At 33.1% G+C, this 72,089-nt stretch overlaps 2 protein-coding genes across 5 annotated transcripts in view; both read right to left on the bottom strand.

The window, feature by feature from the left end:
• The window catches only part of LOC145323879 (putative protein MSS51 homolog, mitochondrial), a 23,480-nt gene extending 17,553 nt beyond the window's left edge, over nucleotides 1-5,927 (bottom strand). Inside the window, exons 1-3 of the mRNA XM_080166468.1 lie at nucleotides 5,647-5,927; nucleotides 3,078-3,158; nucleotides 639-785 (exon numbers count right to left, since the gene is read on the bottom strand). Coding sequence (XP_080022594.1) covers nucleotides 639-785; nucleotides 3,078-3,158; nucleotides 5,647-5,814 — 396 coding nt within the window. The 5' untranslated portion in view covers nucleotides 5,815-5,927. The remainder of the gene's footprint in view (nucleotides 1-638; nucleotides 786-3,077; nucleotides 3,159-5,646) is intronic.
• A 12,464-nt stretch (nucleotides 5,928-18,391) lies between these two features.
• LOC145323878 (uncharacterized) lies at nucleotides 18,392-62,751 on the bottom strand. 4 transcript variants are annotated; one of them, XM_080166463.1, is made up of 25 exons: nucleotides 62,614-62,751; nucleotides 47,951-48,042; nucleotides 47,715-47,814; nucleotides 47,280-47,352; nucleotides 46,874-46,894; nucleotides 46,399-46,448; nucleotides 45,212-45,293; nucleotides 44,608-44,669; nucleotides 44,091-44,201; nucleotides 42,593-42,685; nucleotides 41,699-41,759; nucleotides 40,445-40,530; nucleotides 40,149-40,214; nucleotides 37,844-37,964; nucleotides 37,574-37,647; nucleotides 29,659-29,733; nucleotides 29,142-29,266; nucleotides 26,432-26,540; nucleotides 25,050-25,087; nucleotides 24,712-24,799; nucleotides 23,692-23,760; nucleotides 21,723-21,807; nucleotides 21,301-21,398; nucleotides 20,833-20,866; nucleotides 18,392-19,768 (listed from the first exon to the last, which is right to left on the bottom strand). In XM_080166463.1, the coding sequence occupies exons 1-25, from the start codon at nucleotides 62,700-62,702 to the stop codon at nucleotides 19,637-19,639; spliced, it is 2,034 nt and encodes a 677-aa protein (XP_080022589.1). In that variant the 5' UTR covers nucleotides 62,703-62,751; the 3' UTR covers nucleotides 18,392-19,636. The 4 variants fall into 4 exon arrangements, with proteins under 4 accessions (XP_080022589.1, XP_080022591.1, XP_080022590.1 ...); XM_080166465.1 differs by lacking the exon at nucleotides 23,692-23,760; XM_080166464.1 differs by lacking the exon at nucleotides 46,874-46,894.
• Between the last annotated feature and the right edge of the window lie 9,338 nt (nucleotides 62,752-72,089).

Below are 72,089 nucleotides of genomic sequence, written 5' to 3'. Positions count from 1 at the left end.
TATTTGTAGAATGCATTGCTTACATATGACTAATATGGAATTTCCCCCAATGTAAACTTTCTTTTTCTCAAGCAGATATGTTCAAACTATTTATATATTGAAGTACACATTCACTTATTTACTGGAATATTAACAAGTAAAGTTATGTCAATTGGAAAGATTGCCAATTAATGACTCTATTTAATTCTATCTATATTGCTTGCCTATCCATCTGTTTAACTGTGTATCTGTCTATATATCTACTTTTTATATTGTTTATAAATCTAATTATCTAACTCGCGTAATAATTATTGGCTCATTATCATGTCCAGTAGGACTTCTAGAAAGAGATCTTGAAATAAAAGGGCTGATTGTTTATAATGATTATTATTTAAGTGTATTGAGACGTATGGGGACAAAGTGTCTCAAAAATCAGCCATGTGACGTCATAAAAATGAGAGAGATGAGAGTAGAAGTTGGAAAGAAAAACCCTAAAAAAGATATAGATAATCCCTCATTTTTATGACGTCATATGGCTGATTTTTTTAAAGACACTTTGCCCCCTACATTGGGACCTACATTAAAGTAAGTCACCTTCCTTCCAGATGTATTGCTAAAAGGTACCTAATTATCTATCTTTTTTCTATCTTTGTACTTACATGGCCTTTCAAAGGAGTCAACAGTTTCTGATGTATAGCCCACCAATCCTCCCAGGTCTCAATATCTTTGGACTTCTTGGACCATTTGGATTTGGAGATTGTGTTGGGAAGAATTTTTAACAGCGTGTTTGGAAAACATTCAACCACCTAAAAAATATTTTCATGTAGTTGCAATATTATTTATTATTTATTGTAAGGTACTCTATATGTCAGTTTGTCTGTTAAGCTCTTATATTACATGTGATACAAATGACCAATGATAGACAAATACAAATACTAAAATACCAATGCCAGGCCAGTATAAATATAATTAACCAATGGTAGGCCAGTATGACGTCATTTTTATAGGCAGAATAAAAAATTTCCCTGTTATAGCTCTTGATATTGTCTGTCCGTCCACAAAGGAAAAATGGGATTAACATAGAGATATTGTTCTGGTATTATCAATTACTAACAACCTCTATAAGATTTACTTTATGAAATAAGGGTAAAATTTGTCAAATTTATAAGAAAAAAAGAATGTAGAATGTAGAGCCCTTTTTTTAACACATAAAAATTACAAAATGGGATTGAAATCGAGTTGAACGAACTTAACGAACTTAGATTGTTTGATTTCCTGGTGAAAAAAAAAGAAAGAAAAAAGTTGATATTCATTATAATTTTCTAAATGGAAAAACTGCTATGAGAGGAATGCAGAAAAAGTTGTAGTCAAGTCCTGAACAAAATAGTTTCCTAAGATTAGAAAATAGTTATTTATCGCATCATGTTATAGACAGCTTTCCGCGGGTATGAAAATAATAAAAAATATAAGATAACTAGTTTTGTTAATTTCGAGGGGCCGAAGTCCCGGGTTAATAAAACTTTTATTTATTTTATGATTTTTATTTCAATAGTCGTGTAAATTGTCTAATACGATACTATACATGACTTTTTAGTATGGGCGAGAACCAGATATTAATCGATTTTAAGGCCATGATGGAAATATTCTTATATACAGCTAAAAATTCCATTTTTAGATAGAATTATGAAGTTATATGATAATTTTAGTTTATATGCTTTTATGTTCTCTAAGACATCTCGATTAAATACATTATCAAATTTTATTGGGCAATCAAGAATCTGAAAAATAAACTGTAAATTTATGTATTATCCCCAATGATGATAACAAAATTATATAAAGTTTATAATATTAATTGAAAAGTTTTTACACTGCTGATTTGAAGCAACCAATCAAGTTTCTCGAATGAGAAAATGAGATGTAAAAGCTATATGAATATTTTAATAGTTAAAGACGTAATGTTTTTTTTTATATTTTAAGAATACTGAATACTTAATTAAGAAACAGCTAACTCATCATATGGCTTCTAAACTATGAAGTCAAACCTTGACACAAAAATTTTAAAGCGAGTGATTGATATTTTCTGCCATCATTCTTGTAATACAACAGAAAAAAATTGAAGAATTTTCTTTTTTAAGTAAGTCTTTTATTTTTAGATCACACTTTATTTGTCATTTTAATGAGACAAATGTTTTGTTAAAATCAAAAGTGCAATAATTATTAAATTGGGCCATTTTAAAATAAGTAGTTCCTCGCTGAAATAAAAACATTTTATTACATGACTTGTTTTGAAATATTTTTTAAATCAGTTTTTTTCTGCATTTATAACAAGAAATTCGCTAATTTTTTAAAGGTTTGTAATAAATCTCTAGAAAGAAATGTTATCAATGACATACCTACAAAATCAGCACAATTGAAAAACTATAAAAAGCCCAAAATATGCTTCATTGTAAAAGTTGTCATATTGTTTGAACAACATTTGTGAAAAGTTTTGGCTTGATGTAACATATGATGTTGACCTTACATATTAGATATAAAAAAAACATTGGATATAGTATTGCTCTTCGCCTATGTTTTAAATAAATATACAAATCTAATGCATTACGGCAGCTTGATTTAGATTATTTTGTAGGTTGGAGGCGGGCAGATAAATTCTTCAAAAAGGAAGGTAACAAAAGTAATGTTTTTGAGAATTCCAATTATTTTTTTTCTTTATCCATACTTTAATACATCCATTATATGCATACAAAAATCAATAATTCTGTTTAGCCTTATGATTTTCCTTAATGTCAGCATGGCCTTTATTTAATTGTAAATATTATTATTTTTTATTTATTTATTCATCAAAAAATGGTTTTGAAATAGCTATCTAAGAAGCAAGTTTACTAGTCTTAAAAGTACTGAAACTTTTTCTAGTGCCTATAAGAAATTACGTCATCTGGACTACCATTGCATTGGTCAATTCAAATGTATACTGGCCTGCCATTGGTAATGGTGTCTATTTATTGGCCTAACATGTAGCATTAGTATTGTATGACATAATTTTTATAGTCACTTTACAAACTTTTGATGAAATTATGATTTTAAGATATAAAGCATACCTGATCAACTTTAGCTGTTTTCAGATTTTCTTTGTTTTTATCACTGGCAACATTTAACTTTTCCAACTTCTTCATGGTAACCTAAAATGGAATTTTAATTTAATTTTTTTATGAAAAAATATGTATATAAAAATACCAATCCTATCATATTAAGTAGTAAGCTTTTTTCGTCTTAAGCTTATGATTTCAATAATTACTGAGTTGATCAAATTCTTCTTTTTAAGAAAACATTTCATAGGTACGTTGTAGACGGGTCTAAGGTCTTTTTTTAGATATAAGATTTTAGAGATGGTTTTAGTCTATTTGTCTACCCCTTCTTACACTTTTTAAAAATGAGCAACTAGATGGTAGCTGCACATATGCGCATGCGCTAAATAAAACAGATAGTGCCAAGCAAATAAATATATTCACAAATAGTAATCATTTCTTTATAATTTTTGTTATAATGGATATTGATAATGTTATTCTTGATTTTATCATCTTAAAATTGAATTAAAAACTTGATGTAAATAATTTAAGAAAGCAAGATAAATTAAATTAAATAAAATTAATAATACACAATTTTAGTTTGTATATGATATTAAAAATTGCAAAATTATTCAGAGAAATTATCTAGATTGGAACAAGCAAACTAAAAAAAACAGTTATATTAAAATTGAAAAAGTATGCATTTATAAACCTATTTTGGAAAAATATCACATTGAGCGTATCATATGATTCAACTAATTCCAACTATTTTTTACGCGGTTAAATTGTATATTAAAAATATTTTAGTTATTCCTTATAAGTGTATCAAGATTCCTCATTTTTTTTGCTTAATATTAAACAAAATATTGAAGTATTTTTAGAATTGTACCTTACGGTATTTTTACTGTGCCTAGATTAGTTGTCTCTTTATATGTTTGTATCAATGCTAAATTTGAATATATGCCCCAAAAAGTTGAATTCGTGCTGAGAAAAAGAGAATTATTCACATTTCTTGTCCTCCATGATTAATAGTCAAGATATTACACAGATAAGAAATATTGTAACAAAAATAATAATAGAACAAACCAGGACAATTATGTCCAAAATTAGCCTTTACAAACATTGGTTTTTAAAGCATTTACAACGGCCAACCCAGGTTATAAAAGTACCAAACCAAGTATGTGTAATGATATTATAATTTATATGTTGAAATACATATCTATCTGAAACCTTGTATAATTGTACTACAGTTTAATCAATAGTAAAAAGTTAACTTTAATTAAAAAATCCTTTCACAAAAGTAACAGGATAACTGTCTTTCTGTCTGTTTGTAAATAACAAAAAGTCTTGCTAACCGCTCAACAGGTATGATATTTCTTCTATTACTGGAAAGATTAATAACTAGTTTTGGGAAGGGTAACTCAACCCTACCAAGTACTTGCCTCACCCCCCCCCCCCCCTCCCCACTCCCCCAAAGAAATATTTATTTCAAATTTCTTATTTTAAAACTAATATTATGACATACATTCACTATTTAGTTATAGTTACAAAAAAGTCAAGATTTACTATCCTATTATATAAAGTAGTAAGTTTTTTTTCTGTAGCGAAGGATCTCGCTAACCGCTGAACTGATATGGTTCTCCTCTACAGTGTAGCCTCTCATAGGTCCTGAGAAGGTTTATAACTATTTTGGGGGAGGGTACCACCACCCTGCTAAGAGAAATCGCCCCTAGAAAAAAATCTCCACCCCAAATTTTTTTATGTTTTTATTTAATGTTTTTACTAAAATTGCAAACGAATTCAACTCCCCCCTCCTCAAGTGTCCCTAGAGGCATCTAGGGCGTAGTCTCTAGTCCCCAGCATAGAGCTTATGCTTGTAAGTGTGCATGTTAGCATTTAAAATTTTGTTAACAATTGTTGCTGCGCTACTAAATGTCCTTGTTTCCTACATGTATGCAATATTCTCAGAAGTTTTATTTCTCTATAAATTACAAACTGCTGGGCTCCTACCATCTAGGAGCTTTGTATTCAAAGGAGTAAGGAAAATAGCCTGAAACCAAACTTAGATATAAGAATTAGATAGCCTGAAACCCCTCAGGGACCTGTAAGAAGCTTCCTTAAAATGGAAAATCCAAACGGTTCTGTAGAAATCTTAAGCTACAGACAAAGGAAATTTTAGGATGGAACAATTATGAATTATTAATTTGTATAATGGCTCAACAACGCATTGGTTAATAGTCGTATAATTTTAAGGAGACTACGTATAAGATCTCTATACCGTCTATACCGTATGGAACTTTAAGACTAGAAGGAAGCTATGTATTAAAATCCAGATTTTGCCACTAGAATGAGTATTTGAAACACCAATTGCAAAAGAAATTCGAAAAACATTTATCCAATCCCAAATAATGCAAGATTAGTTCAATAAAAACTTATAAAAAGTATATTAAAACGCATAAATTGTCCTAAAACGCAATTTATCTTTCTTATAAATTATAAGAAAAACCGAACAAATCATCATTATGCGCGTTTATCAGGATAAGATCAAAATATTATGCTTAATTTTCTTTTACAGCAAAGCAACTCTATAAATATATATTACCTTGAAAGCAAGTCTAGTTTTCTCTTCGACATCTTTGTTATAAAGTCCCCCCTCCCCAAAACACTCTTCGGGGGAGACCAACTTTCCATTGGGGGCCAAAACTTTGGCATATTTAACACTAAACTCTGTTGGTGGGTACTTTGACACCTCTGGGGCCTGGCGGGCCATCTTTATATAGGATTTTTATTTTTTTGTCTACTTATAAAACTGTGAATAACACTTTACTGTACTGTGTGGCTTGCGGGCGGTCAAATGCAAGCTAGCTAGTAGCGCCCAGACTAAAACTGAATATAAAATGAGGGAATATTTGCTTTCTTCATAGCTAGGAAAGGGGGAAGGGGAAGGAAAGGGTGACTCTAAGTTTACCTACATAAAGCTCAGAGGCAGAGCTATGTATTCCCTAAACTATTTTAATGGGACTCAACAACATATACATTTAATATCAACATTTATAAATGATAATTACATTGCATTAAAAACTTATTAATAAATTATTTTTTTTTGTAAACAATGAATGCTATAAGATTAACACAATATAATACAAGATGATTTTTTTTATGATAACCAACCCTGTTTTTGAATGTATACACATTTTAAAGTCAATAAAGAAATAGAAAGCACCTAAAAATATCAAATTTTAAGAACGTAATTTTAAAAGAAAATACTGGTGCAAACGATTTTGATATTTAGCTATGTTTTGCCCCATTAAATTTTACGTAATTATTTGAAATTGTTCTAATTTTGTGTGCCACTCGTTTTTTTTTGCATTTAACCTGTTCATTTTTTACATGAAAAAAAAGAAAGCAAAAATTGTTGCAATGAAAAAGCCAATTTCATACCAAAAACTTAGATCATATAGATAAGTTTTAAATTTTAAGCCTGAACATTTAAGAACTAAACTTATATTATAAAATTACATTTTCTACCGTTATCGTCATTTTTAATGGTTAACGAAGTATTCATTATTTTTTAAAAAAATCTTTTATGGTTTCCTGAATAGTATTGGGTTTACATAGGCCACGCACACCCCAGAATAGGGTTTTAAAATAAAAATAAGTACTTTTTTTCTAGAATTCTTATCTATGTCCGTAAATGCTTCTTTTTCGGAGGTCCTACTTCGTGCAGCACCCATTTACTTTTACCTACTTGCTTTCTTGCGCGTGTGGGCTGTGTGCGCGCGACATATTTAGTGTGCATAATGTATGTTTGTATGTTTGTGTGAATGTGTGTTTGAGCATTTAGTAGAAAGCCGGCGCGGCGAAAAGGTGATAACCACGATTTCGATTTACATTTTTGTACATAAAAGTATAAAATCAATTTCACGCATTACTAAATTATTCCAACATATATATAATATACATACATTATATGTATACTTTAATAGGAATGCATTGAATTTAAGTACATGTATTATTTATAGTATTTATTTATCAACTCTGTAGATTACGTGTGTAGCACTCGCATATGAGGTCAACTGTGCATCATATCGAGGTTAAAAATAGGACAAACAGCTGATTATTTACCCTATACTTGATTTTATATTAGTATAGGATAGAGATATATATACTAAAAATAGGACATATAGCTGATTATTTACCCTATTAGTATAGGATAGATATATATATACTAAAAATAGCACATATAGCTGATTATTTTTCTCTTTACTTGATTTTATATTAGTATAGGATAGAGATATATATACTAAAAATAGTACATATAGCTGATTATTTACCCTATACTTGATTTTATATTAGTATAGGATAGAGATATATGTACTAAAAATAGGACATATAGCTGATTATTTTACTCTATACCTGATTTTACATAGTAAATGACATACACAAAAAAAATTAAAAGTACAAATAGCCAGGGAGTAAGGGAGGGGACAATGGGCAATTAATTCAATGTAAGAGTTATCAAAGAAAGGCCATGAAATCCAGATTAATCCAATAAATTATGAGGAAATTTTTAAGGGATTGTTAATTGAATAATATATTTCCATAGCGTCATGTAAAGTGAAATCACAACTTGTTTTTGCTGAAATATATTGAGGTTCTATGGTGTGATTTTTATATTACAAGATTATTGGACCCGGCCAGCTGCTAGCTGGCTGGGCAAAAATATGACTGCCCCTTTTTATTCTGTTTATTTCTCTTGCCCCCACCTCCCTTCTCCCCTTCTGCTACATTAAAAACTAACACAACAAGTAGTTATTTCCCTTGCCCCCCCCTCCCTTCTCCTCGTCTGCTACATTCTAAACTAACACGACGAGTAATTATTTCCTTCGCCCCCACCTCCCTTCTCCCAGTCTGCTACATTCAAAACTAACACAAAGAGTAGTTATTTCCCTTGCCCCCACCTCCCTTCTTCACCCTGTCTGCTATATTCAAAACAAACACAACGAGTAGCAGCATTTCATGCGCTAGTACCCAAACTCAGTCAGAAACTGCTAAATTCTTGCACATTCCCTTTAAGCCAGTACCCAAAGTCTGAGACTCCTTAAAATTAAATATTCGATCCATTGTCCCCTCCCTTACTCCCTGACAAATAGCTCTCTTTTTACAAAAAAATTTGCTTTTCTTTGTAAAATAAAATAATAATCTTAAAACAATGAGCTTTGAAAATTTCTCAAAAAATAATTTTAATTGATAAACTTACACCTTTTTTAGCATTTTGTAGCCAAGCATCAAATATACATTTCTAACCATTGATCATTAGAAGGCTTTCCAAAAAAAGAACTGGTATCTTAAGGAGTAAGGCAATTGGTGATAAAATTATGTTCTACCTTAATAATGGGGGGAAAAAATTGTTCTTTCCCCATATTTAAATCAAGTTATGAAAAGTTTAGACGATGCTCGTTTAAACCAATTAATCAAATTTCAATTAACCCTTACAGATCGGGGGGGGGGGGGGGGGTCATATTGACCCCCCCTCTAGTTTATTCAATGTCATTTTTTTTGTAGGTAAGATAGAGAGTTGTGACTTCATGACTTTTTAAGTTTAGTAATTATACGTCGGCAAGAGTTGATCTTATAAGGATATCAGGTCTGTTTCGTCAGGTCAAAGTCAGTCAGGTGGCACCAAATTTAGAAAAAATTCTAACTAAATCTTAATTTCTTCATTATGACTTTTGTGTATAAGATAGAGACCTAAAAATTTTTTTGGTGAATACTGGGATATCAATGAACATCTGAGAATAGAGGTGTTATGACCCTTTGACCGTTTGAATGCTTCCTGACCGATTTTATGTCCTGCTTTTAATATGGACTTATATCATGTATATCGTGGCTTCTATTACAGCTAGAGACCTAAAAAATTTTGTGGTACATCCTTGAGCAATAATAAACTTCCGTGAGTAGTAAGGTCATGACCGTTTGACCACTCTGACCGATTTTTGACCGATTTTCTATTTCCTACCTGTAATTTTGCCGTTTGTAAGCTGCCAGCCGCCCAATTTCAAAATAGCTATAGACCAACCAAATTTTTTATGTAGTCTTTTATTGTGATCAGAAACGGATAAAAATATTAATTGGCGCCGCCAACCGCCGTTTTACCACCGTAACCGCCGAAAATGGCGGTTTCTGTTATTTGCCGTTTACGGCGATGGTCAGAAAAAGTAATTTTTTTGTTATAAAAAATAATAGTTTCACCTATCCTAGCTTTAAAATTGGCCGCTCTACAGCTGTTTTAATATTTAGCGGCTGGCCGCTAAAAAGCAACTATGGAGCGGTCTGACTTATGTAAATTAAACTGTATATATTGTAAAAACACTAAAGTCAGACAAAAGGGGAAAGTTTTACATAAATCATATAATAAAGTTGGCTTATAAAAAGTATTCTTAAGGGTATCTTTAAAGAATAAGAATGATTTATATATTTAGACTCATTTTAATGTAGCAAAGCTACTCCACAAGTAATGTTTGTCAGTCTGTTGTCTGTAAATACTATTATAACCTAAATAATTCTTAACTCCCATTTTCATAAAAATCAGATCAATATTAAATAAATATATCAATAGAATTCAATTTAATTGTTCAAAACAAATTAGATCATATTTATTCTAGATAATTGAAAACCTTGAATTTAAAATTGAAATAACTTTCACCTTGGTTTGATGACCCAATCTATATAATTGCTACACTAATAGGCAGGTTGTTCAAATGAGTTAGCAGAAATTTCATTATTGGGGTAATAGTTATTTATCGCAACGTATTATAGACAGCTTTTAACGGATATTTAATTGAAAATTATGTACTTGAATTCATTTCATGATTTTTATTTTAATATTCGTGGACAATAGAGGGCAGGAGGTACTTCTTAAAGTACTGGGGGATATTGACGTCCCTCCCCTCACTAGTCACCCTTCCTTCCAGGCATAGACGTCCAAGCTTTTTTTTTTTTTGGGGGGGGGATAAACATTTTTTAAGGGGGGGTAATTCCTTTTTTTTTGGGGGGGGGGGTGAAATACCGCAAATTTCCCCCCCCCCAAAAAAATTTTTTTACCCCGGGTGTAAAATTAGCTTGGGGGGGTAATTACCCCCCCTGAAATCTGTTGGCAGGGGTAAATTTTGTTTACCCCCCCAAAATTTACCCCCGTTGTAAAATTTTTTGGGGGGGTAATATAAATTTTATTAAATATTTAGTATTAAAAATGCGCGCGAAGCACGCACAAATTTTTTTGTTAGAGATTTTTTATTTTGGGGGGGTTATTTACCCCCCCCCCCCCATAATTGTTTTGGGGGGTTAAATACCCCCTCCTAAATGGTTGGGGGTGCCTACGGCACCTCCAGGGTAGGGGTAAATTTTAAATGGGGGGGGTAAAAGGAAATAAAATTTGGAGGTGCCAACGGCAGGGTAGGGGTAAATTTTAAATGGGGGGGGGGTAAAAGGAAATAAAATTTGGGGGTGCCAACGGCACCCCCAAATTCGTTTTGGGGGGTAATCATCCCATTACCCCCCCCCCCCCTTGGACGTCTATGCTTCCAGGGATATGAAAGGTTTCCGTAGGACTAACTATCCTACCTGGAAAAAAAGCTTGTTCAAGAAAAGAACACAGTAATAGTGTCTGACTGATTATGACGTAACAAAAAAAATTAGCCAATGAGAGGCCGTTATTGACCAATGGTAAAATTTATAGTGGCCTCTCATTAGCTAATTTTTTTGTTACGTCATAATGAGTTAGACACTATTACTGTGTTCTCAAGAAAACACCCACAGAACCTCAATCATTTATGGCTTTCACACAGCCAGAGGTGTACATGAAACAAGAACTGTTGAAACTGATGCTCAGTTTACTGAGAATATGAAAGATGATGGTGAAATCCGAAAGAAAGCTATCAACTTGATGACAGGACCAATAAGTTCTTAGGAAAGCTGTGAGATAGGAACCTGGAATGTTAGAACAATGTATGTGTCAACTAAATCAGCTCAAGTAGGTTAAGAAATGACAAGTTACAATATTGGAATACTTGGAATTGCAGAATGTAGATGGACAGGACAAGGACAAACTACAACCAAAGATGGCCAACTAATTCTTTATTCTGGTCATGAAAGCCAACATATGTATGGTGTTGCTATAATTATTCAAAAACGACATGTCAATTCACTGGAAACCTATATCAGACATAATAATTAAGGCTAGATTCCACTCAAGGCACTGCAAGTTGACCATTATCCAATGCTATGCCCCAACAAATGACAAAGATGAAGATGTAAAATAAGAGTTTTATGATCAACTGCAATCAATCAGAAACTTAGTACCCAAACATGACATGTGCCTAGTTCTTGAAGATATGAATGCTAAAGTAGGAACTGACAGGACTGGAGTGGAGAATGCAATGGGACACTTTGGCATAGGTACAAGAAATGAAAATTGAGAACTTTTACTGTTTAAATAATAATATGGTTGTAGGCGGTACATTATTCCAACTCAAAAACATCCACAAATATACCTGGACAACACCTGATGGACAAACAAGAAACATGATTGACCACATTATGATCAATAGAAAATGGGTCAAGTCAATGCAAGACTGTAGGAGCTACAGAAGAGCCGACATATTTAGTGACCATGAACTAGTTGTCAGTAAGATTAAATTAAAGCTGAAACATACTGGCCATGATAAAAAGAGTGAGATTGGTAGACAATATGACTCTTCAAGATTAAAGGACACTGTGATAAAGAATGAATTTGTCTTAAAACTCCGAAATAGATTTCAAGTCTTAGAGGACCTAAATGACGAGACTGAGATCACATGGACTTCAATTAAAGAAAACTTTCAATCTACTGTGTGTGTGTGTGTGTGTGTGTGTAACCTAGGCACTTCATTCATCATTCTGTTAATAATTTCGTCATCAAGTTCCATCCAGTTTTAGAAATGCTGTAACAGCAGAAGGTTTTTTCCATAAATCAATAGGTTTAAGATTTGTTGGTTTTGCCGGGCAGTTGAAAAGATGTGTGACATCATGTGGGGAGATATTACAGTTGGGACAGTGATCATAAGCGGATTCTTGAATTCTATACAGATAGCTATTTAATTTTCTTGAAAATCCACTCCTTAGTTGGGCGAGACTTGTTCTTGCTTTCCTTTTCAGGTTCAGTTCACTTTTGTGAATTTCTGGCGGTCGGGTTCCAAGGACTCGATTATTTGAATATTTGGATATACATGTTTTGACTACTTTTGTGTGTAGATGTTTCAGACCTTTTTTATAAGATGGTTTGTTGGTAATAGGAAGGCATTGGCGAACATTTGACTTGAGATCAATAGCAGTAGACTTCATTTTACGTTGTGGTGGTGGTCTATCAAGGTGTTTCTGTCCAGGGTGGCCGGGTAGGTGCATGACAAGTACATACTGTTCAGTAAGTAGCATAGCATGATCTTTTATGGGAAGAACTTTAGTTTCTTGGTGTAAATGATCAATGCTAGACATGACCAGGCAACCTGTTGCTATCCGTAGGGCTTTGTTTTGTGCAATTTGTAGGTCCTTCCAGTTGCTGTCGCTAATGATTGGGCTCCAGACAGGGGTGCCATATTCTAGAACACTTCGTCCAAGAGATTTATAGGTAAGAATAAGATTTTCTTTTTCTTGACCCCAATCAGAGCCAGCAATGGCTTTCATCATATTAATCTTTGGTTTATATATATCTAAACTTGCCTGAATATGATGAGAAAAATTAAGGTGAGGATCAAAAATAACTCCAAGGAGTTTTGGGTGCTTTTCAAGAAGAACTAACTTATCTTTAAGGAAGATTTGTGGATGGTAGTTGGCTTGTTTCCTGTCAGAGGTAAACAGAGTGACAGTTGATTTCTCTGGGGAGACGGATAATTCTCGTTCTTCTAGATATTCAAGAAGAGTCTTCATGTAATTATTCAGTTTCAAAGATAATTCATTCAGATCAGTTCCAGATGTATAAACAGAAATATCATCTGCATAGTGGATGATCTTGATACCTGCAGGTGGTGATAGAAGTTTAGACAGGTAAAAACTAAATAAAAGGGGTGAGGTTACAGCTCCCTGTGGTACTCCTGTTCTGATGTTAGTTGAGGCCGATTTTTTGGTCCTGAATTGTACTCTTGATTGTCTACCTTTTAAATAACAGTTAAGCCAACGTTTTACACCTTCAGGAAGGGAAGATGCATTCAGATCTTTAACCCTTTACAGTCGGGCCCCTTGCCGCACCTTAATCGGTCGGGGGGGGGGGGGCGTTCAACGCCCCCCCTTATTATCTCAGTTCCTATTAGAGCTAGAGGGCTAAATTTTTTTGTGCAAGTCCATGGTTTGATAATGAATTTCCGACCTTTCATAAGTCTAAGTCAATTTTTGCTTCCTTCACCCTTTTATTTAACAACCTTTGTTTTTAGGTCTTTTTTTACTTAAAAATTTCAAAAGGCTGTAACTTTCTTATTTTTGAAGCTAGAAGAAAATTTTTTTTCCAGAAAATGTTTATTTTTATGTAAATTTTACATTAGAAATATCAAATATAAGTTTCAGCGGCCGCAGCTGTACTTGGCAGCTGCCGGCCGCCGCAGTCGGCGGTCGGCGGGAAAACGGCGGCGGATCTTTATGAAATTTTAATACGTTATGTAGACATGTAAGAAAAGCTTAAGTTTAAAATTTGAAGTCTCTAAGTCAAAAATTACGGCCACAGGAGCCTTTTAAAGATTTCTGGAGACCTGGAGGATCAGGACCTGCAGGATCATACCTGGAACCTGAAAGTGACTTGAACACCTGTATTTTATATAAGGATGTACTGCTAGAGGATTTTTTAGTATTTTGGTATGATAAAATGCTTTGTTTTAGTCAATAAAATATTTTTGCTCTTTACCTGGATGACCCTGCCAGGTTTGCTGGCATCCTGTGCCCGCCAGGATGGAGATATTCAAAAAATTCCAACTCTCAGTTATGTGTCATACCCATACTTAAAAAGTCAAGCAGTTTGGGCTCTTTATCTTTCACACACAGAAAATGAGATAGAAAAAACCGGAAAGGGGGCGTTCAACGCCCCCCCCCCCTCCAACTGTTAAGGGTTAATAAGTTTATCCAGCAATACCATATCAAATGCCTTTGATAAGTCAAGCTGGACTAATATTGTACGATCAGGTGGAAGATTTTTGTTGAAACCTTGAGCAACAGCCTCGGTAAAATCATACAATGCAGTAACTGTAGAGTGATCAGATCTGAATCCATGTTGAAAATCTGGAAGTTCAAGATTGTCTGTAAGGGTAGGTAATAGCAGGCGTTCCAAAATTTTAATTGAAGGGCAGAGAAGGCTGACAGGTCTGTAGGATTTGGAATCATCAGGATCTTTTCCAGGTTTTGGGAGCGGGATTATAATGGAGGATTTCCAAATTGCAGGAATCTTGCAGGTAGATGAAGAGAGATTGAAAATTTTTGTAAGATAGGAAATTCCATTTGGTCCTAAATGTTTCAGGTGTAAGCTAGATATTTTATCAGGTCCCAGGGCTTTGGAAGATTTACTCTGTTTTATAGCTTCTTTGGTTTGTTCAGCTGTATAGGTTGGATGGTCATTTAAGTTATTTTTTCTGATATCTTTGGTGATCTTTCTACTCTCTTTAGAGCTTTTATGGTGAACAACTGAAGAATATTGCTTATTAAAGAATTTAGCTATTTTTGATGGATTAGAGATATATTTTCTTTTAAATTTTATTGGTTGATTTCCTGATTCTTGATTTTTGCCATTTATTCTTTTAAGTAATTTAAAGAGTTTGGTAGAACAGGAACGATCAACTTTTTCAACTTCTTGCTTCCATTTTTCTTTTCTGTGGTTTATTACCAAATCACTGATTTCTTGGTTTAAAATTTTGATGTTATCAGACATAGGATCATTATTTCCTAACTCGTCTCTTTCTTTAATAAGAGCTGCGGCTTCCCTAGGTACTTCAGGATAAACTGTTTTAATTCTGCCTTGAGGTATGCATAGATTAGATACTTTATTAATAATTTTTCTAAATTTCTTTTCCCCTTGATATACATCTTCCGGATCCTCTAATTTACTAAATTCTTCTTCGGTTAATGATGAAAAAGTTACCCAATCTGCTTTATTGAAATTAACAAATGTTCTTCTATTACTGTACTGTTCTTGGAAATCTGCTTGAATTTTTAAAACTATAGGTAAATTATCTGAGTTTAGTGCGGTTATTACATCCCATTCTATCACAGGTAGGAGAGAGAGACTAGCTAGACTAATGTCGGGTGAGGTAGGTTGACCAGATGTAGGTAATCTTGTAGGTTTATCACAGTTAAGAGTTCCAAAATTTGAGTTAGATATATCTTCAGAAAGTTTTTCTCCTCTGGTATCTTTGATGGTTGAGTGCCAGAGTGAGTCATGAGCATTAAAATCCCCTAGAATGATGGCATCGCCCAGAGATAGGATTCTGGAGAAATCTGGATTATACCCAGGAGTACAGCTTGTGACTGGGGGTACATATACATTTATGATGGTAATGTCAGCTATTTTAATTCCTGCGGTTTCTATATGGAGGTCAGGTGGTGAGTCAGGTAACTTTTGGTATTGAATACTGTTGTGAACAATGAAGGCAAGTCCACCTCCAGCATCCTTTGTTCGGTCCTTTCTTATTAAAACATAATCACCAAGATTGGGGAGGGTTGAAGATTCATTAAGTTTGGTTTCTTGTATTGCTGCTATTTTAATTTGATTTACTTTCATAAATGAAATAATTTCTATAATTTTACTTCTAAGCCCATTACAGTTGAATTGAAGTAGTTTGAAACTGTCCTTGACAATATATGGAGTTTTACTTTTCTTGACGCATTTGGAGCATTGCCAGTTAGATGACCATTCTTTAACACTTTTCAGTTCACTACAATCTACTGCTAAGGAAATCCTAGGACACAAGAAACCAGAGGAAAAGGACTGGATCTCTGAAGAATCATGGAACAAAATAGAAGAGAAAGAAGCTTAAAAACAAAATTATTAATGCTCAACATTTGGCTGGCATTAGCAATTTAAGAGCTGAATAAACGGCTAAAAATAAAGAAGTCAAAAAGTGCACAAGGAAAGACAAGAGAGATTACATTGACAATCCGGCTGAAAAGGCCTAGAGAGCAGCTGACTTTGGTAACATTAAAACAGTTTACAACATAACCAAGCAATTAAGTGGCAAATATAACAAAAAGAGTGGTGAAACTATCAAGGCTAAAGAAAAAGAACAGCATAAGGGCTTTTTTATGGATGTGGGATAGGGTTGTCCTAAGCCCTATGATTGCGGTGTAAAGCGTCCATTTGCCCATTTTTATCTGATAAGATGTAAATAATTTTGTTTTGTTTCTCTGTTGGGGGTATGAAAAGCATTATAATCGATAAAACAAGGACGATTTTATCAATTTATATACACAAAAACAGACCATTTCACAATTGAAAAATTATCACAAAGTTATTTATGAATATAAAAGCGAACCCCAAATCCTTATACAGATAAGGACTCACAAAAATGTCCATATAATCAAAGAGAAATCTAGGTGTAAGGTCAAAATTGTTCAAATTAAAAACACCTCACTAGAAATGTTCATTGATAACTTTTATATACAGACACACGAACTAGCTCTAGGTATGGAGTAACTCTAAAAAGTTACTCACATTTTTCAGGTATTAATATCACAACTATGTTGTTATACCTTTGTTGATAAAATGGCATAAAACCCGCCATAAATGATGAATAATCAGTGTCAATTCTCAATTTACTAAAAGGTTTTTTTCCCAAACTCTTACTAAACATTTTTTGGGAGATCTTTTGATACAACTAAAGTTTTTTTTAGATTTTTTGTCAATGTGTAAAAATTGTATTTGTAAAAACTTCCACTTTTTTTTCGCAACAAGAACTCGTTAGGTTATATCACGCTAAAGATGCAATTCTATTCTATACAGTAGCAGTTCGCTCCTAGCATACAGAGGCTCTTTTTTCAAAAGGACAAGAACGAAGCAAAGAAAATTAGGTTCAAACCATCCCAAGACATATATAAAACGTCCATCACATGAAGAACTCAATCATTTCAGTGATTATCTAAATAAAACCATACTACTTTATATACCAGGATATTATATTTTAAGAAGCTAATATTTTTTTGTCCGTTAATATCTCTTAAAACTCTGTACCACTTTAGATGTCTTAAATAGGGGTAATTAAATTTTTAAAACTTCACTCGGCCCCTTTCCCTCCAAATTCAAACAAAAAACCCTTAAATGCTAAAGACGCAGTCGCTAGGGGACTTAAATCTTAATTAAATTGTATCCAAAAAAAAGTTTGAAATAGGTAAAATAAATTTCAAGGAGTAAAAAGCCTTCACAATATTGCTATGTATAAATGAAATAAAGCATTTATAACTTTCCTCTCTTCTGAATGTCTAAGTAATGTAAATGTATTTGCTGTTGTTACATTGTAAAAATGATAATATTAGGGTCAGGGAGGGAGGGGACATTTGGCTGTTTATTTCACTAGTCCCCAAAGTTTTATAACAACGTTTTCTTATTCTTTAGGACTTTTATTGAACTTTGATTGGTTTGTTCAAACGTTTAACGTGTCCAAACGTTTAAACCTCTCATTGCAATCTACAGAAGGAATAATTTCGGGTATTATCTTTTGGGATGTACATCAATTTTTCGTCCAATGTCTTATCCCTTTAGATCCCTGTATTAGGTGATGTGAGTTCTATAGATATACTAGCAAGATCAAAATAGATATACTAGCAAGATCACTAAAGAGTTACAATCTTGGAGAAGGCGCTTAGATAAAGGGTGTTAAAAAAAACCGATGGCTTCATTCTTTTCAATATAAACCCTACAGTTTTGGTCAAAAACTAACAAAAAATGACCCAAATCATCTCCAAGCAATGACAATTAGAAAACATTATTGATTTTGATTTCTGCTTACCTCTCCTGAGCACTACAGCTCGAGTCCTAGCCCTTGTGGAGAATTTTTATATTCACAATTGGTTTCAGCTGAATGATTGCCGCTTTTTACAAGGTTGCTGATGCAGCTTTGGATGCCTGCAGCTTAGGGTAGCTTTATTCAAATTTGATGGCTTAGGCTAGTGGTTGATTCCAGAATTATGCACCAATTTTTAAATGATTCTTGTGTCAATGCTTTGATAATTCTGATACAATAATACCTGTTTTTGAGCACACGCAAGAGCTTTTCCTTGTAAAACTGGACAGAAAAAAAATCCATCAAATTCTTATAGAGTAGCTATGCAAAACAAAAATATAATTTAACATTAACAAGTTTTATTTCAGAGTATTCTAGGCCATAACAATGTTTATCTTTTTCATTAAATCACTAAAGATTATCTACAGTATTAATTAAGTAAAAAATTCAATATTTTGTAAGAGGAATATTTATGAATAAAATCACAACAAAAATTAATTTCTTTGTTTTCTGATTATGTCCATAAAGTTCCCTTTACAAACATGTATGCATAATACAAGTTTTGTTTTAGATTGTGATACAAAAAATTGCTAATTTATACATAGGACTAATCTGAACACCGGAAAATTCAAGTCACACTTATCTAAAAGTGCCAAAAAAATTGCATATAATAACTTTTAATTTTGGCTTTAACAATTTATAGTGAATGTAAAAAAGTTATTTTTGCATAAAGTAGTCATTTGATTAAAAAAATGCTTTATCTAAAGTATCTACATTACTATACTACACTAGTTATAATATTATTAAATATAAATATAACATTTTATATGATACATAATACATAATAAATATTTGGTTTTAAGACTGTAAAAATTCATGATAATTTTGTTACATTTAGAATTTGGTCAGCGGGATTTGGTTTTTATGTTTAAATGACATAGCTTTGTCAAAAGGTGTTTAGTGGTTTAAAAGTTCTTTTATCCTTTTATCCTTTTAGGGTCCTCATTTGATATTTTATTATCAGGAAACAGAATTTAAAAACCACTTCAAGATTTTAGTTCTCCAGTTTATTCAAAGATATTTTTTCGTTGTGATGCTTTCAAAATAATTTAGTTTTTACAATAATTTTGATACATTTAACACTAAAATTTATTGAAATTTTTAAAGCCAATTTCAAATATGAAGGATAAAATTCTTAAAATTGATTTTTATGAGTTTAAATAAGAAGAAAACTTTCTACAGTAGATCTGTCTAAATTTACGGATAATAAATACAATTGCAATCAGAGGCTTGGATCAAATTTTAAATTATTCATGCAAAAAAAAATTACTCAACTATTAAAAATAGCTGTGTATCTTTCCCAAATTCTGCCTTTTTAATCTATTGTTAGTAAATTTAGAAAGGGATGTAGGTTTTTTAAAATCTTTATATACTGATTATTATACTGGTAATTTAGATTTTAAAATCTATAAGTTTTACAAAGTTTTTTAGTTTTCAGAAAAGATGAGAATTAAGTGCGTTTTTATTATCCATTCCTAATCTCAGATTGTAGGTACAGCATCCTAGCCCAAGCTGCTGGCGGACTGTTTACTCTCCCTTACCAGGAGGCAGGTAGACCAGAGGTCTGTAGTCAGGATACCACATCTTGGAGTAAATATACTCCTTGATCTCAGTCTCACCACCATGCTGTAGAGCCTCAACCATCTGCTTGTTACCAGGCTAAAATTTAGTTGAAAAATCAGTCATTTGTTTGTTTTTCTTTAACTTTACAGCTAATAAAGGGTGTTAAAAAAACAAAATATTTTTTCAATATAATGCCTACAGTTTTGCTTGAGCATGAATTGGGTTATTTTTAATTAGTTTTTGACCAAAACTGTAGGGTGTATATTAAAAAAGTGAAGCAATTGTTTTTAAATACCCTTTATAAGGTTATTCTAACTTTCTTTAAGCTATAAAACTGTTTTATTCAATAGGTATTATCCATAAATAGTAAATTGTTATCTAAAAGTCCAAATTCAAATTTAAATATTTTTCTATCATGTAACAAATATTAGTTTTAATTTATCTAGACATTTCACTAAAAGCAAATCATAGGTAGAAATATATAGCATTTTCTAAGTAGTAAATAGTAAAGAGGACTAATCACGCACGTGAGCAAGTGATTTTAAGCACCTTCCAGCATTAATCTATAGTATTTTTTTAGTGAATATACTAGATTTAAGTTTAATATTTGGTTTATCGACTAAAAAGTTAGGTTTCACCATGGTTTTCTATGAACAAAAACTTTTAAATGTTAAGCATTTTTTGGTGCAATATCATCAAATGTTTTGATGAGTTCAAACTGTTGTTTAAAAGCGTAATGCAAAAGTATATTATTTTTATTAAAAATGTATATTTAAAAAAAGGGTTGGTAACTTGTAATATTGTAAACAGTTTAGGTAATTAATGTTCTTTTGCAATTTACAGCATTTGATGCTTTTCTACCATGTTATTTTATTTTGTCCTTTGAACTCAACAAAGCTTTTGTTGATATTGCATCAAAAAATGCTTTACATTTCTAAGTTTATTCCATATAAAATAATGGTGAAGCATAACTTTTTAGTCGATAAACCAAGTATTAAACATAAACCTATTACAACACTATGGATCAATGCTGGAAGGTGCTTAGAATCACTTGCTCTCATTCGTGGATCGTTTCCTTTTCTAAAGTAAACTGACGTAAGATAAAAGACATTTAATTAAATGTGTGTAATATAAATTAAATAAAGTGTAGGATAGATTACCTTAATCCCCTCCTCAAGAGCTTGTTCAAACACTCTGAAATTAATTAAATCAATTACATTTTAAATTCATTATTTTATTGTTTGAATTCTTTAGAAATGAGTAAATATATTTACATTCAAGAAACTTCTACTATTTATTCCTACATTTTTATTAATCAACTGAAAAAAACTCTATAAAATATAAGTTTTTTTTTGACTTTGTAACAAAAATATAATTTATTCTTATTATTATGAACCAATTTGTATCAAAATTGTGGATGTCATATAAAATGCACTTTTTAATTAAAAACTTTTTCAATACCAAAGCAGCAAAATCATGATTTTACTTCCAAAGAATGTGAAAGCTGCAGTAAATTTGAAAACTTTGAATAGATATTTTTAGTAACAGATAATTCTGTACACCTCTAACAATGGTACTACCTAGACTCTACAGTGTACTACTACAATAAAACAATTAAACAAGCTGACCTGTAGGCAAGATGACAAGAGATTTCTCTGATATCAGCCTTTTCAGGGAAGGTTGCTCTTCTTTTCAAGTCATCATCATTGATTAATTCAACTAAAGCCTAAACATTATTTTTATGGTTTTCCTAATCAGAAGAGGACCATTGCTACAATTCTCTAAAGAAGTTACTTAATAATTTCTATCTCTATAATAATAATCAGAAATAATCATTTTGTGTAATGCATCAAGTTGTGTTTTTATAAGAAGATATTTTTTAATAATTAATCCATATTGCTTAAAATTCATTTATCTATCTATATTCAAATATTAAAATGTTATCTTAGTACTTTGATATTTGTCAAAATTTTTCATATCTATGTCATTCTTTACTTGAATATATGTCTTGTCTATTTGTCAATCTGAACTTGTTAATATTTGTTTATACCTCAGCAGCTCTGTTGATCATGGCATTAGTGACAACACCAGTCTGTCCAAGAGCAGCTCCAAGGGCCAAGCCAGGGAAAATATATCTAAATAATTCAATTATGGAAACAAAATTAAGGAAATTCTATTATTTATTATAATGATAAAAATCTTACCTATTAAGCTATAAGTTTAAATAAGCAAGAATAATAAAACGGTTCTTCTTAAATATGAAGAAAGAACCCTGATAAAACATGCTTGAAATATTGAGAAGTATATAACAAGGTGCATGAAAAAGTTTTGAATTATTAGGGAAATATGTAATAAGGAAAGTCTAAAAGTCATGGTTTAATAAAAAATGGTTATGTTTTTTTTTTGTTTTGGGTGGGGGAGGGGGGATGAAGGGAGATAGGAAAGGATAATATTTAAAGAATAGAAAATAACTGAAAGGATTTGAGTTTTTAATATAATTGTGTTTTTTGACTAAGACTAATAAGAGATAGATAATAAAATCTAAATGACATGCTTTGTAAAAGCAGAAATAAAGTACATTACCTGTTAACAATTTATAACTAAAATAAAATTATATCAAGCTGGAACATTAACATGATAATATTACACAAAGAAAGTTTAGTTTTTGTCAAATAAGGTTGAAATTGAGAAGTTTATTTAGGTAGGGCTGAAAATTTCTAAAATAGAAATGTTTATAAAGGCCTTACAACTGAAATTATAGTTTTATTTATACAAAATTAGCTCAACATAAGAAAAATAACGAAGAAGGGATATTATCTTTTTTTAGCTACTAGGTTACAAAATATTTTTATTCTTATAATACAGTGTGTTTTTTTTATGAGAACTTTTTTGAAAGCAATTTTACCCCACTTATAGTTATCAGAATTTAATGAGTAATGGCTAATTTTCTTCGTTTTTTATAACCATTTATAGAACATCAAAAAAATATTTAAGTTTTTATTAAAAAAGTACAGTAAAATAAAAAATTCAAAACCTAGGTGTCAACATCTAAAAATGGTTTTAGCGCATTTTTCTCATGCTCAAATCTTCTACCCTTTGCAAGAATGGCTGCTAAACACTTCGAAGTTGAGATTCAGAGTTAAAAATTAATACAGATACTTTTGGGGACATGTACTAGAACATATTAAAGTTTGAAGGCCATATCTCAACCAGGGAGGGAGTACTGGCCCCCCAAAGTGGACTACTGAAAATCTAATTTTTTTCTTGCAAAGGGTAAAAGATTTGAGCTTAAGAAAAATGCGCTAAAACCTTTTTTAGATGTTTACACCTAAGTTTTGAATTGTTGATTTTACTGTACTTTTTAAATAAAAACTGAATTATTTTTTGATGTTCTATAAATGGTTATAAAAAACGAAGAAAATAAGCCGTTAATCATTAAATTCTGATAACTATAAGTGGGGTAAAATTGCTTTCAAAAAAGTTCTCATAAAAAAACACACTGTATTTTAAATGAATAATTGTTTTATCAAAATATCAAATCTAAATTGATTTCTGAGAATATTATGTACTATTATAAGAATTTTTAAAACTTGATATGTTAATTACTTGTAACTAAGCGGATCAAATAATACTATTTGATATTTAGTCTGATATAATATGTAGGTTTTGAACCAAAAATAAATCAAATTAAAAGGGTTGTCTTATCTTGATAGCAAATTTAACAATTATTTGTTTAAATTCTAAAGAATTGGTTTTCAATTAGAAAGGGTTACCTGTCTTTTTTATAAAAGGATTAATGGGTGACTAAAAAGGATGAATGAAAGTTAAGAAAAGGACAAATTTCTTGTCCCTCAACCTGAATATTATTTGGTTAAATTGTTTTAGGGATGGGTTTTAAACTATAATAGGTTACCTGTCTTATACAAGAATTAATGGGTGACTAAAGGGGGGGGGGGATGAAAGCTAGGAACAAGGATTATTTACTTGTTCCTATACCTGAGATTAATATTTCTAAATACCTGTTGTTACATTGTGATGATGCAATGACTGATCCGGGATGTAATGCTGATTCATATGGCAAGCCAGATCTATATAATAATATATAAGGCAAGCAAGATCTAAACAATGCTGCTAGAGATTATTAATGGTTATATTGGGTAATTTTATCATCTAATGATGTTTCTATTTTGTTTAGGTTAGGTTAAGTAAGGGTTGAGAGAGCCACAGTGGGTTAGAGCCTTTGCTGTAAATAAAAATGTATGAAGGTTTTTTAGTGGACTATTTATAAGTATTAGTGTAAGCACCAATTAGTTTAACAAAAAATAATATTACCCATTATTACCAAAGATAAATACAACTTCATAATTTATTTTAAAAACTCAAATAAAATAATCTTTTAGTTTGAGTTTTATTTGAAGTTTTATAAGCAAAACCATAATACCTACTCAAAAATGATATTAAAAAAAACACACTTATCATTCACAAATAAGCAAAAAAAAATATGAAAATTATAAATTCTATATAAAAATCATGCAAAAAATATTTATATGTTTCACAAATGATAAATTTAAGAAATATTTGCTGTATAAAGATATCTAAATTTTTAGTTAGCAAAACTTAGATATTAGCTTTGTTAACTAATATTTTAAATTTAAATCTTTTAAAGTGTATCATTGAACTTCACAATACTCATGCTAAAATTAAATTAAAATAAAACCATGAGCAAAATTACAAAAGTGCTTTTTGATAAAGTTCTATTGATCTAGATGATATGTTATATGAACAAAATACATTATATGAAAAGTAATTTTGACAGTACTTATTGTTGAACTGGAGAGATGTCATGAATCCTATTTTGTTTGATTTTTTTAAAAAGTAAACAGAAAATGTTTGACACAATTAATTTATAGTAAAGTTATATAAGTGAATTCTTTAAATGATTAAATGATAGATAAAACAACTGTATACTAATCTCCATTTTTATCTTTTAAGATAATCTTTTACTATATATAATGAAGTTCAATTTATTAAAAAAAAACCTGTTGTTGCACTGAGAAGAGGAAATAATTTGACCAGGAACTTCATAATGTGGGAATGGAGAACCACTGGCAAAAATGGCTCTGCCACCTATGAGATAAGAGGACAATTAACTAAGGTGAAAGTCTATTATATATATACAGATAATTTATTTCTAAATCCTGGTATAGTTTTGTATAGATTCACAGCAAAACATTGTTTTAATCTTAATTAACAAATAATGCTTGTTTTATCAAATAAAAAGATTGACAATAAAAAACACAAGTAATTTTCTTTGTTATTTGTCAATTTATTGGTAGTTCTGAAAATAATTTTTGTTTTTAAACTTGTAATAACATACCTGTACATCTTTGTGCTCTTTCTGCTGTGCATTCAGATCTAAGAAATGACATAAGTTTTAACATAATTTAGAAAATATAAAAGGTAATAGTAAGTTACTTTATTCAGAATGAAGTTAGTTCATCAAAGTATGGATAAATAGTATTAGTTTAAATAAGGAATAGATGAAAACAAGGGATAATGTATTTCATATAAAAATTTCATCCTTAATTTTAAACGTTCAGTAATTTAATTATAACAGTTGAATATTTAGCCATATAAGCCTATCAATGTATAGTGAAACAAGTTATGTTGAATGACTTTTGTAACAACTTTCCATATGTTTCATGGTCTGCTTGATAAGAAAGGGTTTGGAACAAAGCTTGTCATGGTATTGTTCAGTAATAATTTGTAACCTTGACTTTGGGATACCATTTGACATTATATTTTGATAATATCTTTGATCTAACACATCACATTCTCCATATAATAAACATATAATTTACTTAATTCAATAAAAATATGGTATAGATGTATATCCAGAAAACTACATTCCCGCATTTCCCTTGGCCCTTTTTCATCTGCTAGCAAATTGCTTTCTGCTCATTTGAAGCGACTTGGCTGTGTTAATATTCTCAACACTATTCATTGATTTTCAAAGACCCAATTAAAAATCGGCACATGGTCCTTGGGAAGGGGACATACAGTTATTTAACCCCTTTCCCCTCTAGTGTTTTACTCAGATAGAAAAACCTTACTCCTTTAAATTAAAGGATTGTGATGTAGTAAGATAATTATAAAAAAACATGTACATTTTTTTGTATAAAAAGAACAGACTAGGAACATCAATGAAAGCCATTGACAATACAACTTGTCACAATCTTTTGTATATAACTTGTATGCATGTTCATCAAAAAAACTTTAGAAGTCTTTTGATCAGACAGACACTATGATTAATATAAAAGAGCTCAGTTTTCATATTAGATAACAGAAAAATAAAATTAAGTATTAATTTAATTGTAAATAGGAAAGAGAATTTAATTTGATTACATAGAAAAATTTATTAAGGATAGTAAATGGATGTATTATGTATTGTGAAATCAAATAGCTACTTGATAGCTATTAGAGATGAAACATAAGGGTATAGAATAATGCAAATCTACTCTGTTCTTAACTTGAAGTTATAGTATAGGGAAAGTGCAACTTTTACTGGTACACATAATTAAAATCAGTTTTGAGAGAGAAAGAAAGTGATTAGGAAAAATGTTAGCACTCACCATTCATAGAGATAGTGCAACTTTTAAGTTTACAAATAACTGAAAGTTTGATTAAAGAAAAGAGATTTGGTAAAATAAAAGCATTTACCATTCAAAAGGGATAGTGCGAATTTTAGTACAAAAATACCTGGATGTAGGATTGGAGAGAGGGAAGATAATTGGAGGCGAGTCTTGACAGTTGTCATTCATTGTGGTCAGAACTTCATCTGTGAAAAGGTCACCAACACCAGATAGACCTTAAATATTTAAAGTTACAGAATTAAAAAAAAAATATTTTATGACTTGAATGGTAAATTGTTAGCAAAAGATTGTTTGCTTTCTTGCTAGTTATAGGATTAAGTTAGGTTAATTAATAGCTATTTATTTTATTGTATTAAAGACAGCTTTCCGGGGATATTAAAATATAAAATTAAAAGATTAAAAGCTGTTTTCTGTCATGTATGGTATCTATTAAGGACAATTTACTATGAATATTAAAATAAAAATTTTAAAATTAATACCAGTTTTGTTAATCCAGGCCTTAGATACCATACATGATTTTTGGAGTGACTGAAAACAGGTTTCAATTCTGCAGACATTATTTCAGTTTCGAAGCCATACTGGAAAAAAAGTAAAAAAAATTGTAATTTCATTTACAGGGTAGGAGTGGTTGGTTGTGATAATTTGGCTGTGTGTCAATATAATTGTTCAAGTAATTCATTACATTTTATACAATTGATGTAAAAAATTAAATTACTGTTTATTTTGTATCTTATAAAATGTTGCAGCCTAAAGGTAAAACACTAAACAATCAATTGTTTTACAACCAAAATATGAAGAAAAAAAATATCCCTTCAATATTGCAAAACCGTTTTCTTGAAGAATCTTGTATATTTTTATTATTATTATCATTATTTATTATTTATCAAGACATTTTAATACCCCCCCCCCCCCCCGCCCCCCCCCCCCCCTCCCTCCCCACCCGCATTATTTGTTCAGTTGCAGCTATATTTGGAAAAGTTTGTCTGCGAAATCCAGCAACCCTACAAATGGGGCTGTTAACAAACCTGAACTTAAAGCCTTTTAAAGGGTGTGCAAAAAAAAATGCGGACCTTTTTAAAATTTAGATTGCGCGGCTTGTGTTCATAGTAGAAAAACGTTATGCATACCATTAGAACCGCAATATGAAGTTTTTTTTTTGAAATATAAAAACGATTCCTGTGCTACGTATAGTTTAGGAGCGATGTGGTAAAATGTCCCAACTGCCTTAAAACTTGACTTGCGAGTAAATCATTAAAGACTAAAGTATAGAAAAAAATCCGGACCTTTTTAAAATTCAAATTGCGCAGCTTGTTTTAAAAGTAGAACAACGTTATGCATACCATTAGAACCACTATGAAGACTATTTTGTAGAAATATAAGAACCATTACTGTGCTACTTATAGTTTAGGAGCTACGTAGAAGAATGTCCCAACTGACTTAAAACTTGACTTGAGAGTAAATTATTAAAGATAAAAAAAGTGCGTGCAAAAATGCGGACATTTTTTGAATTCAAACTGCTCGGCTTGTGTGAATAGTATAAAAATGCTATGTATATCGTTAGAATCGTCATAAGCTCTATTTTTTGGAAATATAAGTACGATTTTTGTGCTATTTTTAGTTTAGGAGCTGTATTGATAATTGTGAGAAAAGTGAAAAAATTTAATTTTTTATGATTTACTCGCAAGTCAAGTTTTAATTCAGTTCTAATGGTATGCATAACGTTTTTCTACTATTAACACAAGCTGAGCAATTAGAATTTTAAAAATGTACGTATTTTTAGTTGCATACCCTTTAATTTAATCTTTAATGATTTACTCGCAAGTCAAGTTTTAAGCCAGTTGGGACATTTTACCACATAGCTCCTAAACTATACGTAGCATAGGAATCATTTTTATATTTCCAAAAAATAGACTTCATAACAGTTCTAATGGTATGCATAACGTTTTTCTACTATTAACACAAGCCGCGCAATCTAAATTTTAAAAAGGTCTGCATTTTTTTTTGCACACCCTTTAGCTAGGGACAGTAGATGCATTCAACATTTTAATATATTTTTGTAGATCTATTCTAGATAATCAATTAAGAAAAGTAATTGATTGTAGTACAAGATTAAATGGCATCCAGGGACAAGAGAGAAATTGGATTAAATATTTCAAGGACTAGAAACAATAAATTACTCTGGAGCAGGATATTAGTTTTATTTGTACAGGTAATTCTAATTTATTTTTATTTCTTTGTAACACGAATTTTCATTTTATATGTTGAATAAATGTACACACTTTGTAATGATAAATGTGAACATTTACTCTATTCTAAGCTCAAAGTTAAAGGAAAAATATAAAACAATGTACTTTATTAATATACTAGCAGCTAAAGGGAATATTTTTAAGGTGATTTCTCTTTTGAGGGTTGTGGTACCCTCCCCCCAAATAGTTATAAACCTTCCCAAGACCTATGTAAAGGAAAACCTATTTTTTTAAAATAATTATGAGATTTTATGAACCTATGTATTAAAGGATTAAGAATCCTTTTAAATTAAGAACTTCCTTCAAAAGCACTTTTAGCTGTTATAGTCACAAAGCAAAAATAAATATTTATTCTTTTCCTTTGGTACACATGGCATATATGTCAATTTAGCTCTAAAAAGAGAGCCAATCATTTTATTTTACTCTTTTAATAACATTGTTAAGATGAAGCGCGCTTTCCTTATAGTGCTGTGTTGAGCGCAACTTAAGATAAACATTTTTTTGTTTGTTCATTGCTTTAGGTAATAAGAACACTAGATTAAAAACAAAACAAAAAAAACAATAACTTACCAATAAGAATATTAGGTTTAACAGCTTTAATGGTATCCACGAGACTCATACCCTCCATGTTACCATCATCCACAGCAAAACTGCTCAGATCGTGGAAAAACTCCTCCATAGCCTTCAAATTGGGCCTAAAAATGATAGAAACAAGATTAGATTTCATTAAACCTTATGCCTTTTGGTGACTGTCCTTTCCCGTATAGGCATACAAAGATAAAAGAAAACTTCTGTGCAAAATTAACTCTGATGAATTGAGCCATACTGTTGAGCCTTAAAAGGGCGAAACACTGTGTCTATGGGTAAACTATTTTTATGAAGTTTTTAGCCCTCATTTTAATGTTGTTTAGACCACTGCTGTTTGAGTACAAAACTTGGTCTTTTCATGAATAGCATTTCTTCCCTCTTACTAAAATCATAACAAAAGTAGCAATCAGAACTGTTTTTTTTAGCGCGGTTGAAGTATCACAGACATATTTACTAGGGTTGAAAAGAGCCTTATTTTGGACCATGAAATTAAATTTACCTTGATTTAGAGATGAGACCCTTGTCGTCAATAATGTAGAATCTTCTACCAGCCTCTTCGTCTGTCAAACCATACCTGAAACAAATATCTAGTTTCATTCATATTTAATACTAGTACTAGGTAAGAAAACAACAAAAAAAAGTCTTAAATCCATTTCAAGACACTAATCTAAAAAAAACTAGCATAAATCTACCAAGGGCCTTTGTGAAACTTTACAAAAATAAAAGCTAAGCAGGTTCAGTAGTTATCGTCGAAAGCTTAAGCTGGAGACATAAAACCTAATACTTTATTTAATAGGATTATGATTTGACTTCCAATCAAACTTTAGGGAACCCAGAGCACAAAAAATAAAATTTTGGTAAACGACGTAATAATTTGTTTTTGATTTGTTAGGTTTTTTTTTCAAAGCTTTTATGCAATAAACTAAAGGTTTTACAAATATTCCAAAATGTGTAATACATAACAAAATATGCAAATTAACAAAAATGCACAAAATAAGGCCAGAACGAGGAAAAATCACGTACTAATGTAATATTTTGATAGATATTACAATATTAGCATAATATACGCAGATGTAAATGCATGAATAAATTTACTTAATAATGTACAAGTTGTCACAAGTTATCATAATTGTTATTTTTAAAAGACAAATGCTTTTATATGATAAGGGTCGGTCCGTAACGGACAGCTCTTGTCGTTAAGTTAGGTATGGTAAAAATCCATCTTGACATGGTGATTTCTGTAGAAGTTGCGTGCACTATAGAAAGCGTAGCAACTCAATAAGAGTAACCAGAATGTCCTTACGTCCATTTAAAACATGTTGATTTTTAACTTCTTGATATTTTTAAATGTGATAAACTAATACCTATTACAACAAGGTACAATAATATAAGCAAAGTATCTATATAATCAAGTCATGAAAATGTAATTATAAAGAATTTAAAAAATATAAAATTAGACAAATATTAAAGTGATCCTTTCTTTCAGAAAAATTACAAAAGGTTCTTTGATCCCATTTAGAGAAAAGTAATAAAGGTAAAATCAGCTTTTAATCAAAACTTCTTTATAAAGAAGAAAATAAATTTATCAATGTGATGCATTATAAATGATTTAATTTTATGTTAGTCCTAGGGTCAATATTAGAGTATTTCTACAATGTTAAAACATAAACAATGCATTTTAAGACTTAATTGTAGAGATGCTTCACTAATAATCATTATTTTAAACATGTATTTATAATTAACTTACAATATAAAGTTAGGCATTTTAAAATTATTTGAATTATTGTCAAAACATTCCAGATGAACAGAAAGATTTGTAAAGACAGCCATATTATTTTAGGGTTAGAACGATAGCTCTTATTTTATTAAACGCTAAACTTAAGTCAAAATGACATAAAAATAGATAATTCAAATCTAATTTATCATTACCAAGATGTACCTATTAAATTTGACAATCTATGAACTGTTGTTTTTTGTTTATATTAAACGCTAAACTTAAGTCAAAGTGACAAAAATAAACAGTTCAAAGCTAAGAATTATGGATTATCCAGATGTACATAGTAACCTATGTATTTTTGAGATAAGTATACTTTTATATGATTTAGCTTAGATACATTTAACAATAACATATAGATTAGTAATAAAAAAGTTAGGTATACCTTGCTAAAAAGAAAGATACTTAGGTTTGGAATGAATACACCTAAAAATAGGTTTATCTACCTACTATATAATTATTTAAGTTTATATCTTTGTTTAATTTTTAAGAATAACAAAATATGTGGAAATCCTAATACAGAGAAAATATATAAATTGTCAAGTTATTTGTGGATATAAATGTTGACAAGAATTGGATTAGAAATATGGACACACACACACGAACATTGGGGTGTCATCAATTCCGCATATTTGTAATTATATTCTCAAGATGGCACAATAACCAATATATTAATATAGGACAATGTTATTGAATTTTGAAGATAAGCACACCAGAAAATAATAAACTTATAATTTCTATGTTATTTTATAATTGAGCAATAAATTAAATGAAAATTAGTCTATTTTTGGTAGATTTTTTAATAAAAAAAACTTAGTTGTTCAGTTAGTTTAGTGAATAATACACTAACAAACTAAATGCTTATAAATTACTAATGAAATATTTTAATTGATAATTAAAAACTAATCTTATTGTGAAGGTACCTACTTAAAAAGACTTCAATATTATTTCAAACTTAGAAACTTTTAGGAAATAATTTTTAAATCTCAATTCAAAATGTTATTTTTCATATATATATTTACAGAGATATAAAAAAAAACTCTCAGCAATTTAAAAACAAATATGATATAGTCAAGTTTGTAATAGATGTTTGACTTTTGTTTTACAACAATCTTGAGGCCATATCCCATTAAATATCCCATTTATTGAACCATTTTGTCTTCTGAACAATTCACAATATCCTTGTTTTATTGTCTTGGTTATCACTTATCACCAACCATGTTTATGTTAACATTAATCAAAGTAATAGGGATAAGACAATGAATGAATAATTCTTTCTTCAATTACACTGAATAAATAGTTGCTTTTAGTGATTGTAAATAATATATATGCAATAGGCTATAAAAGTTTTCCGGAATTTTAATAAATATAATAGATTTGAAATCTGCATAAAATTTTAAGGAATTTTTATAAAATTCGTTTTTTGTATAATTCTTTATCTATAAGCGCAAATACAAATTAAGTTAAATAATTTTGACATCTGTGATTGGTGGATTGAAAACTATCTGCGCTCTGATTAGAGAAGCTTAAGTGACGTACATCATTCAACCAATTAGAGCGCAGGTAGTTTCCAATCCACCTATCCTATTGGTCAAAATTTATGAACTAAAATTTGATTTGCGCTTTTAAATAATGAATTATATAAAAAACGAATTTTATAAAAAATCCTTAAAATTTTATGCAGATTTCAAATCTATTATATTTATTAAAATTCCGGAAAACTTTTATAGCCTAATATGCAATGTTTAATCCAATCCTTTCCCCAATCAAATATCATAAACCAAAAACGGAAACTGGAATAGTATTTACTTGGTTAATCTTTAAGAAGACATATTTAGAAGGGCGGGAGGGATTGCGGGAATTGTTTTGAGAAACCTTTTTTGATGAAGGTATACACTTTCCAAAACTTTAAGCAATATTTATTGATGGAGGGTTAAAATGAAACCAAATAACAAAGCAACGGGAAATTGTTGAACAATTTGTCCAAGTCATTATCAGACCAAAGATTTTATGGACACTAGTTTTTAAAATGGATATGACCTCATTATTGTCTTTCAAGAGGGATACTATTCTAAAAAGATATTTGAACAGCTTAATATATTAAAGGGTCATATCTGTATGTCCGAAGGTCCAAAACCTAAATTCAACAGACTAAAAATTTACAACATGTTATTCTTTAATTCACTTGAAAGTCAAATAAACTAAATGTCATAGTGTTTTTAAAATTATACCTATCCTTAAAAAAAAATATTTCATAAAACTATCTTTAGTCACAAATAATGAATTCTTGATAACATTTAAATCTTATTGAATATATTTGCAGAAAAATTAAATTTCTTAACTAACCAAATTCGTTTAGTAATGTATGAAACTAAATATTTTTATTTGAAATAAAAGTAAATGAAACACAACTTGAGAAAATATTTATGTTGTTAAGCTTCAAAGAGAGAAGATAAACCAATTCAGGGAGATAAATCTGGATTCTTCTATTTTTCTTCTATAGGAAAGGTACATCTTAATGCCTACAGATTTTCCATGATCAAATTCTCCAAATTATAATTTGTTCTTTACGTTTTAAATTTAAATATGATATTTACACCTTATTAAGTTTTAATAAAAAAAAATGGGGCTGCTATTCAGGAAAGTGATACTATTTGAACTAGCTGAAACGTTAGATATTTTATTGGCGTTTTATTGTGTTGTAACGAAAGGGAAGTGGGTAAGAACGAGGTAAAAGAAGTAATACTTTGTTAGAATCCTGGTTCCTTGTTAGGAAAACTAAGAAAGTGAGAATAAGGATAAAACCTAACTAAATTTAGGAATATCTGTATCTCTCTTTAGCTCGTATGAAATGTTATATAATATATATCTATGATAAGGGGATTTTCAGCCTATTTGTTGGGATTATATTACATTGAGACCCATCTTTTCTACATTTGAGTGGTTACAATGGATATAATATATATGAATAAAATATCGTATTAAATGAAGACCAATATTTGAATTATAATGGATATATTATAAATGGACCAAGGATTGTATTACATTAGGACCAATCTTTTCTATATTAGGTAGTTAAATGGATGTAATATTTATGGAATATTGTTTATATAAAAAATAATCGTTAGTAAGCTTGTTGTTATAGACTTTATATCTATGGAAAAGGGTTATTATTATAATGAGGCCCATCTTTTCTTAACCCATTAGTGACGAACCGGGTATTAAAACCCGGTTCCGAAAAATGAAAAAAAAAACGGTTTCCGGCTTCATAATTGCATCATTCTCAGTATGAATCCCCCCTCTACTACCCTGGCTTTCATTTCCCCCTGAAGCAGGCAGTTTAGCTTACTTCCGTTTGCCGGTATAGATCAACAAAATTTGAAAATCATGAAAATTCAAAATACCCTTCTAACTTTTTTGTTTTTATAGTAAAGTCGCTGATTTTTTTCGTGAAATCTAATGTTTATTGACAAGTACATCTATTTGTTAATTCGTCGTATTCAAATTTTTATTTTTTATATGATTTTTTTATCGTTTTTTTACACCCTTTTTTTGTGTATGTCGGGTTTTAAAACTTCAACAAACGGGCTTTTTACCCGAAACGGCCAAAATAACCGGGTTTTTACTACAAAACCGGGTTTTTATGCCGGCGGAAACCGCCCAAATAATGCCTGGTTGGTATTTATGGCCAGGCCGAACCGGTTTTTTTTGCAACTTTCCTGTGCACGCCACTAGAGCAAAACAAAAAAATTGGAATTCCGTTTTTACCCTTATAAAGCTTCCCTGAGATTTTCAGCTCGATTGGCCCATAAAAGTGGCGCTCGGCACTAATGGGTTAATAAAATGTTTACTATGGATATAAGATAAATGTTTTTGTTTGTTTGTAAATTAAGATCTCAGTAAATTCATCAGAGTTCTCCAAAATCTTAATGTTTTCAGGCAATGTTCAAACTTACGAGCTTCTATAGTTATCCATATATTTAAGTTTGATACAAATATATAAAATTTTTATCATTATATCCATGTACTGAAAATCAAATGTAGGATTGTATATATCTATATTGTTATATAAACATGAAACAACATTTCGCATTGTCACAAGAATTTAGATATAATGTTCATGTTTCATACCAACAATCAAATAAACATTTGACACATTTCTGCTAATGCAAGTAAAGAGGCAAAACATGTGAAATATTCGAATTAGAATTAATAATATTAAATTTGTATATAACTAGACCAGATATTTTTTTAAGATTTGTACTTCCTTCTCAGCTTTTACTTTTCCATAATGTATTTTTTCATTATCTGATAATTATTGTTGTATTGAAGGTTAGTAGATTATGATTTTCCATTTTTATCTTAAACTAGATTTATGCTATATTGTTGTTGATGCGCTGATTCCAGAAATATTGTCCTTAAACTTTTAATATGGGGAATGTACCAAAAGAAATTCACCATTCAAAAATTCAAAGACATAGGTGTCAAATTATGCACTTGAACCTAGAGTATTTTGTAAAAAATGATAGTTTAAAATGAATTATACTGACATTTTTATTTTTTCATACATGTTAAAAATGAAATGAGTGTAATTGTAAAGAGGACAACACTTTGTGCAGATAAAACTTAAACTAGGTTAATTTAACTTTTCTTACACAATATCATGCAAAACAACAAACAACTTAAATATTAAATAAACAAAAGATTAATTATTGTCTTTCTCTTTTTGTCCCTGGAAACTATATCTTGATTTGGTTTTATACTTTGACATCATAGGATTTAAAATACATACATATGGAAATAAATTATGACTCTCATTATAATAAAGTAACAATTAGTTACATTTTAGAAAGCATAGCAAATCTGTAATCGTTATAAAGCAGTCCATATGTCCATCTAAAATATGTTTTTTTTGTGTTTAAAGAGTAAATATAAAGCCATAGGTTATTAAAAGCGAAGCTTTTCTATAATTAGGGTCGGTCCGTCAGTACGTCCGTCCGTACGTCCGTAACGGATAGCTTTTTTCGTTAATTTAGGCATGTTAGAATTGTCCTATCAATTTCAAACTTTGCATGGTGATTCCTTTAGTAGTTTGGTATGATTTAGAAAGCGTAGCAACTCTATAATAATTACCAGAATGTCCGTACGTCCATTTTAAACATGTTGATTTTTAAAAATTTTTAACAACAAATTTTAATGGAATCTAATTATCCGATGTATCTGATTTTTTGCATATTGACTCCTGGAACAACAAAGTATACAGTTATAAGCGAAGCAACTCTATAATCAAGTCCTAAAAATGTAAGTATGTCCATAAACATTATCCTGTATCAAGCAGTTTATCAACAAATTTACTTACAATTTTGCTTCAAATCTAATACATTTATATTCTGATTATTAAGTTCTGACACTATACTAGTGTTAATGTCCGTTTGTCCTACCGTTTCAGTGCTTCGCTTTTATGGATGTTGTCATCCTTGTTTTTAAAAGCGAAGCTTTTTTATAATTAGGGTCGGTCCGTCCGTACGTCCGTAACGGATAGCTTTTTTCGTTGATTTAGGCATGTTAGAATTGTCCTATCGATTTCAAATTTTGCATGGTGATTCCTTTAATAGTTAGGTACGATTTAGAAAGCGTAGCAACTCTATAATCATTACCAAAATGTCCGTACGTCCGTTTTATACATGTTGATTTTTTTACTTTTTTAACAAAAAAATTGTATGTGATCAAATCATCCGATTGATCTGATTTTTGGTATATTGATTCCTGGGAGAACAAAGTATAATGTTATAAGCGAAGCAACTCTATAATCAAGTCCTAAAAATGTAGGTATGTCCATAAACATTATCCTGTATAAAGCATTTGTTTTAACAAATTTACTTAGAATTTTGCTTCGACTCTTATATATTTATATTCTGATTAATTAGTTCTGACAATATATAAGTGTTAATGTCCGTTTGTCCTACCGTTTCAGTGCTTCGCTTTTATGAATGTTGTCATCCTTGTTTCTAAATAAATCAATAAGTCTTTACACTGTATTATTCAAAGACCATTCACTCGCATTAAATCTCTCAAATGGCTTAGTAAATAAAACTTTTTTTTTAATTTGCTATTTTACAGAATGAGCTGTAATGTTTGGTATGTATTTCTTGTGATAGAAACCTAGATGTGTGATGAACTTAATTTTCTCACTTAATATGTTTAACACACAATTACAAATAAATAGAACAAAGCATGGAATAACTTAACGTGGTTTCTGAGATCTTAAGAAACTGAGGCAAAGAATTCTGACCATTTAGAAAACTAAGATTAAAATACTTTAATATCATTTTCCTTGTATCATTTTCTCTAGCCCAAGGGGATTTATAACTTAGAGGATTCCTTTCTTTAAGGGGTAATATTTCTACAGGGCTCTTTTTCTATTACTTTAAAAAATCAAAGTTCTGGAAAATAGTTTTTTTACTCAAAAACATCGTGGTCCAGGTGCAAAACAAGGGAAACCGCCATTTATCTACTTTGATCCCTGACTTTTTTGTTAACTTCTAGTCATAGCATTTCTGATGGTTAGGAGGACACCACTTCCTGCAGGATACTTCGGTACAGACAAACAAACATTCTGTTACTTTATTATAAGGATTACCTTCTAGTCATGGCATTTCTGATAGTAAGGAGGACACCACTGCCTGCAGATCCAGCACCACACACAACAAACACCTAAAGAGGTAGACAGATATATAGTTCATAACAGTAAGACAGCTTTCCGCAGATATTAAATTCCGTTGAATAAAATTCAGGGGTTTAAATTTAATGTTTTTCTTATGAACTTATTTTGATCTTTAGTTTGTATCCATTTTCTAATAGAGAAAATTCTTTATTTTAGTTTTGGAGAATTTTATTAATAATTTCTAACCTGATCTTTGATTGCCTCAGGGCCTAGACCCTGCACTTTCATAGCACCATAAAGACCCGCCAAAACTGTGGCAGCTGTTCCTTGAATGTCGTCGTTGAACATCAGGTACTCTTTCTTATACCTGAATGATACCTTATTTTATTTATTATTCATAAATATTACAGAATGTCTGTCTGTCTGTGTGTTTGACAGTGTTTATGTCTGTATGTAGCTTAAGATCTCGCTAACCACTGGAACAATTTTGTTCTCCCTAAAAGTGAAGATTCTTATGGTTCAGGGAGGCTTTATAACTATCTTTGGAGATGTTACTTCCTTCCATTTCTTTTAAAAAGTTAATGTCTTTAATCAGCAAAGGCTCTGTTATTTATGAACATAGTTGTCCTGGAATTTTAAAGTTTCATCTTTTTCATATACATTTCAATAATGGAAAATACAAAATAAGTAATAGATTAGATTATTGCTTCTACTTATGTAATCAAATCAATTTCTCTTTTTTTCATATTAAAGAAATGAAATAGTAGATAAGCTAGGAAATTACACATTTATTTTGCAATTTATTATTATATAAGACTGATATTATGTGTCCTTTATATCTTTTTTGTAAATATGCTAGTTTTGTTCCAGTTGTCAGAGGGTTAAAAGCGGAGAAGACAGTTCGCAATTTCAATAATGGAAAATACAAATAATTAATAGATTAGATTATTGCTTGTACTTATGTAATCAAATCAAATTCTCTTTTTATCATGTTAAAAAAATGTAACTGGAGACAAGGTAAGGAAAATACACATTTATTTTGCAATTCATTATTATATAAAAATGATATTGTGTGTGTTTTTTTTTATATCTTTTTGTTCCAGTTGCGTGCAAAGGGTTTTGTAAGAGGGTTAAAAGCGGGGAAGAAAGTTCCAAATTTCAATTTTGAGGGGTGAAGTGGGAGTGTTAGACACCTTCCTTCTACACGCTTAAGTTTGGTTCTATAGCAAAGGTTCTGTTCCTAAAAGTCTTGAGGAGAAAGTCTAAACTTACAAGAAAAAAAACAATTAAATACAATGATAGAACAATGACAGATTATTTGATCCAATCATCAATTTAAAATCTGTTAATATAAGGTTCTTGCTTATTATGCAAATAAAATGGAGGATGAAGATTAGTAATAGTTTACGTGAACGTATTTGACAGGTTAAAATTTGTCGCCATTTTACTTTGCTACTCTGGTCCTTATTTATTGGTTGGTTCGTTCATCCAGTAGGAGGGGAGGAGATGGGGTAAAGCGGGTGGAAGAGGGGTATCGATATTTTAGTCAGGTGTGAGTAACACTTTGTAAGAATAAATAAATATCTGGTGCAACATCCAAATAATTATATATCGTTTATTTAATCGATAACGAATAAGATTGTCTAACATGTTAGTTATAATATTTTAGTTTTAATAAGCCATAGATAGGCACCACAAATTTAAAATTGATTACGATTTTTCTTAATTTATGACCTGGACTGAATGGAACTAATTATAGTCAAAATTCATAATTATATTCGTGTAAAAATATTTCCAAGGTTAGAATTTCAAAAAAAGAAAAAGTTAATACAATATTTTTTTTCAAAACAAAAATATTTCCTATTACAAATATATGTTGTTTAGTGAGACCAACCGTTTAGATTGACTAACATTATTAAGTATTAATATATTGAAAAGTCCTCTATTAGATATTTTTTGAACAACATAATATGAAGATAATATACAAACATTAGAGATAACAAATATAAGTTTGTATGTTTTAGAATTCTTCGTACTTGTCTTTTAACTTCGTTTATTTGTTTTTGAATACTTATTTCCTTTTCTTACTTTATTAATCAAATTTTCATAAATTTTTAAAGATACCTTTTGAAAGGAAAGCTTTTAAAATTTGTTGACAGTCCGTCTTGTATTTTTTTTCTCGTAGGCGTAGCAACTCTATAGTCATTACCGTAATTCTTTTTAGAAGATTGATGGAATTATTAATATTCTCACTATGAATATATGAATCTATTATCTTGCATTAATTATCCTTCTATCTCTCAAAGTTATCTATCTATCTATTTACCCAGGACGGAGAAGACATTGAACTTTATATTACACTAGTCCCCAAAGTTCTATGATAACTTTTCCTTATTCGTTAGCTTGATAACTTTGGGGACTTTTGGTAGGTTCATAAAGTTGAGTGTCCAAACGTTTCAACCACTATTTGTAATCTACAAAAAGGGTATTTTTGTGTTTCATCATTAGGGATTTCGGCCATTGTCTTATCCCTTTAGATCTCTGTATTTACCTCTGTAGAAGCTTGATTGCATGCTTAGATTGGAAATCTTCGAACTGAATGAGAGCTCGGGGCCATCTAAAAAAATATAAGATTTTTAAATTTTGCAATTTAAACTTTTTTCTAGATTTATTTTTATCATTCTTTATTTTCATGATATCATGATAAAAAAACAAAAAAATCTGATTGGCTCTTGATATATAAAAGTATTTTAAACTTTTAAAAAAGATATATTCTTGAATTCATCAATAGATTTATAATATTCATTTTTTGTTATATATATCTGTTCCTATCTACCTATTTTATACCTGAGTTTAATGGCAGCCATGAATTCATCAATAAGTTCATAATATTCATCTCCCTCCAACCTTGGGCTTCTCAGACCCAGATATCTAACAGGTCCAAGTTTTTTAGTGATTCATCTTAAAAATCTCATATCATAAGCCCTACCATCATGATAAGATGATAAGCGATTTTGGGCCGTAATAAAAACACAAATATTGTTTTGTGTCAAAGTTTACTGTAAGGTTAGGTACTCATAATGATAATTTAGGGCTAGCATTACTTACAGGATGGTTCAAAAAGTTAATTTGGAGAATTCTTTTCTGATAAAAAAGAAGGTTTAAATGTATAAACAAATGTATTGTAAAAGAATGGATGTATGATTACATGAATATGATAACAAAGATTTCTCGTCAATTTAACTTGCTAACATGGACATTTGGCCAGTTCGTTCATCTAGTAGGAAGGTAGGGGATGGGTTTAAGGGGATAGTAAGGGGGTTCGTAATTTTAGCCTTCTACAAGTTTACTTTATTTGCTTGATAATCTGGTGTAAGATCCAAGTAATAATAAATCCTTTAGTAAAAGTAATACAAGTCTATAATACAAAGAAGGCAAAGCTATTTTACATTTCATTACCATTTTTATTTAAAAGGTATAAATTGTAATGTGAACAAAATTTATCTCAATAAAAATAATAATGTTTCTGTAGTGTGTGTAAAACCAATAAAATGTAGGAAGTTAAACAGTAATGTTTAGTTACTAAATTTTACAGGTGCAAGGAAATAAGTCAGTAGGTTTGGAATAAATATCCTTTGATCATTAGGATGATTGTCTGTTGGTATCGAAGAATCTCGATAACCGCTTAACCGATTTGGTCCTCCTTTACAAAGTCGGTTTTCATAGGTTCAAAGAAGGTTTATGGTTATCTAGGGGGAGGGCACAACTACCCACTCAAGCGAAATCACCCCTAACAAAAAAGGACACCCCCCCCCCATTTTTTCATTTTTTTTTGACACTAAAATACCCTTCACACCTCAAGTACACAAATATGCCACCAGGGGCATAGCCACAAGTACATATATAAGAAAAAGGATGTTTGTCTGTCTTTCTGTTTGAGTATACCGAAGGATCTCACTAACAAATGAACCGATATGGATGAAAGACTTTTTTCCTCTTATTTCCATTATTCTAATAAAATAAACATAATGTTAACAATTCAACTCTTTATACTTATCCCTATTTCCCTGACAAGTTATTTAATTTAAAGACTTGGTCCCTGGGGTCAGCTTTCAACTTCTCATTGTTTGTACCAACATCAATAACTGCGGGCAGTACACGTCTACAAACATTAAAATAGTTATTTATCGCATAATATAATAAACAGCTTTCCGCTAATATTAAAGTGAATAATCATGAAGATTAAAACCAGTTTTGTAGACCCTGAGGGGCCGAAGCTAGTACCTATTAACTTTATAATTTTTATTTTAATATTCGTGGAAAATTGTTTATAATACGATGCTATAGATGATGTTTAAGTTTGATCGGTTCTAATCTTGCGGATATTAATCGGTTTCGAAGCCATACTAGAAAACAAATTATTTAATTTCAACACAATAAAACAAGAAAAACAAATATTAGAAATGTGCAAATAAAAGTACTTCTATTATAATTATATGGTAATTTCCCTCAAAGAGCCTAAGGAGCACAGGAACCCCTTCAACTTAATTTTTTTTCAATAAGGGGGAGTATGTTTCATTTATGAGAGGTCAATACATGCGATGACCTAACCTTTACCAAATAAAACCTAATAATGCATCAAATGAAGAAAAGCACTAAGAAGTACCATTATTTTTAATTTATTCTTTTTAAAATAGAGGACCAGGTTTTATGTGCTCAACTAAGCTATTTAAGGGAAATTTTGGGGAAACTACAATAGAAAACTTAAAGATCCAACTTCAATTCTTTGTACTGCTGCTCAGTTCAACGAGTGTCAAATTATTACTATTTAAAAAAGAAACATCATACAAATAAGTCTAACAATGTTAATATTTTACTTTTATCTAATAATCCTTTATTTGTTGAATTCAACAACTTATATCCAATACCATACAGGTAAAGTTCAACTGTTAACCAATATAGCAGTTACTCAGTCTGACGTTTGTCAAATTTTACCTGGGATGGAATCCTCCAGCGGCCACGTACAGGTCAAGTTTACCAATAGATATACCAAGTCCGCCAATACCAAGATCTCCAAGACCAAGAACTCTGAAAAGAAAGCCAATACAAATTTGTATAAAAAATTATCTATATAAAAAATTCCAAAAATGCCTTCTTTGAAAAAAGAAGAAAAAAACATTAATAGTTTGATGTAGACAACAAATTTACTAATCATAGAAATTTTAAGATATATGAGAGTAGATGATAAAATTTATTCTTATACTCCAAATATATTTTAGAGAAAAGGTTTTGTGATTTTATTTAACATCTTAAAATATTTTTTTTTATTTTTCCTTTCCTTACATTTAACTTTTTAAGCTACATAAAAATTCTTTGTTTTTTGAAATATATGTATGTTAATATCTAATCATTTATAACTTTGAAGTATTTTATGATGACTTCTATAAATTTGACCCCTAATGAAGAAATATATAATGTAGAATTAATTGAGTAAAATCATGTGTGGCTTGGCAGTGTAAATGGCTCAGTTATGGGATCTACACATGGATAATGTACTGACTGAATACATCAGAAACCAATATACATCCATTATTTCAGCTTATCTTTACTCCAAAAACGTGTCTTATCAATCTTAGAAGAAAATCATGCATACTCATATTTTGCTAGTCTAAGAACCTTAAACACCAAGGTTCAACAATTAAATTTATAATATGATCTACTGAGGTTTAGCTAAGAAAATAATTTAAAATATATCTTAGGGTATGTATGACGAAAGAATTATATAAATAAATACATACTATACTAGAATTTAAAAAAAATAATAGTAAAGTCTTTATATTACTATCAGTTATGGTGTCGTAAAGAAGAAATATTGGAATTGCCACTAGAAATTCTTTCATTTTATTTTTAACTGATTTCTTATAAAATTTTATTTTAAACACTTACATAGAACATTTTACTATAAAGGATTCTTTTGATGGGACATGAGCTATATGTAACTCTGTACCGATTTTATTTTGGATCTTTAAAATCAGCTAATAGCCGATATAAAAATACAGTTAAGTCCCAACAAAAGAACAAAAAGTAAATTTGCTGGCAGACGAAAAGAAACTCTGCCACTTTAAACAGGTATTTGTCCGGATTATACATATATACTTTTTTCAATCTTTTTATTAAGAAATTTGTATCCACAGGACTACAATACATTTGAATTTCAAAAAAAGAGATACAAAAATGCAGTAAGAATATTCAAAATTACTCCATGAGTCCATAAGGGCTATTCATATTTGCAACCATTGTTATACTTTTGGGCAGTAAGCCTAATGGCAAAAATAAATTATAACAATAGTCTTAAAAACTACTAAAAAAACATTCTTGCAAATTCTACTGAAAAGATACCTGGAACCATCTGTAACTACCACAGCATCGACCTCATTACTCTCCCAGTTGTAGACCATACTGGCCATCTCACCCTTATCTAGTAAATAGTTACCTGGATCCATCTGTAACTACCACAGCATCGACCTCATTACTCTCCCAGTTGTAGACCATGCTGGCCATCTCACCCTTATCCGCAGGACAGAAGTACATTCCTCTGGGACGTCTAGATAAAGAAAATATATTGATATAGAGAAATGTGTAATAGTTATTTATCGCATCGATCATATTATAAACAGCCAAAGGTAAACAAAATTGGTTTTTATATCATGAATTTATATTTTCATATTATTTTTCAATATGGCCTAGAACAGGTTCTAATCCACCGGATATTAATCGGTTTCGATTCCATACTGGAATAAATATATTTCTATAAAATTTTAAAATGAATTTCAAATTGTAATTTATCTTGTAATAGGAACAGAAAATTTTAAAGGAAAATTGCAAACTACCATCTAATTTTTAATTACACCTTTTTAATTTTTATTTAATTTTACAAATTTAGCTAGAGAGCTTGTTAACCGAAATTTTGAAATCCCAATACCTGTAGTAAAATCTATACTTTTATATACCTGTAGAGATGGGAGAAATGAGAGCAAGCCCAACCAACTGTGGGTGTGTAAATAATGGGAGCCTGAAAACATATAAATTTGTGTTAATTACCTCTTAACATCACCTATTGTGTCAGCACATAGAGCATTATTGATAATTAAGGAAGCTATTTTCAATAATTATCTCAATATAGCATTTTGATTGAAGCATTTCATATCATGAAGTGTTGATATAAAATTGTTATCAATTATCTGGTTTTTGTTTTTAGTCAACCCTATGAAAAAATGTATGATTGTCTGCATTATTTCTGTAAGAATTTTCTAAATTATTACCCAAATCATAATATGTTTGCTTTCTTAGGAAGAGGAGATAGGTGGTAATATAAGTAATTCGAAAAGCTGCCTTCCCCTTAACTCACTTAACTCAATCCGATCAAGGCTCATACCCCCAGGTAAATCCTTAGTACGCCAATTCAATTCATTATTACTTGGATCAAACGCCAGATTTTCATGTTCCTTTAAACACGTTGCAGGCTTAAATAAAAATTCATCTCTTCCCCTCCCCTCTTACTGGATAGACGAATTGGCCAATGCTGACCAGATTTATAAAAATCAGATTGCTTACCATGCTGTGGAAGTTATCCATAAGAATTCTGTAGAACAAGGTTTCATTTCTGTCCTGGACTGACTGAAGTACTTTCCATTTTCTACAATAAATGTAATTCAAAATTTGGATTAAAAGTTTGATAACAAGGCTCAGTTTTTTTTCTGGGAATTAAAAATACATTTTAGGTCTGTATAGGTTTAAATTCTTGTCAAAAATTTAGTTTATTGGCTACAATTTTCCTGTTCATATATCCGTCATTCTACATTTTTACTTCATTCTCTCATAAAATTAAATAACATAAAAACTTGGTATTACATCAAATATTATATTTGACCAATAAAAGAGTAAAGAGAGCTGAGAATAGAAGGCAGGTTTATTTTTCTAAACAAAAAAGCTTGAGAAATGAAAAAAAAGTAATTTGACTTTTGTGAAGAAGTATTACTGTTTTTTCCAAGTACTAGCAATTGTAAATGGTATTATCAAAATTTAATTTGGATACACAGAAAACAAAACTTTATATGGTAATGAATTCTACTATATTCAACTATAAAACCAAGTTGAGCTCAATTTCTGGTGAAATGATTGTAAAACCCTTTCCATCCTAACCATTTCCTGGATACAAACAAACTTTGAAAACACATTAAATGTTAGAAAACATATGTTTAATGCATTCTCTTATATAGATGTCTTAACAATAGAGATCCACTTCAGAAAGTAAACAATGCCAGCTAATATTGAGCTAAGATATTTTTATGGAGTATGGTTAACAAATTCTAGAATGTTATATTTCTAGTATAGAATATTTTTATACTAAAAATTGAAATGAGGAATAAAGTAACATAAAATTTAAAAAGAATCTATGAATAGTATTTTGATTATTTCCTTCCTACTATTGTGAACCCATCTATTCCTATTGTGTGGAGAAAGAGGATGTATATTTGTAAATATTGAAATGTATTTGCTTTTTTTATACAAAATGCTGAAACAGGATTTTAAAAAAGGAAATAAAATAAATGCAAATCAAAATTTACTTTTCAAGCAAATAACAAAATAAAATATTCTTTACATAAAAAAAATAGTTATCAAAGTGTATGAAAAATGTATTTGTGTTGGTTATTGAGGGTTAGGGAAGTTCCATCATAGTAAAAGCATCCCTAAAGTTTTTATCTGATTTTGTATTTTGCCTACAATTAAAAACATATTACCTAATATTATCAGGATTGACACCGCTCTTGATAATTTCATCATCTGGTTCCTATAACAAAATAATTATGCTAAATAATTTTTCAACTAGTTAATGACAATAAAGCAAAGCAATTAACAAAAACAACATAGGTAATATATGCAAGGTTGCCAACTCACCAAAATATTAGCAAATATAAATTTAATTAAACTTAATATTTATTTATGGTACAAATATTAGAATTACAAAATGCACACTTTTTCTCAAATTAAAAATCTGCCAAAAAAATAATTTTGCTATTGTTACCATTTATATTTCAATAAAAATGCTATAGATATTTATGCAAAGGGGAACAGGTGATTTAATTAAAATATTAGACACATCAAGTGGGACAAGTACTTGTGAATTGATTAAAGCATGTAAGTGAGCATTTCAAGGGGGTGAACAATTACCAACACAATTACATGTATGTGGGGACCTCTCTAAATTCTAAATACCTCGCCATACAAAGCAAACCCCTGGAATATACAATTAGTAATGTTTTATGATAACTTATCATTTAGTTTCTTTTAACTTTTAATCAAATTATCAAAAGACACAAGTATTTTCATTTTTATTGACAATTTGTTGATAATATTAGATTGAATAATAATTTTAGTATTAATTTAGATTTGAGAGTGAGATGAAATAAATACATTTTGTTTTAGATCAGAAGACTCAAAGTAACAAAACTTCTATTCATCAAAAATAACCTAACATAAGTACTTTCAAAATAAATGGGCATTTTAGCAAATATATGCCTTAAGATATCTTTTAGTATCAACAGATTGGAAAATCTACCCTAAAATTAACTTATTTGTTTATATCTAAGAGAAAATATTGACCCCTGTATCAAAAACTTACTCTCTCAGCTCTTGCTGCCCAGCCAAGTTCATACTCCTCCATAATTACTCTCTCCTGTTCGGGGAGCTCCAACCTGACAGAAGAAAATAACATAACAAAAGGTTAGAAAAGAGAGGTAAGACTTCATGAAATTTACTATGGACATTTTATGACAATTCATATTGATAAGAAACATGTAACACCATAATTATTGTCTTATTGATTACACTACCCAGATATTTTAAATTTAGAATTTGATATCAATTTTGACAAAAACTGACATATCTTATTAGAAAGAAAATACAATAGTAACTGAAACTCTACATAAAATTGCTTAGGATTAGTTTTGATCGAGCCGATATTAATTGGTTTTGAAGCAATACTGAAAAACTTTTTCTAAAATAACAGTTTGTATGCAATATACAAGATTGATTTGAAGCAGATTATTTTTTATACCTGGTGGGAGGTACAAGACCTCTGATACTCAATCTATCTCTTTCTGACATGGGGAAACCAAGACCCTTGTTGAAGATAGGGTCAGAGACAAGATTCTTGCCTAAATAGGCAATTAAATTCAACTTACATTTCAATTGGAAAGATTAGTTACACTTTGTTATTGATACTTTAATTATGTTTTAATTATTACTTTGTTGGTTAAATTGATATTTTATATGATATTTAGTTGTGAGTACCTTTCTTTCTAACAATTTCAGCTTTCAGGTACTTGCCACCATGCATCTTGGATGTGATAGTGGCCCTCTGCTCATAATTATAACTTCCCCTCCTTAAATTTAGTATTTGTGTTATACATTTTATTTGCAATCATTGGGTATGGTATTTGCTATACTGCTTTTGTACTTTACTTTAATTTGTATAAAAATTACAATACTTTTTACATTTACATAACAGACAATTCTGTAAACTATAATTGCTAAATCTGTTTTAGTAAACTGGTTATTAAATACAATTGATATCAGTATTTCTCCATTATCATTGAAACATTCATATAATATAGTATTTATCATCGAAGTAAGTTAGTCATTAGTAAATATTTGTTTATTTCAAAATTGCAAGCAATGTCATTGTCATGTGTTTAACCTTCATAGATAGATAAATATTTCAGAAATGTCAGTATTCTGAATTATATAAAATTTAGATAATAAAAATTACATATTTTGCAGCATTGCTAGCCCCTAGTCTCGATCAGGGCATTGCCTAAAATTTAGATAGGTTATATAGGTAGTGGAATGGAAGTGTCTTTTCATAAACTAAAACCAATTCAAAGCCTTGTGAATGGAAATCTTATTACTTTCTTATTTAGGTTTATAAACTTGTTTTTTCTCCTTTATACCCTAAATCTGTTACTATGCAAGATTTGAAACATCTAAAAAAGTACATAATTTTGTAAAAATTTAATAAATATTGTTTGAAAATAAGCTTACCTACATAGTTCTAGGCACCTAAATTCCTAAAAATCCCTAGAGGTTATTTAGGCACAGGTTTTTAACAAGGAACAGAAAAATATGAGTACATTGATCTTTAATAATATACTTTATATATTAAAAGAAAGCCAAAGAGAGAAAACTATGGGAGTATGCATTGCTACAAATTCTTTCTTTTAAAATGTAATCTACAGTACATTCCTATTTTCATGTACAGGGATTAGGATTCTGAAACAAATGCTATGGCAGGTGTAATGCTTAAATAAATTATTAGAGGGAAGTTAGAAATAGGTTTCACATTATTCATTGCTAAGACATAGGACATAAAAGGCTAGATATAACAGGGTATAATTTGTAATAAGATTGTATAAGCTAATGGTGCTCTTGTAACTTTTCCAGGATATTTTTTAACTGGAATTTATATAAGAGGTGATTTTTGTAACATGTTGTTGTTGTTGTAGCCAAAAGTATCGCCCGTCTATCCATGATCATCGAAGGGTTGGCCTGTATCTAGGCCAAGGAATGTCGCAGCAGCCAGAGGGTCGTTCCATAGTGATTCAGCAGTTAAGTTGGTTGGGTCAGCAGGACAATTGAAGAGATGGTTAGTTGTATGTGATGGTTGGTTACATTTGGGACATTTGTCTTCTATCTGTATAGTATTCTCTGTAACAGCTGACAGGTACGAGTTGAGCATAGAAGAATATCCGGATCTTAGTTGACATAGCATACTTCTTGTTTGTCTGGGAAAGTCTCTTTCAGCCTCGTTAACAGGGGGGGGAGGGGCGTCTAGAACTTTATTGTCTGTAAGGTTGTTGATGGATTTTCTTACACACTCAGTATGGATTTGTTTAAGTAGTGGTTTATAATTTTGACTGTTTACACCACTTTCTGGAATCATGTCTCTGGTCTCATTTCCAAATCTAGTTTGGAGGGTTTGCTTAGTGATACGGCGAGGTGGAGGGCCGTAAAGGTCAACATGATTAGGGTGGTCATCTTTTTGAGTGGCAAGGAGGAATTGTCTAGACAGCATTTCAGAGTGGTCCTTGACTTTCATGATTTTGCATTCTGTGTTAAAGTGATCGATGGGCGTTTTATTAACACAGCCAAGTGCGACTCTTAATGCTTCACTCTGTGCTACTTGGAGATGTTTCCAGTTAACGTCTGCCAGGTTGGGGGTCCAGATAGGGCTACAGTAATTAATTACTGATTGTCCTATTGCCTTGTATGTAGTAAGAATAGTTTCTTTTTCCATACCCCAGGTGGTGCCAGAAAGTGATTTTAAGATGTTATTGCGAGATTTAACTCTGGATTTAATATCGGTAGCATGGTGTTTGAATGTCAACAAATTGTCGAAGGTTACACCTAGAAATTTTGGGTGTTTGACAGTGGGAACAGGGGTGCCGTTGATGGAAATGTTTAGCTGTTCACTGCATTCATTAGACCATGTGGTGAAGACTGTGGCTGTTGACTTAGCTGGGGAGATAAACAAATTCCTTTCTTTGAACCAATTATCTAAGGTGTTTAAATAAGCATTAATCTCTGAGCAGACAGGTTCCAGGTGTACGCCAGAATTGAGGACATTTGAATCATCAGCGTACGTGACTAATTTAATGTTACCTGATGGATTAGGCATCTTACTCATGTATAGGTTGAATAAAACAGGTGAAAGGACCCCTCCTTGTGGTACACCCTGTCTCATTTTCCTGTACCTGGATCTGCGGCCACGGAATTCAACAAAAGTCTGTCTGCCTCGGAGGTAGGCAGCCAAGAATCTTTTAAGGTGGTGGTTCAGGTTAAGTTCATAGATGTCGTTCAGCAGAATCTCGTGGTTGACAGTATCAAATGCTTGGGTAAGGTCAATAGCAACAGAAATAGTTCTCTCAACTGGCCTTGGTTTATTGAGACCTTTTTCAATGTATGTTTTAATCTCTTGAAGTGCAGTTGTGGTAGAATGTCCTTTTCTGAATCCATGTTGATGGGGGGCGAAAGGTATGGATTCAGTGATCTGGGGGAGAAGAATGCTTTCCAGAATTTTGGCGGCTGGGGACAGAAGAGATATTGGTCTGTAGCTCTTGCCTTGGTCTGATGGCTTGCCTGGCTTGAGTAAGGGTATGATGCGCGCGGTCTTCCAGAGTGATGGTATTATGGCTTTGGAAACACAGTTGTTAAAGATATTAGTCAAATACCTTATACCATGTGGGCCGAGATGTTTAAGCATCAGTGGTGAAATGTTGTCTGGACCTAAAGCCTTGGAGGCTTTACATTTCTTGATGGCTTCGGATGTTTGCTGGGTGGTGATGATTATTTTCTGGTCCTTGGTAGATTTTTGAAGGTTGCGCAGTGTTCGTCTAAATTGCTTTGTTGGTTTAGATGTTGGTCCTGGTGTGTATTGGCTGTTGAAATTGTTTGCGAGCTTTTTTCTGTCACAGAAAGGTTTGTCGCCAAAATAAATGGCCTGATTATCTGGCTGGTTTGGCTTGCCTGACAGAGACTTGATCGTATTCCAGAGCTTTTTTGAGCCGGGATCACAGGTATTGAGATGTTCCTTCCACTTAGTTTTCCGATGTTCATTGATTTTATTATTTATCTCTTTGTTTAGGTCAGGTATTCTAGGGTCTGCAGGATTGTTGGCTCTGAGGCCATCTCGTTCATCTATAAGCCTGGCTGCCTCGGTGGGAACCTCATGGATGACGTTGGGTAACCTGCCAGCTGGTATGAATTTGTTTGCAGCTTTATTTAGGATGTTTCTAAATGATTTTTCAGACTTGTGTACGTCGTTGTTATGTGGAATCCTTGCAAAGATTTCTTCTGTGAAGTCAGTAAAGCCCTCCCAGTTGGCCTTGGATACGTTGATAAATGTTTTGTTTTCTGCTTTTACTCTCTGTGTTGTTGTGTTTAGAGAGATAATAATTGGTAGATGATCAGAATTTAAAGCAGGTAACACTTTCCAGTCACAGGTAGGTAATAAGTTGGATGATGCCATTGATATATCTGGTGATGATGAGCTATTGGCTGTGACTCGAGTAGGAGTGTCTTCATTCAAGATACCAAAAGGGATGTCGCCAATGAGATCTGCAATTTGTCTGCCTCTAATGTTTTCAGTAGATTCACTATACCATAAAGAATGGTGGCCATTAAAGTCACCTAAGATTAAAGAGTTTGGGGTGGCCTGTTCAAAGATGCTGGTAATGTCTGGAACATAATCTTGTTGGCAGCTGCTGATTGGGGGAATGTATACATTACTGATTTGTAATGCATCCATTCTACCTGGGATGGTTATTGTCAGGATTTCAATATGTTGATCGTTGACGAGTGCTGGAGATGTTATTTCAGTCTGGAATTGGATGGATCTGTGGATAAGGAAGGCGAGTCCTCCTCCTTTGTTGGTTTGGCGATCTTTCCTAACAAGTGTGTAGTCTTTAATATCAGCGGGTTTTGTGTTGATGGTAAATTTTGTTTCTTGTATTGCTGCAATGTGTACTTTATGTTTCCTTATAAAGTATAGTAGTTGATCTACTTTGCTGGATAAACCATTGATGTTGTGCTGTAGGATGTTTAGTTTGTTGTATGGAAGTTGAGGTGTTGGTATAGAGTGGAGGCGGGGGGGAGGGGGGGAAGGTGGAGGGTTTGATGAAGGGGGAGGGGGGGAAGGAAGGGTAACGGGGGGTGGGGGGCAGCAGGGTCCAATCCAGTTAGGTAGCTTTTTTCGTGCATTTGCGTTTTTAAGTTTGGAGCATTTCACATGGAGCCAGAGATTACATTTGGTGCATTCTACGGATGGTCTGTGTTCAGAAATTTGTTTGCTGCACACTGGACAGATCCAGGTAGGACCTGGATTTTGCTCAATGCCAGCCTTGATAAGTAATAGCCGGATCAAACAGGCTGGAAGGGGTTGATCCTTTGTCAAACTAATTAAAAAGATGGAGCTGAGTGTAGAACTTCATTGTCGATTTTACTGAAAAACCTGGGCCTCTGGTGCTGGTAGTGGATGACGGTGATACTTTGGAAACAGGGCGTAGTTCCCTGTTGTAGGTGTTGGCTCTTGGCACCGATGTTGTTGGTGGTAGATTCGCAGCGTAGATGCAGCCAACGTAGAATCTTTTGTAACATGTAATTTCATAGCTAGTATTTAAAAAAAACTAAAAGATTTGGGTATAGTCCCTTTCGTGACAACGCCTCTTAAGGGGCGTTTCGTCGTATTTTCACAGTTGCTTTTGATAGGTTATTTTAAGTTGGGTTAGGTGATTGCCCTGCAGGGTTAGTAAATTGGCCCGAAGGGTTTAGAGCCCCCGAAGGGGCTAGAAGTAGGGGAAAAGCTACTGTGAAAATATGAAGAAACGCCCCTTAAGAGACGTTGTCACGAAGAGGACTATACCCTAAGATTTTTTATTATGTAGTATTCTTAATAAGGAAAAATATTTTGCAATATTTTTGCCTTAAAAATGATAAAAGCTACTAAATCCTAATAATTATAAAAAAAAACTTTTCCAAGGAATCTTTATCCCAATCTTTACATTTTTGTTATGTATAATTGCATAATATTTTAAAAATGTAAAATGCAGCTTTATGAATTTAAACTATTTCCTTAGTTATAGGTTATTAAACCCCAATAAGACAGGTTAATAATTGAGTGTACAAAATAAGGAAGAAATAAATACTTGAATTATACCTAATCGATAGAATGAATTAGTCATCATTGTTAAAGATTCAGTTTTAGATTAACATGAAAGAATATGAAAGAAAAAATAATTATACAGCTGTCAATCTTTACTTCCTCCTATTATATAAAGTAGTAAGGGTTTTTGTTCTCAATAACTACTGAACTGATTGCTTTCTCCCTTTGAGGAAATCATCACATAGATCCAGTAATGGTTTTTGGCAATTATATTTTCAGCTTTAAGTCTTAAGATGGTTTAAATTCTAGCCCCTATCTGCCTGTTCGAGTATATAGCCCCTAGAGGATAGGGTGAGTAGTAGCTAAATACTTTTAAGCCAAAGTACTTCAAAATATTTACTCTTAATGCATTTTCTTAAATATATGTAGAAAGAGATAACAAAAATTTAAACAAAATCCTTAAAACTTTTATTGGAGCGCCTTTTGACCCCCGCCCTTTTTTAATTCTCTGAGGGGCACAAACGTCTTTAATGTAGTGTTTATAATAGACCTTGCAGGGTTAAGATGAATGTTTAATTAAGTGGGTTGATCGCTAACAAATTATGGGATTTTATAGCAAAATCTGCAAACGCATCAATGTTTAATTTTCAATGTACTTTGCAAATTCAGGGAAGAAAAGATACATATCTATTCAAATATAAAATAATTTTCTGTTAATGGTAACTCTAGCTCATCAGCAAAAACAAAAACAAGAAAGAAGAAAATTTTAAATGCTAGACATAACTTTCGATTTTTTACTTTGATAATTTTTATCATTTATTTTGAAAATTTAGATTTTTATGATTTCCTTTTATTTGATTACTAGTTTTAACTGCTATAGGTAATTACATGTTCTTAGAAATATTTTTACGCAAAAATACAAGAGATTACTGGATTATTACGCATGTTCTAAAAGATTGTAAACACAGGGAACAGTAGGTATAAAACAATGGCCGATTAATTTATGTACACCACCAATCATGATACACAAAATAACCCACAACTAGATTACAATTAGTGTTTGAAACGCTTGAACACTCAACATTATAAACCAAACAATCAAAATTCAAAAAAAGCCCCCAAGGTTGTGTAGCAAACGAAAATGGAAAAGATATCATAAAACTTTCGGGACTAGTGTAATTGTGGTAATACGACACCCAGACGGACAGGCCGTTTACAGAGTTGCTTCGCTGTGACTTATGATAACAAACCCCCTGCACTAATCTTATTATATCACCATCTATCTCATGACCGCTGTTGACCCCGCAACCCAGTGGTCAAACTGGCCTGCCTAAATGTGGGGAGGGGACTCAAACATGCAACTATCACGCGTCCCTCACGCGCTTATATAACCGGGAGGCGTTGCCTCCCCTTTTACCACCGCTGCCCCCACAGCCTGTCTACCGCCGGGAGCTAAGCCCTAGCGTCCCACACCCCCTTCAAACCTAACCATTGTTATAATCACGGCAATCGGATAATTTAGCTCAGACGGCTACAGAACTGAGTCTAAATTGGCAAGTGTAGCTGGGACAAGCCCCAGGACACCCAGGCCAAACCTACGAGACAGACAGCTGGGTGCTGGTCTCCCTAAGAAGGCAATGTGTGGCTGCGAAGCTTCAGCACACAAGTAAGCCCTACCACTGCGACGGATAGCAGATTTTGAGCCACAGGCACGGCAGGACGGGACATTCCCTGCCGCTGCCTCCCAGGATTCGAACCCGAGGCGCTGCAGGACGGGCCATTCCCTGCCGCCATTTTCGGGATTCGAACCAGCGGCGCTGTAGGACGGGTCATTCCCTACCGCCGTCACCCCTCTGAACCTTGCAGGACGGACATTCCCTGCTGCCAGTGCTTCCAGAATCACACCTAGAGCTCCTAGTGATAACAACACATAAGTGTGTATAAATGTCAACCAAGTGATAAAAATAAATATAAAATTGTTGACCCAGTGATAATTAATAAGCTCTAGTGATTCGAAGCTACAGTCTAAGCCACCATGGTAAGCGATACCACCATAGCTGCGGTTCGGCCACCACCAAAGTTTCTGCCAACCCCAGCCGAACGAGAGGCCCCCTTGTCTCAAGGGCAGGACCTCCACTTCCCCTGCCATGTCAGGGTGAGGTTCCCTACTCCTGACCCTGCCCAGCATGTACAGGTTGATGCCATGATCGATTCTGGCAACTGTGTACCAGGGTCTGCTGTAATTTCTGAGCACCTCATGCACGCGATGGGCGTACAACGCATGTTGATTCCGGACAACACCCAAATCCTGACTGCTAACGAGGAAGGCCAGCCCCTCCAGGTAATAGGAAAATTAAAAGAGTTATATATGGCAGTCTCACACACCCTTATACTCCATCTATACCACGTGACTGTGGTCCGAAACCTCTCACACCCTCTGAACCTAGGAGGGTATTTTCTCAAGGAGTTCGGAACTAGGCTCTGTTTCGACATGCAACCACCTTGCTTGTGGGTGCGTGGGGAGTTTATCCCACTCCGTGGCGTCCCCATTGACCGGGAGACAGCCGAGAGAGAGCTAAGTTATGAGGGGCCTCTGCCAGGCCCCCTGCCTGAGCAGCCGCGTGTGGTTGAGAAAGGCACACACTGGGTGGACGCAGAGCTCAACGCACACAAGGGAGCTAACCTGCTAGCCATGGGGTTGCCCCCAGTGCCCAAGGTGCCGAGGGAGAGCCTGCCAACAACGTTCCCTGAGATTGCCAGCCCTCCAGAACCAATCTTCTCCGCCGATACCTTTATCAACGGCCAGCCGTGTCCACCTGGCCCCCTCTACCTGGGACCTCCAGCCAGTCCACCAGCCAAGCCCGAGTCTAGACCCGTCAAGTCGCGGTCTGATGTACCCGGAGCCACACTCAACTCTCAGGCCTCAGCCTCTCCCGGCGCCGTGCCCGTCAAGTCGTGGCCGGCTGCCTCCGGAACCATGCATGGCTCCGCTACCTCAGCCTTTCCGAGCGCCGAGCCCGTCAAGTCGCGGCCGGACGCCCACGGAGCCAAGGCTGGACCCAGCACTTTGGCCTCTCCCAGCGCCGAGCCCGTCAAATCGTGGCCGGACGCCCTCGGAGCCACACCTGGCTCCGACACGTCAGCCCCTCCAGAAGCCGAGCCCGTCAAGTCGCGGCCGGTGGGTCCCGGAGCCAACGCTGACCCCGCACCAGCCACGTATAGGCTAAGCGCTGTCACCCCAACTGATGGCCAGCCACCCCAGCTCCGCACAGCCAAGCGGGTGGTCCTGCCTGGCCGCGGGGTCATGGCGGTCCCTGTTGAGCTAGTAGGCCATCGCACCAAGGATGCCATCCAACTAGCTGCCCCAGAACAGAGGTTTGGGGAGGATCTTGTTATCCCAGAGGGCCTGTATGCCCACAGGCCTGGCTCCGCCACTGTGTTTAGAGTACTGGTGGTAAATGAAGGGGAGATGCCCCTCTTGCTGGATGCTGGCCTCCCAGTGGCTGGGGAGCTGGTCAAACCTGACATTCTAGAGGTCTCTGATACGCCTCCCCCGCGTCTCCACTCGTTCCAAGAACCTGCTGAGCCTCCAGAAATGCAGGAGTTGTGGGAGGCCCTGGAGATGGAAGACAATGAGTTCCTACGCAAGGACCCCTTGCTCAAGAAGGAGGTCTGGACTATGTTGTCAGAATACAGAGACGTCTTCTCCAATTCTACCCCCGGCTGCACAGATGTGGTTGAGTTGCAGCTGCGCCTCAAGCCAGGGACCCAGCCGATCCGCCAGAGATTTAGGGATCTGAACCCGCGGCAAGAGGCTGAACTGGAGAAACAACTGGACACCTGGCTACAGGAGGGAGTTATAGAGCCGTCAGACTCCGCCTGGAGCAGCCCCCTGGTGCCCATCAAGAAGAAGGACGGGAGCACCCGCTGGGCCGTCGACTACAGAGCCCTCAACAAGTGCCTGGAACTGGACAGCTACCCCCTGCCTAGGATCCAGCAGTTGGTAGAACGAGCTGGCGGGCACCGTGTCTACAGTGCTTTAGACGCGGTGGCCGCATACTACACCATCCGTGTGTCCGAGGACAGCCGGCCCTGCACCGCCTTCACCACCCCCAGGGGCTTGTATCAATGGAAAAGGATGCCCTTTGGCCTGGCTACGGCACCGTCTGTCTATTCCAGGTTTATTGCAGGGGTCCTAAACCCACTAGGCACAGCCAACCTCCAGTCATACCTTGACGACGTCCTGACCTTCCACCAGGATACCTGGGCCCACCTGGCCAGGCTCCGAGAGGTCTTGGAAGCCCACCGCAGGGGAGGGATCCGCCTAAAGCCAGCCAAGACCAAGCTGTTCCGATCCAAGGTGGATTATCTGGGCCACACCCTCAGCCGTGAGGGGATAGCCATGCAGGAGGACTATATTGACCGTATCCTGGACTGGCCAGCCCCCAGCACCCCCAAGGATTTGCTGGCGCTGCTGGGGTTCTTTGGATACTACCGCCTGTTCATCCCAGAGTATGCAGACCTCACCTACGAGATGAATCGGCAGAAGACGGCCAAGACCCTAACCTGGACGCCTGAGATGGAAGCCCAGCTGCTGCAACTCAAGGACAAGTTCCGCAAGGCCCCCATCCGAGCGCCGCCCAGGTTTGATTTGCCAGCGGTGTTCCAGCTCACCACAGACTTCAGCAGCCGCGCCATCTCTGCCATACTGAGTCAATGTCAAGATGGCAAGGAGAGGCTGATTGCCGCCGTGGGGCGCAAGACAACCGACCCTGAGACGCGCTACCCGTCCTGGAAGGGAGAGATGGCCGCCATTATGTATGGGATCCGAAAGTTCCACGGCATCTTGTCCTACCGCAGCTTCCAGATCAACACTGATTCCTCAGCCTTGCTACAGATGAAATCACTGAACACATCCACAGGGATGGTGGCCCGCTGGCAGGAGGAGCTAGCGGCCTTAGACTTTACCGTCTGCCACAGGCCTGGCACCCAGAATACCAACGCCGACGTCCTCAGCCGCCGGGAAGATGCCAACATGCCAACGGCTAGCGCCGAAGAATTAGCAGAGCAGGCTGAGTATATCCACACCCTTTGCCAGCTAGGGGAGTCCGCAGCTAGCCGGCCCCCTGCCGCCCGACTGGATCCAGCTAGAGTATTGGAGGCCCAGACACAGGACCCCCTTCTGCTCCGTGTCCGCCAATGGGTGGCTGATGGCAAAGCCCCAACTAAGGCTGAGCTGCGTGGCAAGGAACGAGACGAGCAGCAGTATGCCAGCCGCTTCCCAGCCCTGGGGCTTGACGAGCATGGCTGCCTCACCACCACTGACCAGACTCTGACAGGGGAGAGGACAAGATACCTGCTGCCTTCGGCCCTCCAGCAGGACGCGTTCTTTCTAGCCCATGGGACCCCCATGGCTGGGCACTTTGGGATGGACGCGACTATCGCCCGCGTTGCCATGCACTTCTGGTGGCCCAACCTGGCCCGTGACATCCGTCTGATGGTCCAAACTTGCCCTGAGTGTGTCCAGAAGGTTACCAAGGAGAGACTGAAGCAGGGGATCCACGTGCCCTCCCGCCAGGGGTATCCACAGCAAGTCCTATTCATCGACCTGGTGGGGCCACTGCCAGAGACCCCAGCTGGGAACCGCTACATCCTCACCTGCCAAGATGGGTTCAGCCGGTTTGTCAGCCTCTACGCCATCCCCAACAAGCGCACTCTCACGGTGGCTGAAGCCCTGTTGCACCGCCACCTGGCCACCTTCGGATGCCCCCTGAAGATCCATTCCGACAATGGAATGGAATTTACCGGCCAGGTATTCCAGGAACTGGCCTCCAGACTTGAGATTGGCCTGACACATCCACCACCCTACAACCCGCAGTCCAACCGAGTGGAGAGGTTTCATAGGACACTCAACACAGGCATGCGCCTGTTCCTAGACAGAGACGATAACAACTGGGAGCCCCACCTGCCGGCCATCGCCTTCGCATACAACACCAAGGCCTGCAGATCCACTGGCGTGACTCCGTTCCTGGCCTTCTTTGGGAGAGAGGCCAAACTTCCGGTGGACATGGTACTGCGGCTGCCAGAGACCGAATATGCTTCAGTTCCAGCCAACGTCCAAGCTCTCTTGCAGCGCTACTATGCAGTGTATGATGCCATCCAGCAGAAGGAGGAGGGAGCCATCCGGAGGAGCGCGGCAGCTTACGAAGGCACGGCCAAGTATGAGGTTGGAGACTTGGTCTGGTACCTGGCCCCCCGCCTGGTGCCAGGGAAGGCAGCCAAGATTACCAAGAGATGGACTGGCCCCTGGAAAGTAGTGAGGAAAGCTACAGAAGTCCATTATGTCATCAAACCTGCCTCTCCAGTAGCCAGGATCTCAGAAGTTACCGCGCATGTAGGCCGACTGCGCAAATACACTGGAGATGTGACTGCCCACCAGATCCCAGCAGACATCCAAGTTGATATGGACGGCGACGAGGATGCCACCGAGCTGCCAGTTGGAGCGGCGGCGCCCGCAGCTAGCGACCCAGGACAACTCCCAGTGCACCAGCCAGCCGCAGCCGCCCCACAGCCTAGCGGCCAGGATCGTGACCCAGTAGAGGAGAACCTGCAGGAGCAGCCCAACGAACCACCGCCGCCGCCGCCCGCTCCAGAGCCACCCAGAGATGCCATCTGGAATCCTGACGCGGACATGGAGAACCTGCCAGCCAGCAGCGAGCCTGTAGGAGAAGAACCAGCCACTGCGATGGAAGAGGCCGCCCCAGAAGACGAAGCTGAAGCCATGTGCCCCCTGTTGATGACAGCCATCCCCATCCGGGTAGGAGCTAGGAGACCAAGCAACCTGAATCAAGCAGGCGCCCCCATGGAGTTCTATGCGCCCTTTGCCATCGTCATTCCCCCCTTAGGAACCACCAGAGTCTGCCTAGGCCTCCGTGTCCAGTTACCAGCCGAGGCAGAGCTAATCCTGCAGACGAGGCAAAATTTCCAGCGGCGGGGCTTGGCCGTCGCCAACCCACGCCTAGAAGCCAACCAGGAGCTGACAATGCTGATAACCAACCACAGTCAGACCGAGCAACGAGTGTCCCAGGGAGCCTGTGTAGCCCGAGCTGTCCTCCATCGAGCTGTGCCCCAAGAACTGCCTGTCCTGCGCAGGCATAGGCTGTCGTATCCCCAGGTTCAAGGCCTGGTGGCTCAGGAGCCACGCAACCCTTGAAGGGGAGGTTGTGGTAATACGACACCCAGACGGACAGGCCGTTTACAGAGTTGCTTCGCTGTGACTTATGATAACAAACCCCCTGCACTAATCTTATTATATCACCATCTATCTCATGACCGCTGTTGACCCCGCAACCCAGCGGTCAAACTGGCCTGCCTAAATGTGGGGAGGGGACTCAAACATGCAACTATCACGCGTCCCTCACGCGCTTATATAACCGGGAGGCGTTGCCTCCCCTTTTACCACCGCTGCCCCCACAGCCTGTCTACCGCCGGGAGCTAAGCCCTAGCGTCCCACACCCCCTTCAAACCTAACCATTGTTATAATCTGTTGTATATATATAGTAAACATAACTTGTAAATATTATTCAGTTTAAATATATAATTTCTGTATGATTGAATCCTGCTTGTTTGTTTGGTAGAATAATTAAAGGCTAGGGCTCGTTGAATCCGAACTCGTTACCCCGTGGGCCGAGAACGCTCGGCTTACCAGATAATAAACATCCCAATGTCATTTTCCTCCCTGTTGTAAACATGCATGAATTGCAGGGAAGGTAAAATCAATAGTGGTAAAATCTACTCGACTTTCAACCCTCTATTAAGTATAAAAGATACCAAAAGACAGCTTGCACACAAGATAATTGTTTGCAAAAATAATTGTTATTCATTATTCTCTCCCTACATCCCCAATGATGTGTTATCACATATAATAATTAATAGAATTTAAAAATACTAAACGTTTGTTTATAGTACATTTTTTCAAAAAGCACAAATATTATAATTTAAGGCATTTTTTTAAAGGTTATCAATATAACTTAACAATTTGAGTAAAAAAATAGAGAAGAAGAAGTAAATCAACTGTATGTCTCCACACCGAGGATCCTGAGCCGACTTTCAATTGGTTCTTTTAAATGAACCAATAGCGTCAGGAATATTAACACAGCCAAGTCTCTATAAAAGAGCAGAAAGCAATTTGCTAGCAGACGAAACGGGTACCCGACAGGGGGATCCAGTTAGGATGTCTGGTTATACATCTATATTTATAGATTTATTACCTAACCTAACCAAAAGTAATAAATATAAAAAAACAACCGCATTTCCTTATTTTCAATTCATTTCAAAATAGGGGGGGGGGGGAGTTATGAGTGCTCTGTAGGGTACTTTTTGCGAGTATTTTTCATATAACGTTAATTGTAAAAGTTATCGATAATTGCTTTATAAATGGATAATTATACACTGAAAAACTTCATTGAATGTATAAAAAAACATATTTATTATAAAAATGTATTTCAGTTGATTTCTCTTAAAACCCTTTCATCAAAGTTTTGAATTTCACTTTGTAAGTCAATTTAATAACAAGGGTGACAACATCCATAAGTAGCGAGCATAGAAGTATAAAAAATATGGAAATACTAGAGATATTGAGAGATGATACAATGGACGATAAATTTATATACATCCTAAATAATGATAAACAAAATTACCCCTTCTAAAGATAACTATTATTAGTTGAAAAGTTCAAAATTTAAAAGGTGCCCACAGGTTTCATTAAACGAATAAGAAGACATAGCTATAAAACTTTGGGTATGTTGCAGTACATTGTCTCCCCCCCCCCCCCCCCCCCCGAGTAGAGTAGAGTAGACGATTAAAAAACCAAGCATCTATCTTTACACAATAATATTACTAATATCTACTTAAAAGGATGTTGTCATCCTTGTTCGCTACAAATGTATATTTTAGAAAATACACTAATAATTGATAATGATAAGTTAGATGATTTAAAGGTTATACAAGGGTCTAAGAAGGATAAGGCAATGGCCGATATATCAATGTATATCCAAAATGATGATACACCTTTTGTACATAACAATTAGTGGTTGAAACGTTTGGACACTCAAATTAAAGAAACAACTAATCAAAATCACATATAAAGTCCCTAAAGTTGTTAAGCCAACGAATAAGATAACGTTATTATAAAACTTTGGGGGCTAGCGTAATAAACAGCCCAATGTCCCTTAGTTATATATACAATAAGCATACAATTAAAGTATAAATATAATATTTATTTTATTTTTACTAATACCTGATGGCTACGCCAATAATGGCAGCCTGGCTAAAATGACCATTCATAATGCTATTGCTGATCAAACTCGACATTGTTGTCTGGAACATTTTGGATGTTTTCTCACTTGCATTAACTTTATGTTTATTTTATTAGTTGTTAGTAAAACTTTTAAAAATCGTTTGGAAGATTTCTAAAATTAAAATTGGTAGATTTTCTCCTTTCGAGTTTTATTATGTAATTCTAATAGCAGGCCAAAATTCGATGTTAACACTCAAATATTACTAATATGTTAATGTATTTACCTACAATTTGAATGGTGTATGTCGACTAAATGTTATACAATTAAAATTGGCATGAAGCAGTAATAATTTCTACAATAACAAGCGTTGATTATCAAATACAAAAATTTTGTCAAAAAGTATTAAAAAAATATCATTGCCTTTTGTAAAGTTTTATGATTTAAGAATTAAAAATGTTTATATCAAATACACATCTAGGTTTGTAATTCAAATTGTTCTTAATGTTTTCTATGCTGTTGATTTAGATTTTAATTTAACTATTTTTAGGTATCCAATATTAAATTTCAAGTTTACGTATTTTTGGAATTTAATGTAGAAATCGGGCAGAAATATTGTTAAATAGTTGGAAAATGTATTTAACGCATCGTATTGTAGGCGACTTTCCACGGATATTAAAATGAAAAATTATAAGATTAAAATAAATTTTGTTAGCCTCGAGGTGCCGGAGGCCAGTGATAACTAAACTAATATTAGTTTTATGATTTGTATATTAATATTCGTAGAAAGTTGTCAATAAAACGACTCAATACATGACTTTTCAGTATGGATTAGAACCCATTCTAATCCAGCGAATATTAATCGGTTTTGAAGCAATACTGGAAAATAAGTACAAGGTTGAAACAAATACCTCCCATCTAAAGTAGTTAAATCTATATAACAGACAGCACACCAATATGCAGGATAAAGTTATTAAGGTAAGAATAGGTATATCTATATTTTTTGTGAGGCGAGCTGATGTACATATCCTTAAATGAAGGCTTGTCACGACCGTAAAATCAAATTCCTTACAACATTAGAAACAGGTCAAAATAAAAAAAAACATATTTAAATTCCTAGACTATAATTCATTGGCATTAATATCTTATATGCTTAAAATCAATTTTAATAAAAATTAAGTTCGTAAAAGGCAATAATTAATTATTAAAATCATTTTATTTTCACTTAAAATGATCTAATAAACCTATACGCATAAGTACATAATAGCACTGACAGTTTTCTACTAAATAAAAGAAAGGAAAACACTCACACTATACTACTATACATAAAAATACAGAATTAAAAAGCACACAGCTAAATATCAGCTGATCACAAGAATACTAGAGGCTGGTAGACAAACGTTATGTTAAGATCAAAAATACATGGAAATAGTTTTAAATTGTATTTGATTTTAAAAGTTATGAAAATCATTAATAAAAAAGAATATTTTTAAAATAAAATTACATTTTTGTATAGTTTTCTTTGATTTATCTATTTTCAAAGTTAGCAGAAAGATGTAAAAGTACAAAACACTTGAAGACGATATTTGATTTTAAATCCCAGTATAGTGAAGACTTTTGGTTTTTGGTTGATACTAAACTGTTTTTATAATTATTTCTAAAGTTTTTAGTCATTTATTTTCTGAAGCTTAAGATTTCAATAACTACTTAACTGATTGGTTTCCCCATTTTAGAAAAGTTTGACATAGTTCCAGAGATGATTTTCAGCTATTCTTTTTTTAGTTTTTAGATTTTGAGTCTTGAGATTTTTTTGACTTTTTTCTGCCCCCTCCCTACTGCTCAGAATACAAAACTTGAGGCGTAGTATTCTATATAGTATCAATTTGTATGAATATGCATGTATGTCTTAAAACAGCTGAGGTGATAGTTTCACAATTTAAAAGGAAGTTTAGTAATATTTTTGGGAAGTGTTTAAACTAAATATCTTAGTTTTAACTAAACTAAGTTTAGTTAAGCCATGAAAGGTAATAGAAATATGAAATTTATGGCTCATCACATACAAACTAACATACACACACACAATATAAGAGTTATTGCAGTTTCATGCAAAAGATAATCAATAATGACAATATTGCATTTCAAATAGTATAACCTTAACATTTAAAGATTAATCTTAAAATAGAAATAAAATATTTTTTTTTATGGATAAAGAGAAGTTTTCAAAAGTCTAACTGCTAGATAGTAGTTTTTTTTTAATTTGAAGATATCTTACTTTGCTTACTTTGCATTAATCCACATCCCATTTCCCCATTAAGTAAATTTGATTATAGTTCTTTATTGCATCGTGCTATAGACAGCTTAAATAGATATAAAATTGACTTTAACATGATGCAATATATGGTTTTCATTATGGCTGAGAACTAGTTCTAATCCAGGGGATATTAATCGGTTTCAATGCCTTACTGGAAATTTAATTCTAAATAATCAGCTTTTTATGAAAATGTAATTTATGTTGTAATAATTCCTTTAGTGAATCTTTATCAGAATTTTGCACCAATATTGTACTTTTATTGTAGTATCTTTATGTATTTTAATCTTCATCTCAAAAGATTATATAAGAGTAGAAAATGCCCCGATTTCTACACAATCAAAAGATTATTGATAGGGAAAAGGAAATATAAAATAAAAAATTTATTTTCACCATAAATTTTGAATGCTGAAACATTTATGTAGAATGTATAGACAGAAAATTAACAAGGTTGATTCATTAAGGACGGAAACATCCCATAACTATTAGTTTACTTTTTTGACAGCATAAGGATATATTCTTAACAATCATCCTGTACTGCAACTTACCAAAACGGAATATATCAACCTATTGATATGTTTTCTATTTCGAACTTGGTATGGTTTTTACTCTTATTTCAAATTGCATTAACCTTAACCAATAACCTGCCGCAAAATAGTTAGTAATATGGGAAAATGTATTCATATGGTATGATTTTCCTAATTTCAATTTAGTTTGTTTTCTACCTTATCTAATATTTATATCAAATAATAGTTACAAGTTAACCTAAAAATTAATACTTTGCATGTAAATTTTTTCAAGAAGTTAAGACCAAAAAGGTTTTTTATTTCGTATATCTTTTTAGAAAAAGTAAATCATTTTATCTAAAAGCAGGACCGAAAAATTTGTTCAAAAAAGTTCTGATTGGTCTAAATCAGCAAGAAATGGTAAAGATTAAAGAAGAATTCAAAAACAGAAGTAACCCAATACAATTGTATAACTTATTGATAACTTGCAATTTGTTAAACATATTCTTTTTTTTTGACTTGATAAAACTGCTTTTAAATTATTTATTTTTGAGAAGCTTTGCTACTATCTGTAATAGGCAGAGAAAATGAGACACTTCATTTACCAGGAGTACCTTTAGTGTAAATTGGAAAATTTCCTCAAACTTTTTATGGAGAAAATATATAAAAGTAAGTTTTAGACAATGAATAATACATTATTGTACTGTTTTGATCTGTAATACAGTAATTATGATATCAAAATTATCCTATCTGTAGATTAAAATTATTGGTAGAATGTTTGGTTGTTTTGTAACAATCAATCAAGATTTGATAAAAGTAAAATCTGTATAATTTAAAGGTAAATTAGTAGAACATTTTTTTTAAGTCTAGAAAAATGTGAAATATAATATATGAATGTTAAATTAATTTAATATACTCAAATTGTTGTTCGATTTAAGCAAATATTTTTATTCTTTAAGAAAACTTTACATTTTTTAAAATCATTTAAAAGTTTTGTAAATATGTATATGGAGATATTTGTGTTCTTATTGAAAATATGTGTTATCCATATTACTTAAGTTTCAAGTTATTAGAAACCAAACATCAAATAGAAAATGAATGTCCTCCCACTTTTTTGTCTCCTCCCAGTTTTTTTCTTTCTCCGCCTTCAACCAAACTCACCTATCTAAAACTCCGCCTATTTCCTAACCATCCAAAAATTCCTTCAATAAAAACCATGCCCCGCCCCATAACTCAAACAAGGCCAAGAATTATTCCCTACTCCTCCTTTTTAAAAAAACTAATGTTTTAATCTTTTTTTTCAAACTTTTTCAGTTGTCATCTGTATTTTATGGTGAAACCTAAGATTCAAAATAATTTGTGACATTGTTCTATATAAATGTATGTTTAATATCTTTGATCATATTTGCTGTTATCTAATGTCTCATACCTATATTTTTTTAGACAAAATGAATTGAAAATGATTGCTAAAATCGAAATATATCTTCATGTCTTAGAATAGTGCATTTTTTTTAAAAATAGGCTGAAAAACATACCAACTTTAAAATAAAATAAAAATGTCATAAAATGTCCAAAGTAAATTGCAAAAAGTCTTACCTTTCCCCCCAAACTTTTTGTTATGTTGTTTTCTTGCACTGGTCAGGGATGGAGTTAGAGACATTATCAAGGATTATCAACTTTGCTCAACAACCAGGGCTGAAAAACAAGTTTCAAACACAGAACTGAAAATTACAACCCTCCCCCAAAAGGTTGTATTTAAAAAAATTGTTTTTATCAAATAAAATGGCTAAAAATGCATCCTATCTGTTTGTGCAACATAAAATATAATCCTTTTCGTGGCAATGCCCCTTATTTTCACAGTAGCTTTTCTCCTATTTCTAGCCCCTGCGGGGGGGACTAACCCTCCGGGGCCAATTGTCTAACCCTGCGGGGCAATCACCCAACCCAATATAACCTAAGCTAACCTAAAATAACCTATTAAAAGCAATTTTCAAACTACAATGAATCGCTTCTTAAGGGGCGTTGTTACGAAAGGGACTATTCCCTAAAATTTTAAGATATCAATGAATATATTGGTATATTTATCAAACTTGTGGCTCCTCCTAAAAAGGATTTGCTTAATAAAGGGGAGGAGGGTAACCTAGCCTCGTTAAAAGTAGCCTAAGCTATTCTCATAGATAATCAGTCCAGCAAATAAATGACGAAAAAACATTTATTTTTTATTTTTCACAATAGAACTGTAGCGTAACATAGCTAGCCTAGTTTCGTGTCTGGCCACTAACCATTTAGAATCTAAAATAAATGACTCTATTTACAGTTTGACTTTTTATTTTTAGTAAAGATACTCTATATATATTGAAATGTATGTATATTTGACCCTAATCAGAAACATGTTGGAAGAAATTCTAATGAGCATATAATTATCTATTAGGGTTTCGTGATTTTCTATTTATCATTACACTCACTCTCTTTCTCTCTTTATTACCACTTAACATTTGTTTGTATATAATGATTTTATTTTTGCTTCGCTACATATGGATGTTGTCATATTTTTGAAATATTATTCAAATCTAACCTTTAAATTTAGGTTAAACTTTCATATAACTTTGAAATGACAAATTTCATTGATTTCGAGAAGAAATGAAAATTTTATATACTTTTAAGTTTTAAGTATGAAATATAGAAACCCATTTTTAAAATATTAAAATAAGGGTTAGTCTTGTTAGTAAACAAACACAAAAGTTTAACATTGAAATAATCATATTGGTATACCTATAGATATTATATCGCCAGGATTACGAAAAAACATTTATTTAAAAAAAAAGTATAATAAAAGAGAAGACCCCTTTAAATTTTGATGCGAAGTTTTTTGTTAAATGAGAATTACAGAGGGCTAGACACTTCTTACATATATTTAGAAGTTATGCTAAATAAAAGAGTATACAAAATCTGAATTAAATTTCTTTTTTTAAACAATATTCCTTTTCATCAAATATAACTACATAAATTTGTTGATTTAAATTTAATCACAAATCACTTATAACTTTGATAATCACTATTTACTTTATTTTGCAATAAATAACTTTATCTATTTTACATGTTCCACATTCTAGGTCATAATAATAACTAACAATAACATTATATTATCTGATTTTCACATAGTACGTTTCAAAGTACATATACAATACATAACAAATATATATAAATATATGTTCTATCTTTGCATGACGGCTCTAAAATGCGGCGGATTTTTCAAATGTACGCATGGTTTTTAGTGGTAGGTAGATAGATACATGGTTGCGTAATAGAGTTATAGTAGAATGCCAGCATAGGGGATAAAGGAGTTAAAGTGTCAATGTAATGTAAAGGGATACGACAATAGTCGATAAATTGATTTACATCCCCAATCTAATAATCAAAATTCAATTAAGTCCCCAAAGTTGTTAAGCGAATGAATTAGAAAATGTTATTATAAAACTTTGAGGACTAATGTAATAAACAGCCAATACATATATACCAATTCTTTTACAGATTATTTAATTATCTAAAAAATGTTTTTTTTTGATAGGTATAATAAAGTTTTTTTTTGTTTTAAATATACTAAATTGACTTTTTTTTACACATAGGTGTTATCGCTCTATTGGTTATGTCATAGAAATCTTCTAGCAGATTTTGGTATATACAGAAGGGAGGGGCTAGGGGGAAAGATAGATGGAAAGCTATTCATACAATAATACAAAAAAAATGATAGAGCGAAAAAACTATGAAACCTTTAACTAAAGCAGTAAGTTTTTTTGTTATTCCTTTATGATTTTTCTTACCACTGAGTTCTCCATTTTAGGGAAGTTTAATATAGGTCCTGGGATGGGTTTATGCTATGTTCTTCCCTCCTCGACTACATGGCCTTAGATGCAAGGGACGTATTGCTAGTATCTATATAAAGCATTTTCAATTCGACAGTTACTATAATATTTGAGTATATATGTCAAAACATCCAACTTTCATTGTGTTTAATTGTGAAATGTTTTCCTTGTAATTGCTATTACTGAGCTACTTTTTATAATTTCATTTTAAGATACATACTTTTTAATTAAAATTTAGTAAAATATAGGCTTTTATGTTGTAATATTTCCAATTTTTATTAAAAGTACCTAAATTGGGTTTATTTTTGCTAAATTGAGTGAAACTATTGTAGTATTGTATACTACTAAGAATGGGAAGAAAGATTTACACACAGAAACTCAACCAGATTTTACTTGTGCGTATTATATGTAGTTGTTTCATAGTTGGCGCTTGTGTTAAAATGGTTGTTTTTATATTTGGGAAAAAGACTATTAAACTTAAATAGACATTTTTGCATCGCTACAAAGGTGTTTAAATATCCTATGATAAATAGTACTTTAGTTTCTTTAGACTATAGCTTAAGATTTCGAACAGATTAAGTTCTCCAGTCCCTAGGGGCTAGGGGCGCAGCTGCTAGTACTGTAGGCTAGAAAAAACTTAAGTTTACCGACCTAATAAATTATTCTTACCCCCCTATATTCCACCATATTTTTTTTTTTTTTGGGGGGGGAGGTAAGCAAAAATGAGTTTAATTGTTGAAACCATTCTGTCATTTAGACTTGTTGCTCTGTCCCTAGCCTGGGGGAGAGGACTCACTATTAACCACCCAAAGACACTATTCAAGCTTTTCTAAAAAACATGCAAATAAATTCGAATTTGATATTACCGAGATCTTATTCTTCATACAAAGATACTATTATTATTTTAGGTGTATAATAATGTACAATTGATTTTGCTTTTAAATGATTCTTTGACGCATTTTCTGAACACTGTTTGTAGTAGTAGTGCGTAACTTTTAGCGTAAAGAACGTGGATTTTTAGCCCGTAGTAGAGTTATGCAACACCAAGGATGACAGCTTCCAAAAGTAGCAGAGCATTGCGCTAGTTCACATCCAGATTTTACAAGAAAAATCGCATTGTTGTGGAATTTGACTTTAGGGGAATAACCTTTTTTAACATGCGTAGCTTATCTATAAGTAGTTAAGAATCATTTCGTCTTCATTTTTAAAAACTTCTTTATAAACTGTAGCTTTTTTGAGCTTGTATGGATAATGTTCTCTATTTTTCTTTACACTATTTACACTTAAAGCTAATCTACATAAATACTCATATCATATAAAATTAAGAAAATGTATATAAATAAAACTTTTGGTAGCAGTATAATTTAAAGTCCAATGCCGCCCCCTCCTTCCTGTTTACCCCAGAAGAATGGATATATTTTTAGTTGGATCTCATACACGATTTTCATGATCTCCACTAAAGTGAAACTTGCAGCGGGCTAAATTAACTTTTCCCTCATCTATCCCTTTAATCCCATCCCTTTTACCCCATCCCCTCCTTCTAGATGAACGAACTGACCATTGATAGGAAACAAATTTGACGACAATTTTTACCTAGTCATAATATCCACGTATAGTTTACATTCATTCCCTAATTAATTTCCTACGACATTGAACTCTGAAAAGAAATTAGCAAATATCTTAAAACTAGATAGTACCAGTTTACACATATATTGTCGTTCAGTCGATAACGTATACACGGGTAATAACCTTATATTGTTATCACTAAGGGAAATAGACAGATACAATAATAACAAATATCTAACATTATCAACTAATTTCAAAACACATTTGAAAAGTTGCAATAGAAGTAGATATATAGATATGTTAAATAAACAAGAATGACAATATCCATTTAAACAAATCTCAACAATTAGGCAGACATACAAAAATTAACATATAAAAGTAACAACGCATTCAATATTCAACAATGCAGACGGACGTACGGATGGATCTACGAACACAGTAATAGTGTCTGACTGATTATGACGTAACAAAAAAATAGCCAATGAGAGGCCGTTATTGACCAATGGTAAAATTTATAGTGGCCTCTCATTGGCTAATTTTTTTTGTTACGTCATACTGAGTCAGACACTATTACTGTGTTCTACACGGCTGGATAGGTAAATCTAGGTTTTACAGAGAGGTTAAGGACTGATTTTAAAAAAAACAATCACTAATTTGAGATTGAGGGGATATCAAACCATTTTTTAGAGCAAAGTCCCAAACGGCTAGAAATTCATCATTTCAATCTAACCCCCAAAAATTATATCTCTATAATTTAGGATGGTGTAGGTAATCCAGCTTCCTATTATTCATTTTCATGTTGATTGTTCCAAATTAGTAGTGTTCACACTTTTCAACCAATAATATTTGTATGTATAGAAGTGGAAATTTTGTTTATCATCATGGTGCGGTACATCATGCTGCTGTCATCTATTGTCTTATACCTTGACATCCCTGATAATAAGCTATAATAAGAAAACTATTAAAGAAAATATTAATGGAAGACGATATAATATACAAGTTGCTTGGTTTATTGATAAAATTAATTTCTAGCATCGTATTATAAACAGCTTTCCGCGGATATAGAATGTACAATTATAAGATTAAAACCAGTTTTTTTATCCCCGAGGTGCCGAAGCACAGTCTAAAAAAACTGGTTATAGTATTATGATTGTACATTTTTATATTCGTAGATAATTGATAGTAGCAGTTGATAGTGGTTGATTGCGGTTTACGGTGGGGTTGGCTGCGGTTGA

The sequence above is a fragment of the Acartia tonsa genome, chromosome 7 (genome assembly GCF_053477335.1).
Source record: "Acartia tonsa isolate MP-2025a chromosome 7, ASM5347733v1, whole genome shotgun sequence".
Classification (NCBI taxonomy): Eukaryota; Metazoa; Arthropoda; class Copepoda; order Calanoida; family Acartiidae; genus Acartia; species Acartia tonsa.
This window is presented reverse-complemented; position numbering and strand designations above follow the sequence as displayed.

Excerpts from the sequence above, each read along its gene's own strand:
- LOC145323878 (XM_080166463.1), bottom strand. The coding sequence starts at position 62,702 with ATGTTCCAGACAACAATGTCGAGTTTGATCAGCAATAGCATTATGAAT. Across the intron at positions 46,895-47,279 it reads GGGCAGCAAGAGCTGAGAGA|GGGTTTGCTTTGTATGGCGA; the intron begins GTAAGTTTTTGA and ends TGTATATTCCAG. Across the intron at positions 19,769-20,832 it reads CTCTTGAGGAGGGGATTAAG|CCTGGTAACAAGCAGATGGT; the intron begins GTAATCTATCCT and ends ACTAAATTTTAG.